Source organism: Cupressus sempervirens, chromosome 9, assembly GCF_028749045.1.
Source record: "Cupressus sempervirens isolate cs-2001-9-10 chromosome 9, ASM2874904v1, whole genome shotgun sequence".
Lineage (NCBI taxonomy): Eukaryota > Viridiplantae > Streptophyta > Pinopsida > Cupressales > Cupressaceae > Cupressus > Cupressus sempervirens.
The window spans coordinates 422,438,493-422,510,581 of NC_143126.1; the positions used below are offsets into that span (position 1 = coordinate 422,438,493).

At 33.4% G+C, this 72,089-nt stretch overlaps 1 protein-coding gene across 1 annotated transcript; it reads right to left on the reverse strand.

Annotated features, from left to right (window-relative positions):
* Positions 1 to 25,319: 25,319 nt before the first annotated feature.
* Positions 25,320 to 38,855, reverse strand: LOC149539096 (uncharacterized). The gene is made up of 2 exons (XM_089802518.1): positions 38,416 to 38,855; positions 25,320 to 26,020 (listed from the first exon to the last, which is right to left on the reverse strand). The coding sequence occupies exons 1-2, from the start codon at positions 38,675 to 38,677 to the stop codon at positions 25,320 to 25,322; spliced, it is 963 nt and encodes a 320-aa protein (XP_089658644.1). The 5' UTR covers positions 38,678 to 38,855.
* Between the last annotated feature and the right edge of the window lie 33,234 nt (positions 38,856 to 72,089).

Below are 72,089 nucleotides of genomic sequence, written 5' to 3' on the forward strand. Positions count from 1 at the left end.
CTTAGCGACACTCCATTCATCCCTATCTAGGATGTCAATATAAGCTCCATTTTGGGTGGGGGAATGTATTTCAATAATACCTAGGAGTGAACCCACTAGAGCTCCATCCCTAAAAATTGAGCTATTCCCATTTACTGGGGAGATGTTACAGGGTTCTATGGCCTTAGAACACCCCTTCTCATTTAGGAGGTTCAAAAATAAATTCTCTTTCCTCCCAACAAGTTGGGTGACATGCTTGCTTTGTAATGCGTCAATCTCCCATTCTTCGAGTTCAAAAATTACGTAGCCCTCTTCCATAGCGATACTATCAGCAATCTCCCTCTCTTTTGAGTTAGTAGTATCATGCATCTCTAGGGCCCTCTCCATTCCCTTTTCCTTGGTTTTTTCTACATCCTTCTCCAAGAGTCTCTCATTCTCACATTAAGAATGAGTTGCTATTAGCTTCGAGATCTTTGGAGGTTCCACATTGTCCTAGTCCTTTGCAACTATAGTCTTTGAACATTCCATCACAACAATTCTAGGTGAAGAGAATTTCTCTTTAAGTATCTCACTCTAGTTGTCATCCATAATGAGATGGGTAAATATATAGTAGTATTGGCAAAAGGGTGTAGCATTCTCTTATAAAATTGGTTGTGACCAAGCATCCCATTTTGATTTCTGAGCCACACTAGTTGGCAGAGGTTTACTCATCCCTAAACTCATACACAACCTAGCAAAACCAAACTTAGCCTTGGATCTAGTGGTTAAGTCAACCTTAATGAAGTGTCCAAAGGTGTCCCCAATCTATCTAAACTCTCTCTCATCCCAATAATCTAGACGAAGCCTAGTTAGTCTTACCCAAGCATGCACCAAACTGAATAGGTCACAGTTAGGGAAGAAACCTAGTTTCCATCTAGCAAGCTTCAACAGATGCTTTCCAAAGTGCCAAGACCTCGATAGGACGGGTTTTTTATTCATTTTGGCTATAAATCTAAACAAGAAGAGAGTGTTTGTCATCACTGAGACCATTATTGATCTAGACAATCTATATCTAGAATAGCACCATTTCGTAGCCATGTCCATATTGGGTCTGAATGATCAAATTTACCAACAAGACTCAAGGAGAGTCCCAAAGAAATCGAATCAACCACATAATTTAGGAGAGAAATGTTTGACACTTAACACCTAAAACCACTATTGGTCTCATCCTAGGCTCCATAGAAATATTGGATCCAACAACCACCTCCAACTAGTTTGGTTTGAGAGAATTGAATCTCATCTAACCCATATCATCTGTTGGACCCCTAAGATGGTAGGGCCCCATACAGGTCAACTCATCAGGGACTGCTAGCGCCTTAGTTGGGTTAAGATCTCGAGTAGAACAAGACCCTTCATGGGCATTCTAGGTTTTGGTAGAGAGGACCAAAAAGAGGTTTGGACAAGCCAGAACCATATCTGGCAGAGGAGGAAGGGGTGGGGTGGGGGGTCTCCTTCCCCTTGAGAATTGAGAAGACATGCACCAAAGATGCACGCATGTGCAAAGGTGAGAAGTTGCAATGCTGATTTAGGAATGATTAAATAATGGAATATTGTTAAATGTAAATGAGAACTAATTAGTGCTAATGAAATAGTTTATAATTAGATAATATGATGATAATTATTTGTTTATTAGGAGAATAATTTAATGTACAATTATAAAATTTTCAACCCTCTAAACTTGTAATGTGAAATACTATTAATCCTCACTACAATGAATTTAGTTTGAGAAATAAGAATGTACATTACAACAAATCAAATCCCTAGTTCTACGTGAAATACATGTCCATTAAAAAAAAAAATTATAAATACAATCTTTAATAGATTTCTATTAAAGAACTATGATGTCTAATTTCATAAATATGTCTATGATCAAAATTCATAAATATATCTATTAAGAAAACTAATTTGAAATAATTAAAAATGAATAGAATTTATTTTTATAATTAGCTTTTCTATATCATGGATTATAGTTTTAGGTTTATTTTTAACCTCCACCTTTAACGTAATATATGTTGTAATGAAATTTAAATTTAAACTTTGATCTTCTTTTAGGGTTTGTTTGGTTCCTAGAAGATGACATGGATTGGCTTTTATAAAATCTAGGTTTGAAAATTTTTGCATTTGTTTCAAAATTGGTAAAATGGAATTAGCATACCAAACTTCCAATTTTGCCTCAAAACCAGGTTTTCCAATTTCCTGCTAGCAAGTAGGAATTGAAAATCAAAACTTGGTTATGTTTTTTAACGGGTAAAAACAATAGATTGAACTACTTTTTGAAATTTGTCTTCAACTCCAAGCTTACACATAAAAATGTGTCTTCACATGCATCTTCTAAGTGAAACAAACGGTTCAAGTAAAATCCTAAAAATTGGAATGAAGATTTGCAAAACCTTGATTTGGCTAAATGGAAGTTTGTAGAAATCCTCATTTTTAAAATTCCACGAACCAAACGAACCCTTACTTCCTAGAAAGATTGAAAATCGCATTTTACTACAAAATTAGTACGCTTTAGACATTTTCACTATCGACAATACATTAAAGCGTAGGACACATGTTGTGGTCATTGACATAATTGATGTTCGGTGGTGCAAGTTACACAACTCCAGGTGTCTTTTGGCTGGAAAACAAGCAAGTCAAAATGACAACGCTCAAAAAACCTTTGTGTTTTTAATACATCCCAGGTCTTAATAAAAAAACAACATGAATTCAAACCATATTCTTGCCACATATTATAGATGTTTTTTCTAGTAGGAAGAAGATTTTAGATTTTTTTTAGCAGTTATGACTATTGAATAGATTCAAGGGTATACTTAGGATGGATGACAAGTTTGTCTTTGTAGGCTTCTAGAATACCTTTACTATATATAAATAACCAGTCGTTAAAATTGATTATTTTAGGAAGATATTGCAAAAAATAGTTTTCAAATTAGTGCAACAATCCTGCGTTGATATCTTGGATGGGTTAATTACAAACGGGGATTTCAGGAAAGCATGTAAAATAACAATATGTGTTTGACTTATAATACTATCAAATTCTTTATTTGAATAAGTGTTAAAAATAGTGAAAGGGTTATGTATTATTTGTCTGGTTGTAAATAATGTATTGTAATTTGTAAATGTTGATAAATTGAAAATTCTATTTGTTTGTATGAAAGAATATAATTTTGTAACAATCTAACGCTTTTAAAAGTTCACAAACTAGTTTCTAAATATATTATATGATCAGTAAAAAGATAAAGGAAAAATAAATTGAATGTAAAAAATTTAGTGAGTCTATTTTTAATTGAAAGTGGAAATGTTCAATTTGACTACAATGAAAATATTCACTAACTCATATTAAGTGCATAAACTATAAAATTGTAAAAATTAGAGCAAAATTTGAAAATGTATAAATGTATAAATTGAATTTGTTAAAAAAAATTGAGGAAATCAAAAGGTTTAAGTAATTAAAAGATTATTTAAGGAAAAGATGTGGCCAACATGTGGAAAATTTTCAATGGGTTTTTGTTCCTAACCTATATTGTTATTTATATACCTAGAATTCTTTTAAATCTCACAACCACAAATATAATTCAATTTGGTGGAATTTTGTAAATTGTCAAAGAAAAGATTAAATTTATGAAGGAAATTAATAATAAAATTTATAAAGAAACTAAATATAGAGATGACTTTAGGCAATCAAAATGGAGCTAAAGTTAGCTATAATAAAGATTTACAGAACTAAATTCAAGGAAAGTGGGGAATTCATAGACTCATTTGATTAGAGAAGAGTGGGAAAGAGGGAGGGTGTCAAGTAAGGAACAATAAGTAGAGTATTAAGAACTCTATATTCATGTTTCACTCATATTTATTGTTATATCAATAGGTGTAGAGCATAAGGTTGATAATCAAAAAAATAAATCAAGAGATGAGCAAGTGAGTTCGGCCTCAGTCGATGGAAATTTGATGATATTTCATCCAAAGAAAGGATCCCATGTAGATAAAAAAAGATAAGCTATTTGGGGATCTTTTACAAGGTGTTAATCATATCCTTGAGTGGCTTAGTAAAATATTCAATTTTGAGTTCTTTCAATTAAATCATCAAGTTTTCTAAGAATCTTGAATAGGCTCAGAGAATAAGTGGGAAGGTCCTATAGGAAACATTTAAGTAAAGTGACCTTATAATCTTGATTAAGCAAGTTCCATTTCTAACCAACCAATTTATAGTTCAACTTGTCTAGCAGGCCATTCTAGAAAGACTCTGAGACCCAAGTAGGATCCCATAAGGGGGGGGGAAGGATGACCCATAATCCTAGATATCATATTTTGGTATTCAAAAGGGATGGCAAGGAAGAAAATAGAGTATTTCTCCCAATTGATCAATTGACCAATTGTCGAAGAGTAGACATTGAGGGTGGCTTTCATATTTTTAGCTTCCTTAATGGTGGCCTCCCCCATCATGATGGTATCATCCACAAATTGTTCATAAGTTCAAGCTTAAGGGCGGGATGAAAAATTTAGACCATGGATAGAGCCTTGATAACCTAAATAGGATAAGAATCTTCCTAGACAATCAACAAATATAGCAAAACGAATAGGGGATATGAAATTCCCTTTCCTTAAACCCTAAGATATTTGAAAAAACTTGGGACGAAGCACCATTAACCACCACAACAATTGAAGAAGTGCAGATTAGCTAGAGAAAAATTTGGATGCAGCAATTGTCAAATCCAAAATATTCAAGAACTTTAACAAGGAAAGACTAGTCCATTCTATCATAAACCTTGGAGGGGCCCATCTTTATAAGGAATGTATATTGGATATTTGATTAGAGATTCCACATTTTTATGAACCACCATAATAGAATCCAAAATGTTTCTATGTGGTACAAAACCATTCTACAAGATGGAAATAATCTCCAGAAGAATTTTTAGCAACCTACTTGTTAGTACTTAAGAAATAATCTTGTAAAATTAATTACAGAAACTAATGTGCCTAAACTAGCCAACCTCATCCACCCTCACTTTCTTGCAAATCAGAATAAGGAAAGTAAAGCTAATCTTGTCTAGTGAAGATCTAAATCCAAAGAACTCCTTAACAACATTAGAAATATCTTTACCCATGATATGCTAGAGTTTTTGAAACAAAAGCATAGGAAAGCCATCCAATCTTGGTGCTTTGTCACCTTCAAAAGAGAAGACAACATGCTTGATTCCAAGGAAGAAAAAATGGCGACAAGGTCATTATTTTGGTCCTCTAAGATCAACTTAAGGATAACAAAGAGAAAGTTCCCTCAATCATAATTGTTGATTTTAATCTTAGTACTCATGAGAGAAGCTAAGTGATTACACATTTCCATTGATATTTCCTCCTCATTTCTGATTCTCAATCTAACAGTGTTGAGATTTGAAATTCTATTGGAAGCCCTCTACCTTAGGTTGGTGACAAGGTATTTTTTAGTGTCTAATATTTGTAAAGTGGCTATTTTTAGAATTTTTTGGCTAGTAATTTGGTTGATAATTTAAGATTTGATACAACCTAAATCACCATAGTTTTATAAAATTTAGTTCTAGATTATTTAAAATTGCTGAACAATTTATTTTATTGAAAAAATTAAACTCAAATATTTGCCATAGTATTTGTTACATGATTAGATTTGAGTCACCTAAATATAATATATTAGTGGAGAAACTAAACTAAATTGACCAATAATTACCATAATTATTAGTTACTTTAGGTATATATCACCAATACTTAGTCTTCACTATTGATTTAAAGTATATGTAGAAATACTCATAATTCCACAAGGTAAAAAACATGTTCAATTTTGATTTGTAATATTCCATGGTGATTAATGAACTTCCTATTATTATCGAGATTCGTTAATATTTTATACAAAAATAATTATGATTCAAAAATAATCACCAATATTAATCATATTTAGAATAAAAAATTGAGAGATTTGCTAATAGAAATAGATTTAAAAAATTAAAAATGATGAAAGATTTGCCGATAGTTTATATCTTTTTCTTGGAGGTGGCTTTCTTAAAGTTTACCCTAGTTGGTGACATGGAAATATCTAGTGTTTTTATCACCCTCTACCAACCAAGTAAACCAATATCTTTTTTTCCAAAACATTTCCTCCCTAGTGATAATGTCATTGTATTTGAGCAAGAGGTCATTTTCTAGGTCGAAGAGGCCTGGAGAGTATCCTTCCCCTTGGATCCTAGCTTGATAATATTTTAAATTATCTCAAGTGATGAAAGGATATCCTTCTTTTTTACAAATATTTCAAAAAAATTGGCCTTGTTTCGGACTCTATCACACTTTGTCGCATTACAAAGTATCTTCACCTCACTAAACATACTGGTACCTTCCACTTTGATATCCTACAAATGTTTAAAATGATATTCAAAATTGGGGTCAATCATCCACATTTTTTCAAATCTAAAAGGAAAGATCTTTTTTGTAGAAATAGGATTAGCAGTTAAACAATAGGAAAATGGCCTGACCTGATCTTATTGTGTGTGTGTGTGTGTGTGTGTGTGTGTGTGTGTGTGTGTGTGTGTGTGTGTGTGTGTGTGTGTGAGAGAGAGAGAGAGAGAGAGAGAGAGAGAGAGTACCTCAGTATCTTGTCATGAGATATAAGAACTCTGTCTAGCTTGACTTGAAATAAATACACCCATGCCCTTCTATTAGACCAAGTAAGTTTCATACCTTTGAGATCCAAATCTATAAGGGCTTGTTTGGAAATGAAATATAGGAGCTCAAGGAGACCATCCTGATGCCTTAGGTAGCCCCCAAATTTTTCTCCATCACTTTACATTGTATTTAAGTCTCCTATAATTATCTAGTTTTCATAAATGAACAAAGATATATCATTTGATATTGTATTCCACAAAATCTTACTCAAATATTTTTTATTTGGAGCATAAATATTAGATATAATCAAAGATAAATCATCTTTTCGGTTTTTACGATTTAAATTTATAATATTTCCATCATAAAGAAAAGGAGTTCTAGAAATAACATTTTGATTCCAAGAAATACCTCTAGAATCTCCTTCAACATTACTTTCTAGTAGTCCACAATTGTTATAGAGTTTGATTTTTTGTACATGGACTTTATGCATTATAGTATTTTGGAGCACCACTATATTCTTCTTATGATCTCTTACTATGTTTCTAAAATCATACTTCTTATAATGGTTATTTAACCCTCGAATATTCTAGGAGAGAATCCTCACTCTTAGGGGGTGAAATCTTAGATGGTAGATTGCTTACCATCTACAATGTTCTAGACACTTTCCATCTCTCTAGTCTGCCTTACAGTCCTTCTCCCAATAGAGTCCTTTGGGGATATCCATAGGTGAAACTACTTGTGGAGATGGAATACTTAGTCTCCTTGTCCACCTTCTTCATGTTTCTTTGTTCGGTGTTATCACCTTCTTTAAACACATTGTGTTTGGGTTTAGCCTTCTTGTCAATAGAATGTGAAATGTCTTCTAGAAAAGTATGTTTCAAACATTCAACATCATCTAGATAACCTAAAATGTTGAGATATATTTCTCCTAAAATAGGGCATTGTTGAGCATCTTGGAAGAAAGGATGCATGTCCATAATGGTGAGAGAATATTCCATGCTTAAGGGATGGACAAGGTGGGTTTGATTGGTTTGTCTTTCTTTTCTACTTGAGTCTTGGGACAAAAGATAATCACTCACCATTCTCTCATTCAAGAATACATCATCAATTTTCTCTTGTTCATTCTCCTAGTCCAAAGGAGAAACACCATTGCCTTCCCCTTGAGAGCCATCAACCTTGTTCGAAACACCTTGGTATTTTCTTTCCTTCTTTGTTTCTAAGGGAGGGTTGTTCTTTATTTATTCATCATCATCTTTTTCTTGCAAGAACTTAGAGAGGCTCACCCTATCATTGACCATTTCCTCTCCTTGGGCCTTTCCCCTTCTAACCCCACCTCAAAGGAACCATATTTATCTTTCTCTTGAGAGTCAACATGGATGATGTTCTCATGAGCCTTAACTTCATCATTACCATCCTCCTTGTTTAGGGTTTTCTCCACATTCATCACTTTGGGTTCCTTGACTATCCAAACTTTTTTCTCCTCTAGTTTTTCCTCTAAACCACATTTTTCTGCCTTCCTTTTTATGTTTCTTTGGGAATTTTTTAGCATAGTGCCCCAATTTCTTACAAATAATGCAAGTGAAAGAAAGGTCATTATAGACAACTTCCCATTTCCATTTCTCCATTTTGGACACAATGCCAATCTTCTCTAATAGATTTGAGAGATGGTGGACATTCACACAGATCCTGAGAAACACAATCCTTGATTTGGATACACTCATTGGATCTATGGATAGAAGCTCCCCAAACAAGGAGGCTAAACCTTTTAAACAAATCTTCATGCCAAAAGTGTAGTGGAAGGATTTGGAAACACAACCACATAGGAGTCGAGTGAAAGAAAGTATCATAAATGTCCATAGTTGGTTCCCAATTTTAAAGATCTAGCAAGTATCTTCCAAACATCCATGGACCACCATAGAGAGAATAGTACAAGTCTTCCTTGTTCGTGTAACAAAATGAAAGAAAAGTTCAAGGTAGAGTAGCAATATCCACCCACCCCTTAATCCTTCATTTTCCTTTCATCATAGCTCAAACCATTTCGATGGTTTCCCTAGGCTTGAGAAACTTACCCACAAGCATCAATTCCATCAAAGAAATTATGTGCTCCACCAAGGCCTCATGGAAATGGATTTCAAATTTTTGATTTATTGAAAATCCTTTTTGCAAATAATGGGTAGGAAAGAAGACTTAACAGTGGGTCTGACCCCAAAAAGGGATGACCATTTATGGGCTTCCCAAGGAGCATTCTCTAACATTTTTGCCTCGCTCATAGCATCAACCTTAAGATCTCCATGCACCATAGGGGGAGTCACCCTATGCCCCATTTTCTTCCTTGTCTGAACACTTACAACACATCATGAATCTGTGACCCTACTAATATCCTTTCCACAATGAACATGTCCATCCAATCTTCCTTTGTATGCCTATAGGGATGTAGTGTCAGGACCCTAACTGCCATTTCGCCCTTTCCCGCTTGTTGTAGAATTTAAATTCTCCATCAGTCCCACATAGTTGTGTGTGTGTGTGTGTGTGTGTGTGTGACACATGCACACACACATAAATTGGATTCTCTCAAAAAAAATCCCTATTAAGTATTTAACTATGAAATTGTCCCATTTCAAAGAGATGTGAGCCTTCAAAAGTGGTGGATATAAGAGAAATATTAAAAAGTGAGGGAGACAAATAATGAAAATTTTAAGATCCTAACGGAACTTGAAGAAGAACATGCACAATTTACATGCAAAATCTTATGCTCCATATCTTATTACGAAAACATCTTTGTAATGATAGAAAATCCACAATCAAAATAATATGAATTTTTTAAAAATTATTTTTAAAGTTAGCCTAAATTTAATGGATGGAAATTCTATTTAAAGGATGTCATAATATGTATGTAAATTTGATTGGAAGCAATGTTAGACAATAGAGTGTCACTATTTTATCCTCTTAGAAGTACAACAACAGGGCCAATGTCTATGCCGGCATGAAAGTGACATTTTACTATTTTTAAAAATTACATTTAAAATTATTTTGAAACATATCTTGAATTAAAATTTATTTTAAAATTGCCATTTTGATGTCGGCATAGACATGGCCCTATAACAAGGGCTACCCATCATGAAATTGACAAAGTTTATAGAACCTGAAATAATTGTCACATTAATGCTTTTAGCTCCAAAGGTTACATTCCTATTAATTTTGTACGTTGGTTCCTTCCATGTAGAGTAAATGACATCCATGGTGGCAATGAGGTTATCCATGAGACTCCACTCTAGAGTGTGAAAATGCATGATAATAATTTGTTGATTCTAATTTATTTTTATCATTGATTCCATAATTTCTAGAATTTTAGGTAAGACTGCTGCTAGAGTGTTGAAATGCGTGATAGTAATTTGTCCATTTCTTTTTTAATTTGATCATTGATTCTATAATTTTACGTTGTTTACGAGATTGGTAAAGTTTATGTTTTCTTCAACTTAATTTTTTACAATTTTACGCATCTTGATTAATATAAGAGATATTTCAGAAATTTGAAATATATGTAAATTGTTTTCTGAGATATACCTTTTGAAATGATTGTTGTCTCGAGTACTACTCAAAAAAGAGTAGACTGAAACAATGATTTTGGAAGCTGTATCCCCACCATCTGAGTAATTCAATCGCATTAAAATGACTCGGTGAGGAAACGACAGGGGACACTTGATTAGAGTAGAATCTTTCAGATAATATTTTGTATCGAATGGATAGACACAAAACTTTTGGACGACGACTTGTATGTCAAAGTCTTTAAAGTCGTCCTAGTGGGACATGCGCACAGAGCAAGTCAAGTCTATAAATCATCTCTTCCGTTACGAGCAAGTTGAATCTGTAAGTTGACTATGGGGCAAAGGTTAGGCTCTTTCATATTTTATCTGTATTATTGTGATCTATTTGTCGTCCATCGACATCTGTGGGAAGGATGACGTCTGTTATGTCGCGTGGAGATGATGAGAAGAGTTTCACGACACCCATCTCATGCTGGGTCAACCAAGAAACCGGTGATCACCTGCATCTCGTAATGTTGGTATAACAGCAAACCAAATCATCAAAATTCCTCAACAGACGAAGAAATGAAAACCACAAGCAAAATTCGAGAGGACTCACAAGAAGACCTCGTAGCATTAAAAATTGATTCTTAGCCACAACCTTAGAATAAATATCAAGAAATTTTTCAGTAGTCCTAATATATCATAGTTCTACCTCTTTCTGTTCAATCAAATCTTTGATAATGTGATATTTTAAATCAAAGTGCTTAGTTCTACTATGATGCAAAAGATTTTTGGCCAACTTGATAGTGCTCAAATTATCACAAAAGGTCACATTAGGCTAAAGTTTTTTTCACCTATCACTTCAAGAAGTTTCCCTAGCTCCAAAGTTTAAGTACATATAGAAGTTATTGCAACATATTCAGCCTTTTTGGAAGAAACAAAAACTATTCATTTGTTCAAATTCCAAGAAATCAGTAACAAACCAAACGTAAAAAAATGATTAGGAGTAGAGTTTTTATCATCCACTTTACCTCTACAATTAGAATTATTGAAGGAAACTAGATTAAATATCTTATCACTATACTAATGAATTTAAGAAATAAAAGTTCCTTTCACATACCTAAAAATTGTTTTTGTAACATTCATATGTAACTCAAAAGATTTTTTAATATACCTTGACATAAGAGAAACTTCACGTGCAATATCAAGCCTAGAGTTCTTACCCATCACAATATCCTATTTAGGGACATATGTAGTCCTATGATAAAGAGGGGCCATAAGCTCTCTTAGCCATTGGTAGTGCTAATAAATATTTTCCTGTGTAAATGGTTCCTTTTTTCCTTTTATCTATGTTTCTAGGTCATTGCATCATAAAAAAAATTTTTTGTAGAGCTTTATAGAGGTAGTATAGAATGTAGATAGACTTGCATATATACATAGGCAGCTAGGTATGCATACCAAATAATTATTTCTGACTAGTAACACAAACCATTTGTTTATTTCTAACACTTATGCAGTTTAGGTAACACAAGGGTTTGGTTTTGAGTATAGGTTATTTTCTAACAAGTTTGTTTTGGTACATACGTTCAATATATTTAGTTACCATTATTGAATTAATAAAATGGGAGTCATCCCTTACCAAAGAAATAAATAAATTTAATTTAATTATTTCAATTGGCCCTAGATTAATACAATTATGAGATCTAAAAGTTAGTCTTAACTTAGGAATGCGAGAGAAACTATGATACATCAATACACATTGACCATAATAGTCATCAATTGATGACATGACACTACAAAAAAGATAACATATCTCTAGAGGGTCTATATAAGAAAAAATGCATTTCATGAGTTGGGAGGTTAATCATTGTATGTTATTACAAAACATTATAAGAATTCTCTCTAAATTTGGGGGATGGAATTTGAGAAATGGATATAAGAATCATTTTTGGGGGATTTGGAAATTACAATGTGCGGTTTTTCATTTTTTTTAGTCATGATTTGACATAGAAAACTATCCATGTATTGGAGCTTCAATAGTTTATATTTTAAATGTTTTGATATTCCCTTAATATAATTCCATATGAGTGTTTATGTAGTCCCCTATTAAGTATCCTTGTTTGAATTTAATTCTAACTAATATTTTTATTATTTGATACACTATATGGAGTTTTGAGGTTAGATGTTTTTTACAAAGTTTTGTTCTAAATATAACATTGCATTATGATGAATGTCTATGTTTTTGCAATATTAGAAAGTAGCTAGAAGGAAAGGAGGTTGACCTTGGAATGGAAAAAGGCCGAAGGATCAGCCAGAGGTTACCTCCCAATGATCTAATTGATACTAGTTTTATACTTCAAAAAACATATAGGTTCTAGAACAAAACAATCATTACCATTAGTCCAATCACTAATCAACAAAAAAATTGGAAAGCATTCTAGTAGCAAGGGAACATATTGTTGCTATCCTTTGAACACTTAATCATATACATTAAATAACAAAACCCTATAAGGCACTAAGTTCAAAGTGATAGAATACATAAAAACAAAAAGAATAATCATAATCAAGGCTAGCTTCCCTCATTATTTTCTACTTATTCTTCTTCTCATAAGGCTTGTTCCTATTCACATCCACCCCCTCCTCTTTAACAAGTTTTCCCAAGAGTGTCTTCAGCTAATCCTCTCCCAGAAAGCTATAAATAAAGAGTATTGGCAATCAAATGCATAAATTTCATGGAGAATTAAGCCAAGGTGTCAAATTTTTCATAGATGCCAATATGATTTTCCGTCATCTCCTTCATTGAATGTTCTATCTTATCCAACCAAACCTCACTTTGGCTCTGGGCATGGCTATGCTTCCCCTTTTTTACCCCACCTTTGGGAAAGTTTTTCATGGGGGAGGTCATGTCCTCCCCCCCACTTCTAGTTGGAGATGAGATAGCTTTAAGGGTATCTGAGATGTGTGAGGGGCTACGTGGACTAGAGACAAGCTTCTTTCCAATATCCTAGTGTGGCCTCTTCCTCTTGGTGGGTTTTTTTTCTCACTCTTGGTAGACTCGGAGCTAAAATCCTATTTAGGGATGGACTTGAATTTGTCCAATTGAAGTCATTTTAGTAGTTCTCCGAGAATTTTGCTTGCTCCTCCTTGTGTTTGTATCTGAATAAATGAGGCTTATTATTACCTCAAAGGTAGGGGTTTTCTTGAATTTTTTATGGCCTGAGCTAGGGTGAGGGTCCATGGATATTTGGGGAGTGATAGTAGCTAGTAGGTTGACCTAAAGCAACAAGATTAAGGCAAGGTGGTTATTGTAAAGTTCATTCATGAAACCCTGATGGATGAGATGAAAAGGTTTACCCTCCTCTTTCTTTTTCCTAGCCTTATAGACACAATCTTCCATGAAATTCAAAATAATAAATGGAAAAGAAATATGATCCATGTTCCTGAAATGGTTGAGAATGGGGGAATGGTAGTAATATAGTACTGAGAGTCAATCTTCAAGGGTGATATATGTCATTATGGCATAGAAAATCACATTCAAGGGCTTCAAAAGATCCTCTCTAGAACACCCACCTTGCATTCAAATTGGCTCCTCATGCCAATTCTGGTCCCCCAAGGAAAGCCCTACAACCCTAAAAATAACCTCTTCCATGATTTTGAACACCATCCCATTGATGTTAACTTTCATGTCATTCCACAAGTTGAAGAATTGCATTGGGATGTGTTCATCATGTTTTTCCATTCCTTCCATAAATAGTAGTAGACCACATTCTTGAAGATAAACCATCACAACTTCACTCTTATGGATGCAAACCTCAACCCCCACTAGTTCAATGCACTCACTAGCATCCCATTTCTCCACCCATCTCAACTACCAACTCCTCATTTTTTTTAGGTTAAATTAATTACACCTAGGATGAAAATGTTAAGGAAGCAAAAACCCATCATAAGACTACAAGGTTTCCCAAAAAATTGAAAAACCTCCCTTAACGATATGTGTGATCAGTACCTTTCCTTCCATAGTCACATGTCACTAGCTATAGTTACAGTGGGGTTTTCTTAAAATGTCTTTGTCATCTTTCTTTGTTAGTTTTTTATATCTTGATAAATAGATTAATTCATCCTTTTTCGAAAATAATTAAGGCTCGCAGTAATAGGATCATAAAAGTGGATTCTCATGCAATGTTGCCAAAATATAACTTTATGAAAGGAAATCTGATGGGCTTCCTATCCATGTGAATTCTTAGAGGCACACCACCTATTGTGATTATTCATCCAATGTTATAAAAAGTACGCTCATGTTCCATCATCACTTGAGTTAAAGATGGAATTTGTTTGAAATCCTCCCATTTGATTAGCTACATGACATTATGGCCAAATTTTTCCAACTCATATTCCATGCCATTGCCTTTGCAATAAATGTGGTCGATGTGGATATCTTGACATCTCTCCATCAACTTGTGAATTTCATCTATTATCACTTTGATCTTCCAACTACTTTGACTTTCTCTTTTCACAACTTTAATAATTAACATAGAATCCCCCTCAATTGTTAATCTATTAATTCCTCTTGCTCTCACAATTCTCATTCCCCATAGAAGAGCTAGGGATTCCACTTCATTGTTTGAGCCCCCTCTACAATTCCCAGTATAAGCAACCACTAGTTCCCCCATACAATTGTAGAAGATGCCCCTGACAGTAGTGCCATAGCTTTGGAATTTTCAAACTATGTAAACATTGGGCCTAAGTCCCGAGCAGATGCCCACTTCATATCAAGTGTTCCTGGGAGATGTGTGGGGGGGCTTCTAAAAACCTACTAGACCATCACTGAACTAGTAGTGGCTTTACATCCCTAAAGATAATGTTATTTTTCTCCTTCTAGATTTTTCATGATACATATGGTGAGATTATTGTCCATAGTTTTTTAAGATGTGGGTGATACGATGGTCCATCCTAGTGAATGTAAATTGTTGCAATCATTTATCAACACATCACTAGACCTCCCACAATGCAAGGACACCCACTCTACACATTTGAAGGAAACAGGTAATGGATGAGAAGGGGTGGAACAGACTTTGCATCTTGGTAACATAAGAAACAATAGTTAGCTAGATGACACCCTCTCTTTTCAAGATTATCAAATGTGAGGATACCCCCATGCAAGGTCATCCATCAAATGAAATTTATCTTTGGTAGGATTCATGGGTGCTAGACCTTTCTTTTATCTCCCTAGGCCACCACCCCCCTTGGACAACAAAGATAAGCTAACTTTAACATGAAGTGACCCAAGGGGTAAGTGTCAAAACCAAGGAGTTATCTAGTAGGGTAAAATGAAACTAATAACACTGAGGTGGATTTTTCAGTTCTAGGGAAAGGCTCATCTTAGTAAACTCCTAATTCTAAATTTTTTAATCCATTGATGATCTAGGGTGATATAGGTTCAAGTTAGAGTACCATTTTGTCTAGTACAAGTCTCATGTAATGGTAGGAATCTAGTTTGCATGAGGGGGTCATCTTGAAGCAACTAATCTTCCAAAAAATTAATGATGTTTCCATTCCCCACAATCCAATGACTACCCATATTTAAATTTTTTTGGGTGTGCACCACATTGTTCCAAATGTTAGAACCCTGGGGAGAGCATGTGTCCATAGGAAGTGATGGAACAATTCCCCTTCAAGGTACTTGGCCATCACAATGTTGCACCAACTACCCAGAGAGTTCATCAATCTCCAACTAACCTTGGTTAGGAGAGCCTTATTCATATGTCATATCCTTGTTATATTCAAACCTCCAATGGCCTTAGGTCGGCATGATTTTTACCGGCTCATCCTAGAATTCTCTTTAGAACCTAACCATAAGAAATTTCATTGTTTTTCTTCAAGAATGCCTCTAAATCTCCAAGGAAGTTTAAAGATAGAGAGAAAATAAATTAGAATGCCCTGCAAAAATGTTGAGAGAATCTAGAGTTTCCCTACACTACTCAGTATCTTTCATTTCCAACCCACAAACTTTCTCTAAAAGAATTCAACTAGGTCATTCCATTATTGATTGGAGATTTCTTTAATTGTGAGTGGGAGACCAAGATAATTATCCTAAAGAAACACCTCCTAGCATTCTAGTATTTTGGTCACCTTTTCTCTCAGTCTAGCATTAGTGATGAAAAAATACACTTTTCTTTTCTGATAGTTTATGCATTGTCTGAAACCAATCGCATATAGATTCAGAATAAATTTCCACTCTATGAATTCATGGACAAAAGAGATTCCAAATAAGAATGTATCATCAAAAAATTGTTGGTAATATTTGGTGGCCATAGGGACATAGGTTTTACACCTTTTATTCTGCCAGGTAACTAAATTTATGCTTAGCACCTCTGCCACAATGATGAATAGGTAAGATGATAAGGGGCCACCTTGTTGCAAACCTTGGGAGGAAGAAAAAAATCTGTCAAAAGCCCCATTAACAAGAACCAACACATGATGGTGTTCATCGCCTTCCTGATAATTATGATAACATTCTCATTGAAGCCTAAATTAATTAGGATACAAAAAAGAAATTCCCTTCTAACCTTATCATAAGCCTTGGAAATATCAAGTTTAAGGGACATACCTAGGTTCTTGCTCCTTTCCAAATAGTAAATTACCTCATGTGTGGTTATGATTGCATCAAGGATCTATTGCCCTAACACAAACCATTCTAGTAAGGTCCTATAAACCTATCAAGAAGGGGCTTGATGTGGTGAAGAATACTCTTGGTGAGAACTTTATAGATTGTGTTGCAAAGACTAATGGATCTAAGATCTTCCAAATGTCTAGGGTCATCTATCTTAGGGACGAGAACAATGAATGTCTGATTAAGTTCCTTTGATAATTTTCCCATTTTGACAAAGTCCCTAGTTGCATGGACCACATCGTACTTAATAATATCCTAGAATTCTTGGAGAAAAGCTAGGGGAAACCCATCAGGACCTAAGCCTTTGTACTGATTCATGCTAAACACTATCTTTCTTACTTCCTCCTCCTTGACCTTACCAGTCATGGCATCATTCATCTAGATATTCACCACTAGATTAAACGACCTTAAAATATCATTTTTCATATTACTACTGACCTTCATAACTAAGGGGTTGTAGATTTTCCTTTCCTTTTATCTCCTCAACTTCCTTTATCTCTTAACTATTATTGTCAACCAATTGGTTTATGTTGTTTCTCTTTTTTCTCCTTGATGTCATTCTATGGAACAAGGTCATAATTTGGTCACCCTTCTCCAACCATTGTACCCTAGATCTTTGTTTCTAGAAGATTTCCTCCCAATTTAGAAGGGTCTTCCACCTGTCCAAGCACTCCCTCTCCTCCTATTGGTGCTCCACATTAGCATTTCCCTATGCTAGAAGATTTTGAAGAGATTCCAACTTATTTTTAGTAGACTTCTTTCATTTGGATATGTTTCCAAATGAATATTTTCTCCATCCTCTAACCTCTTTGTAGATTCTTTCAAGTTTTCTAGCAATAGGGATCATAGTCATTCCACCACCATGCAATACAATCTCTAAACTTCATGTGCAAGTGCCACATGATCTCATACTTGAAAGTTCTTCATCTATAAGGTTAACTCTATTTCCATGGAAAGACTAGCATAGAGTGGTCCGATACGATCCTTGGATCTTCCTTTAAGGATATATGTTGGAGAATGTCCTAGCTAGATGAGATAAGATCCCTATCAAGCCTAACCTAAATCAGATTTTTCCCCAATCTATTGTTAGACCAAGTGAAAGAAAGATCTTGGAGATCAATATCAATCAAGTCATTAAAATCCCCCATGCACAAAATGTTTTCCTGTCTTATAGCATCATTCACTTTAGTAGCCTCATTCCAAATAACTAGTCTACCATTTTGATTGTTGGAAGTATAGAAGTTAAACAAATTCCAACTATTAGTATGGGAGGTGAAACTCATGACTAAAAAATGGGTATTAAGGAGTATTACCAAGTCCACTACCTTGTATGGGTTCCATAGTATTGGAATGCCACTAGAAGCATCATTAGCATCACTATAAGAAAATTTAGCACCTGGCCAAATGTAAGTAGCCACTCTAGAGAAAACCTACTCTATCATTTTCATTTCCTACAAAAGAATCATATTAGTATTTGTAATCACCTAAAAATGGTCATCTAGACTATTAGCCCCCTTCTCAACATTTTGGCTAAATTAATTCAATCATTTATCTAGACCAAATTGCTAATAATCAATTTATTTGATTATAACCTATAGTTTGACTATGCTATCCTAAGTTCACTATTTGATTAAAAGAACATGTCCCCTTTTAATTAAATAAAAGACCCCATTCTTCTAACCCACTTAAAGTGCACACATAAAGTCCTTTTTCTATTTTGCAATTAAAAGAAAAGGCTTTGTGACTTTTGTCTTATATGACAAGTCAACTTATATTCTATTGGTTGACTTGTGTGTGCACATGGATCACTCCTCTTTTTGAATTCCACCGTTGATCATCCACCATCTTCATCTTGATCTCTACCATCCATACATCTTTAAAAGGGAGAGAGCTTTCCCCCTCAATCCATTCTCATTTTGAATATTGTTATGTTGCAGATTTTCTAACAGGTTTCTTTGGAGCTTTGTGGAGAACTTCTATTTCTTGTCTACATTCTCTCATACCATAGCATTTTAGCTTAGATTCATGTTGCATGTTAGTTTAGTTTCTATTTTGCAATAATCCATCTCACATAGCTTAATATTTGGATTGTAACACTCTCATCCATGCTTAGAATAGCTGCACTTTTCATATTCATTCTAATTTAATCTTTAGTTGCATTGCATTCTTGAGGAACTCCTTGAGACATTTGCATTCTTGCATCTTGTCTTTGGAACCTCCCATTGCATGGTTTACTAGCAAGAAGAGTATCTCTAAGGCTCATATGAGAGCTTTCTTATTCTTGAAATATACTCTCTTGCACTCCATGGATAGGGAGCTCTAAGCCAGCATTCGAACATTCCAAACTCATGGAATCATTTGGATAGAAGGGTTTAGAGAGTGACACAAATCAAGTGTATAGTATTAAGTTCAATGATCTTTTGTTTAATTCATACTTCTTCCTAGGACTATTGAGCCCTCTCACATTCTAGGATATGATCTTCATCTCTTATGTGGCTGGGATTCTTTCAAGGTTTTTTGTTTCCCCTATGTTATATCCTTTTTTGTTTCCTTTGGACAGATGTTCCTAATCTAAGGTCTCCCATCCTTCATGGTTGACCCAACATCAACCCTATTTCCAACTCTAGGATATCTCTTCAGGACTGTCCAATCAACATTATTACTTAGGTGGGAGAGACTTGGTACCTTAGAGGTAGGGGAAAGTATTTCCACAATACCTGGGAGTGGAACAACTAAGATTTCATTAGTGAGTGGTGATCCATTCCCCATGTTTAGGGATATCTTGTGAGCATTAAACACTCCATAATCTTCCATTCCTTGGTTCAATAGTCCTCCTCTAGGTTGAGCTAGTTATACGGCTTGTGTGTCAACAATCTCCCCCTCCTCTTGCTCATTTGCCTCCTTTTTATCAGTTTTACCATGTATGATCTCCTCACCCTACCCATCAACATCCTCCTTCACAGGGGTTACAACATTCTCTCTATCCTTACTAAGAGCTTCATTTGGATTATAGAGATCATCCTTGCAAGTTTCCATCAATCTTACCGGTTCCATGCTCTCATGGAATTTGGTCTGGTTAGCCATTTTAGCAGTGTTCAAGCTTTCAACCACCACCACACCTAGTGAGGTAAGTTTGTTCTTGAGTTTATCACCCTTCATGCATTCCACAATCTTGTGTCCAAACATGTTGCATAATTGGCAAAAGGGAGTACATTGTCGTAAACTAATGATTGCAACCAAGTACCCCATTCAGATTCTAGATCCACCATGGTCAAAAAGGTTTATTCATAGCCGCATTCACATGAAACCTTGCAATTCCTAGTTCAGTCTTGGAGCTAGTCATTATATCCATTTCAATGAACTCTCCAAAGGAGTTTCCAATCCATCTAACACTCACTTATCCCACAATTCCAAGGAGATTTTGGATAATTTTATCCAAACTAGTGCATATCTACAGAGATCAATTTCCAGGTTAAACCTAGGTTTCCATTTCAAAAGCATCAATAAGTGTTTACAAAAATTCCAAGAACCCACCATGACCAAATCATAGTCCCTTTCAATAGTGAAGCTAAACCGAAAGAGGTGGCTTGAAATTAGTTAGACAAACACTAAACCCAAAAGTTTCCACCTCATAGAGCACCTTTTTGTCACCATATCCATCATAGGTTGAAATGAGATGAACTTACCAACAAAGCACAAGGAAAGACCTAAAGAAATTGAATCAACCACTAACTCAAGTAATGAGATTAGTGGTCCAATAGCTCCTGATGAAAACATGAGTTTCTCTCCAGTGTCCACAGTAATCAGTAATCTTGGATCTAACAATAGCCCCTAGCCACTTTGACTTTATAGTTGCAGCCATGTCCACTACCATTGTGGGACCACCCAAAGGTTGTGGGCCCAATTAGGAACGTCAGATGGTTCCATCAGGCTAGGATTGACCACCTAATGCAATATTTGAGAATTTTAGGCTAGCAAAAAAAAAACAATCCCAAATTCAAACACATAGGGGCCAGCTCCGAGGGAGCGGGGGGGGCGAGGGGACAGTGGGGGCCTACCTAAGGAGTAAGAAGGCATTAAATCAGCTTGCAAGGTGAGAGTGGAAAAGTTGCAAACCTATTTTGTGGGATGTTACTAAGTTTTTATAATGGCTATGTTGTTGTCTAATTATAAATTATTTCAGATAATAGTTTTTTATTAAATATCATCTTCCATTAACATACAAAAAATTTCATGATCTTAATTTCATCTCATTTGATAAGTTTAATAAACTCCAACATTATATGTTATATGTTATAGACAAGTTTTTTCTAACACTTTAGATTTATCTTACAGAATCTATAATGAATAAATTTCTCTATGGAATATGGTGAATATACACATGAGTAATATAATAATAAATTAGAATCAATGAGTTATAAATATAAACTATTTGCAATATTACTAAGTAATTATTATTTTTGAGTAAAATAGTTGAAATTTTTATTAGGATTAACTCGGTAAATATTTTGTTATCATTAATTAAAGTGGGAAGGGCCCAAACTCATAAACGAAAAGTAAAATTAACTCTTGACTAGACCGATCATAAAGATCACATGAAAATACCCTACAAAAGAAGTAATAATCGGAACCACCAACTGCATCAAAAATAGAGAAACACAAAACAACTAACCATGTTGGGTCAAAACAAATCCTCAAAAAACTAAAATATTTTTTCGACAAGATAAGATGCCACCAACTAAAGAATAAAAAGAAAACTAAAAAATGCAAAGGTCCATATCTAAAAAGAACCAACAACTAGAATCAAGCACCACACCACACAAACCAACAATAGGACACATACCAAAACATGAACCAATCACCTACCTATACGGCTCCTTGATCTAGTTGAGCAAGAAGAACTTTGGGTGAACAAGCTTGAATTCACAAAACCCCTAAGAAGTCTCTTGCTGACCTTCATCTTTACTTAGAGTCTCCTTGTTTCATTTCCTCTTTGATGCTCTCTCCTCAAGGTGAGCCTTCAAACTTCCAATCTACCCTTCCATCTTGGTTTAGGCATGGACGTTATGAGTGGAAAGATTGTTAATTTTCTCACCTAGATGGGCCTACTTCTTCTTGATCGACACCAAGGCTTTTAGCACCTCATTATGCTATTTCTCAAGGGGCAATTTTATTTTTATGTCTTCTACCTATTCCTCTTGCTTTACCCATCTATTGATCTTGTCTCAAAGCTCCCATCTCACTTCTCACCAGATCTCATCCCTATGGCTAGTCATCTAGTCCACATATTTTCTCTCTACTTCCACAGTAGCCTCTAGTTTTTTTTTGTGCAACGCACATTTGATATAGGAGCCATGTAGCCACCTCTTTTAACCTGTTGTAACATAAAGCCATCTCCATGAAATGGAGGGTTAAATCGAGTGAGGGTTCTTTAGACACCCTTGGATCATCCAAGTAACTTAAATCCACCATAGAGGAGTGAGGGTATATATCTGAACCAAAGGAAAGAGGAGTAAAAAAATAGGATGTCTCTAAGGTATAATCGGTTTCAGTAGCTAAGGATCCTTTCTTTGGATAATCTAAAACTTCCATAGTTTCATCATTGGAATCACAAAACTCATCCTTTTTGTTCTTGGCTTACAAGGAGGCAGGGTCCTAAACCTAGAACTAGAGGGAGTAGTAACAATGTGAGATTGTCTCACTGTCAAGGAAATAACCTTGAAAATCTATTTATTTAGCTCAAGAGCAAGGTGAGGGGAGGCCTCAAGGGTCATGTTCCAATGAAATCATAAAGCGTAAGAAAAATCCCTTGATGTTTTGACAAGGAACCTTTAACTTTACATTTTTCAATTGATAGTGAAAGGGAGGAGAAAATCCAAAAAGGAAAATTTACAATAGGTCATTCCTACAAAAATGATTCAAGATGGGGAAAATGTGGGAATGAAATATCTTATGCCTACCCTCACAAGTGTTAATTGAATTAGAACCTTCACTAGGGCCTTCGACACCCTGTCCATCACCTTTTTATTAGACCCATGATGCAATTTAGGGATTTTTTTCCTAGCTTCCTAAATCTCTCTAGAGTATCCTTGAATGACATCTTATTGAATCTTTCAATTTTGACACATTCCATAACAAGCTCAGTGATGGAAGAGATGGACTCTAGAGTGATGATAAATGTGGCACATCCCACCATGACCTTTCCACAATCCTTAGACTACAAAACTTTATGATAAAGTTTATGGTTTTAACCCTTTATGCATGTGATGTAATTAGTTAAACCACCCTTCTCAAGGATATCCCTAAGCTCCTTGTCATTTGATATTCTCCCTACTCATTAGGCTTGATGTGATAAGGGTCTACACCCATCTTTCTATTGTGATGAATAGAGAAAACACACACCACCTCAAGAACAAACAAATCCACAAAAAAAACAACAATAAACTCATGTCACCACTAGTTTCAATTGAAAAACTAAAATGACAATCCAAATCATAAAAAAATTAATGGAAAACAGACCCCATTAAGAGTACTTATGGTCAGATCATTATTATGCAATTTGGACGTGATCATGACAAATCCCATCATACACTTCGGTAGAGATGGATAGAGGTATGTCTCAAGATTTGCATCATTTCATAAATTTCCCCATGCTCACCACCCTTTTGGAGACATTATTACCCTCTCAAAATCTATGTTGAAAAGACACCTCATCCAAGTTTCTTAATAGGTGTTTAATTTTAACAATCACATCTCTACCATTCCATCTTATCATCACCACATTTTTTAAAGTGTTAATGATGTTTAAGGCATCTCCTTTAATGATTGACTTCCTCACATTTTTTCTAGTTAGGACAATGACCCTGTGGTATTGAGCTAGGAGTTTGACTAAATAGGCTATCTTGACCCCTAAGTTAACTCAGTAAGAAACCAACATAGTATCCTTGAAGTTCCTAAAAAGGCCACCTCCACCCATACAACCGGGGTTTTCCATAGAGAAACCATCAAAATTTAGCTTGATCAAATTTGGGTCAAGGGAGGGGAGCTTGGTAAATATTTTGTGACTACAAACTATAAATTAGAAAAGTATTGAGAGAAATAAATTAGCATAAAAACAAAAAGACAAAATATTTAAAATCAATTATTTAATTCATTCTTATATAAAAAAACACTATTTAGAATACAAATGAGTGAATATAAATGAATAAAATGAGAATGAATTTTAAAAATAGGACAAAATGATCATATAGCCATAAGTTGCATAGAGAAGCCATGTTGTCCATGCATGACAATGGAAAATTTGACAAGTTGTTCATTGCGGAGAGACAACTACAATGTACCATTGGAGAAGATAAGTGAGACTTTATGATGCCCAACTTCTTTTAAAGCCATGTCGCTATCTATGGAGAAGCCAAAATGTACTTTAATTAATTAATTTAAAAATTTTAAATTTTAATTTATTAAATAATACAAACAAATTGGTTATGCAGGTGCATTTTGACCCTCCATAGTCAAAACCTTAAAGCCATAACCTATCCAAAAATAGATAAGCATTTCAAATTAGGTCCAACCATTGAAAGTAAGGTACCTATCTCTTTAGCAACACATGTTTAGCAACAAATATGGGCTACATAATTAGTAATTTATGTGAAAATTAACACTATTGCAGTCACTGATTATTAATCTCCTATCCTAAATGATTATTAAACTATTGAAAATAAATTCACAACTAATATTGAAAACTAACACAACTGCAACTTCATTTATAAAATACAAAAAGAAATTCACAACACAAAGAACACAATATTTTTAGACAAATTGTCCCTAGAAAAACCCCTAAGGGAAAACCAATTCTGCAGATGGAAAATATATTAACTTCAGCAAATCAAGAGATACAAAATTTCTTGCCTCTCATTGGCAAAATTAAGACAGCCTCCTAATTTCTCCTGTTGATATTCCCCAATGCTATCCCCAACACTATCACTGTGACCTTGCTAACACTGCAAGACTATTCAATATCGCTGCAAACTCATTTGCTAACACTGCAAAATACTTCTACAACTTGTGTTCCTCTGTTTTGTTCACCAAATGCTTCCATGACCACCCTTTTATACTACCTAACCAAGAGGTTTCTAGTTGCTTCTTGATCAAGACAACCTAACCAATAGTTTACTAGTTGCTTCTACAAAAGGTCAATTAATAAACAAATATTTGCTAATCAATCACACAAAGACGGAGAGCTGTCCAAGCTACCTAAACCAACAATTTCAACAGTAATCCCAAATGACATCATCTCCATCATCTCGCAATATAAGAAACCATGTAAAGTCCGAATCAGTTAACATAAGAGAGAAAAAGGAAACTATATATTCACTAGGGAAAAGTAAATTTAATAAAATGATAAAAGAAGAAAATTACTGAATTCATCAGCTGAATCTGTCTGTTTCGTACCGTGCAATGACCAGTTCAACCAAATTGACCATTTAATTGAAACCCATATCACTTTTGCAATTTATTAAAGTGTTACAATTCATCTCATAAATAATTGATGTCAATGAGGCCAAGTGGCGTCGTTGATGCCTTGTAAATCCAGAATAGCGCTGAGATGCATCATATGGTAGGTATTCATCATTTTTACCTTTATATACGACTTCCATATTAATGTCGGCCAATTCAGACAAACAAGGTGCAGAATAAAGCGAGTCAGAATTAGCTGCGGTAACCCTCGGGAAGCCTGACATTTCATGAGTTGGTTGGAAACAGGAATCTGTTGTTCTTGGAGTATTCACACTGCTACCATTGTTCGCATGATTCATCTGGCTCGAGTTCACACTGCTAAATTTGTTCACATGATTCATCTGACTTGTATTCTCACTGAATATATTAGAGAGGGATGACTTCTCTGGAAAATTCAATTTGGCTCTTCTTCCTCTAAATTTCAAAGCGGCATCATCGTAGGCTTTTGCTGCATCTTCTGCGGTGGAGAAAGTGCCAAGCCAAACACGAACTGCTCTGTTTGGGTCTCTGATTTCTGCGGCCCATTTGCCCCACGCCCTCTCTCTCACTCCTCTGTAACCATGCCTCTTCTTCTGGGCATTCCAATTTGCTTCTTTCACCACACGCTGCTCATTTTCTTTTCTTCTCATTATATGCTCCGTTTCTTGGTTTCCTTTTACACAAAACTCTAAAACACCAGAAATAAAAGCATTACAATTGAGGAAAATTCTTTCATATTTATAGAAATCAAGGAAAATTAATTGCACATAATAACATCTTTTAAGACTGTAAAGTTTGTTGTCCTGACTGTAAAATATGTTTTGTGAATTATTTCAGGACTACGAAAAATCCGTCTGAATTATCAGAAACGCCACCATCTTTTCAAAAAGATGTTTTCAGCTCCTTGTGAAAAATTTAACTATTGCAGTCACTGATTATTAATCTCCTATCACAAATGATTATTAAACTGCTGAAAATAAATTTCCAGCTAATATCGAAAAATAACACAACTGCAACTTCACTTAAAATACGGAAAGAAATGCGCAACAGAATCAACACAATATTTTCGGACAAATTGTCCCTGGAAAAACCCCTAAGGGAAAACCAGTTCTACAGATGAGAAATTATATTAAACTTCAGCAAATCAAGAGATACAAAATTCCTTGCCTCACACTGGCAGAACTCCGACAACCTCCTAATTTCTCGCGCTGATATTTCTCACTGCTATCCCTGCGCTAACACTGCGCCCTTGCTAACACTGCAAGACTGTTTGCTAACACTGCAAACTGCTTCACAAAAGCTTCTCTCTTGCTAACACTGCAAGACTGTTTGCTAACACTGCAAACTGCTTCTCCAAAAGCTTCCTTGCTAACACTGCAAGACTGTTTGCTAACACTGCAAACTGCTTCTCCAAAAGCTTCCTTGCTAACACCGCAAGACTGTTTGCTAACACTGCAAACTGCTTCTCCAAAAGCTTCCTTGCTAACACTGCAAGACTGTTTGCTAACACTGCAAACTGCTTCTCCAAAAGCTTCCTGCCTTACTCTCCAAATGCCCCCTAGACCCCTTTTTATACTACTCTTGTTGGTAAACCAACGACCGAGATTAAAACAAACCAACGGCTGAGATTAAGACAACTCAACAGCCAATAATAGAATTGGTTGCAAGGTGTCCAAAAGGGAATCTCTAAAATTAGTAAATAATAACCATTTACTAATTTTTGGCAAGTGGACAAACAGTTGTCCAAACCACCCATAAATACAACCGCTATTCATAGATAAGGATGAACAGCTGTCCAAGCTACCCATAAATAGTGCTACTATTTCCGGGTCAGAAATAACAGCTGTCCAACTAACAATAATTAACACTCCCTCTTAGCGAGGAAGCTGTTCTGCATGACACCCATCTTATCTCTGAAGAAGATAAATTTGGCCTTTCCCAAAGCCTTCGTCAGAATGTCTGCTACCTGCTCATCTGTAGGTATGTATTGTAGTCGAACAACTCCTCTTTGTACACAATCTTTGATGAAGTGATATCTGATATCTATATGTTTAGACCTATCATGAAACACTAGATTTTTAGACAACTTGATGCAACTCTGATTGTCACAATGTATCACAGTAGTCTCAACCTTCTGACCAAACAAGGCTACTAACAACTTTCGAAGCCATATAGCTTCACATGTCGCCATGCTAGCTGCTATGTATTCTGCTTCTGCTGAACTTAGAGCCACAGACTTCTGCTTCCTGCTGAACCAAGATACAACTCCTGATCCCAAGCTGAAACAACACCCTGAAGTGCTCCTTTTGTCTGTTGTACTTCCTGCCCAATCTGCGTCAATATAGCCTATCAACCTGATACCTTCACCTCGAACATATATGATCCCATACTCGACTGTACCATGCAAGTAACATAGCACATGCTTAGTCGCTATCCAATGCATTCTCTTTGGTTCAACCATGAACTGACTAAGAGAGTTAACTGCAAATGCTATATCTGGCCTAGTGTTGACCAAATACATAAGTGAACCAATCACCTGTCTATATAAAGTGGGATCTACATCCTTCTCCTTAGATACATCGTCATGCTCTGTGCTCACCTCCGGAACACCTGTCACTGTCTCACGAAGCAATCTAAGTGCTCCATGATGAATATGGCCCAACCTCCTATGCCATAGCTCTCCAAGATCTCTAGGATTACTGTTGCTCATAAGTGCCTTAGGAGTATCAAACTGCAATCTATAAAGGCGACCACTCCTAACTCCAATAGTTATGGGTGATTTCCAATCCTTGTGCTTAATCAACACATGTGTCCCTCTAAAGAGTACATTATACCCCCTATCCTGAAGAACAGATACAGAAATCAAATTCATACCAAATCCCGGCACATATAACACATCATGAAGAGGAATTATCTTTCCATTCTCCCTCTGAAACTGAACAGTCCCTTTCCCAACAGGGTTGAGTTTGGACAAGTTTCCCATAGAAATCTGGATGTTGGTGTCCTCCTCCTTGTAACTGGAGAAGTACTCTCTAACTCCTGTCATATGAAATGACGCCCCACTATCTATATACCAAAGACACTGTGAGGTTGAGCTAACCATACAAGCTATAAGTGCAAACTCATCTTCCATTCTGCTGGAGAGTTCTTCTGCACTTGCTGAAGCTGCCACCTGCTTCTTACCCTTTTTCCTCTTTGGGCAATCACTGACATAGTGGCCAAACTCGTGACATCCAAAGCACTTGACCTTAGAAAGGTCCTTCTTCTTCTTTTCACTTTGTGAATTTGATCCTTTGCTAGATCCCTTCTTTGCTTTCCCTTTAACCGCTAGGGCAACGTTCTCTTGTTCCACCTCATTTTTCTGACTCTTGTTGGCCCCATTGACAAGACTTAGTCTAAACTCCTCCTGAGTGAAATCAGTCCATAGTCGATCCCAACTCGGTAAAGTATCTCGTCCACTGACAACTTGAACAAAGACACTCCATTGTTTAGTAAACCCATTTAGGGCTATTCTCACTAGCTCATCATCACTAGGGCTATCTCCAATAGCTGCTAACTCATCTTTGACAAGTCTGAGCCTCGTGAGGTAACTTGTGACGTCTTCTCCCTGATTCATTCGGGTATTCTTTAGCTTCTCTCTGAGAATCAACTTCCTATTGGTGGTAGCATTCTGGTACAGATTTAGAATGGCGTCCCACATCTTCTTTGCTGTATCTAGCTCTGAGATATGTGGAACAATATGATCCTTGACACCATCAAGGATAATCCTCCTCGCTTTGGCATCATCCTTCCTATATGCTGCAAGCTGTGTTGCATCTGTTGGTACAGGTACACCACTGGTAGCATAATCCTTGACACCATTCTCTTCCAACAATAAAGAAATTCTGGCCTTCCAGACACCAAAATTTGAGGCACCATCCAATCTATCCTGATCTCTCAAACCAGCTGAAGCCATCTCAAAGGTTTAAAGCAATAATAAATCTAAAGAGATCAAAATTTCTTTCTTAGGGCAAAACTCTTCTACCCTTAACAATGCTCTGATACCATGTGAAAAATCAAACTATGACAGTCACTGATTATTAATCTCCTATCACAAATGATTATTAAACTGCTGAAAATAAATTTCCAGCTAATATCGAAAAATAACACAACTGCAACTTCACTTAAAATACGGAAAGAAATGGGCAACAGAATCAACACAATATTTTCGGACAAATTGTCCCTGGAAAAACCCCTAAGGGAAAACCAGTTCTACAGATGAGAAATTATATTAAACTTCAGCAAATCAAGAGATACAAAATTCCTTGCCTCACACTGGCAGAACTCCGACAACCTCCTAATTTCTCGCACTGATATTTCTCACTGCTATCCCTGCGCTAACACTGCGCCCTTGCTAACACTGCAAGACTATTTGCTAACACTGCAAACTGCTTCACAAAAGCTTCTCTCTTGCTAACACTGCAAGACTGTTTGCTAACACTGCAAACTGCTTCTCCAAAAGCTTCCTTGCTAACACTGCAAGACTGTTTGCTAACACTGCAAACTGCTTCTCCAAAAGCTTCCTTGCTAACATTGCAAGACTGTTTGCTAACACTGCAAACTGCTTCTCCAAAAGCTTCCTTGCTAACACTGCAAGACTGTTTGCTAACACTGCAAACTGCTTCTCCAAAAGCTTCCTGCCTTACTCTCCAAATGCCCCCTAGACCCCTTTTTATACTACTCTCGTTGGTAAACCAACGACCGAGATTAAAACAAACCAACGGCTGAGATTAAGACAACTCAACAGCCAATAATAGAATTGGTTGCAAGGTGTCCAAAAGGGAATCTCTAAAATTAGTAAATAATAACCATTTACTAATTTTTGGCAAGTGGACAAACAGCTGTCCAAACCACCCATAAATACAACCGCTATTCATAGATAAGGACGAACAACTGTCCAAGCTACCCATAAATAGTGCTGCTATTTCCAGGTCAGAAATAACAGTTGTCCAACTAACAATAATTAACACTCCTGTTATAGATTGCAACTCAGCTGGAAGAGGTGAGAATTTGCACTCATTTTTTCCATCGATATTATTGATTATATTTTTTATCTTTTCACTGGGAGGAGAAAGTCTGCCGAATATTTTTTGGTTCAGTAGTTTTGAAATGTATCGTGTTTTTCCATAAAATTTCATTAAAGTTTACATATTTATTGATGTCTGGAGAAAGATCAGCGAGATCTTGTTTCCTACGATCGTCAAGGGTTATTTAAGAGTATTTTTGCTGAGAGCTTAAATTGTAATGATTCTCAGTTGAAAACATATAATATGTCATAAAACCTTTGACAAGGTATCTAGTTAAAAAGATGTCATAGAGGAAAATAAAAATAAAAATATAAGGGTTTTGTCCTTATGTTTAAGGGACAGTGGAGTCTCAAATAACTATTCTATCCTCTGTCGGAGCAAGTATTTACTGTAGGGAACGTGACATTTAGCAAGCTAATTCTCATCTTTAAATGATGCAGCATAATAGAGGTCTGCTACAATCAAAAAATTGTAAAGAATCTATACAATAAGGTACACCTACTTGTATAAAACGCATTACATTAGGTTTTTAATGCTGAGATTAAATCGTTTTATAAAATGTAAAACTATATATAAAAGAAATGCATAAAGATTTAGGAAACTGTTAATTTTTAATTGAAGATATAAGTAATAAAATAATATTTTATATGATAAGTGAAAATATTTATGTCACGTAAGAAACAATCTAAACAATCTGACAATGATCTTGGCCAAGCTTTTGTAATTTGCAGGATGTAATCTACAGACTATTATTAATTCTTTAATTTGATATAGTTATTTATTCAAAGTAAAGATAAAAGATAGAAAATCAATTATCAAGGAAGGCTATCAAGACAATAGCTATTACGCAATACAAGTAACCAATGAGTTCCTCTTAGATAAGAATTAAATTCTTAAGGATGAGTTGTAAATTTATTAAACTATGAGGCCACTAGCCTTTTACAGATTTTACAAAAAAATAATTAAGTAAAACAATGTGAATGTTTAAGATTTTTTTTATTGATTATTAAATTAATTTTGTTAATGATTTTTATAGGAATAAGAATGTTTTAGTTAAATGAAAATTTTTACTAGATATGTATTTAAAACAAGTATGTTTTGGTAACCTCTAATTGATTCTTCAGCATTTATGTTCTTTGGGATCAACCCTCATCTTTTTGGCTGCTATCTAATATTCAAAAACAAATATGTTTTGTAGATATTTTAAGGGATTTTATTTTAAAGGATGATGTAATTTTATGTAGATCTTAGAGCTAAAATATATTTGAATTAACTAAAAATTTGATAAGAATAAAAGGAAAAGTAAATTAAAATAATTTTGTGCTCTAAGATAACCTTGTGGTAAAAATTTTTTTTTACAAAAGTTGTCTAATTATTTCATTATAATTGCAAGAGCGTACAACACAATGGAAAATTGTGAGCCTCTTAATTGGGAGGTCTTGAGCTCAAATCTACTCCAAATTAACTAATAATTGAAATAATTAACCATAACAAATAATAATAACTAACCTTGGCTTCGACCTCTTACTGATCATTAATCCTCTTACTAATTAAAAAAAGGAAAAAAAACAAGATAACATAAATTGTATTAGTATTGGCATAGTGTAATTGTTAATTTTTTGTGTTGTAGTTATTGTCACCAAAGTTCGAATCTAATTTTTGTGTTATGGTTAAGTGTTTATAATACAAATAGGGTGCACAATTAGTATTTTGGATTTTCTTTGTGTATATATCTAATAATCAATGCATTTGAAAAGATATATGAGATCATTACACTAAGATGAAATGAATCTCAAGATATTAAAGGGAAGAAAATTATAATAATTACAACTAAAAAATATCAGGTGAATTTTTTAAATAAAAAAATGATTTCTACTAATGAAAAAAAGATTTTATTTGTTAGATTAATGTTATTAAAAATTATGAAGCAATATATACTCTAACCTTTTTTTTTGTTAAATAGCAGTTCTCTTAACTTTCATATAGAAATGAGAAATAAAATCTAATTTTAGAGGCTCTTGTTAAGGCTAGTAGAAAGCCTACATATTAGCCTTCGCAATTGTAGATGAAACAATAAGTAGACTATCCTCAAAGAAAAGGTGAATTGTAATAAGGCCAATGCAGCTACTAGGAGGGAATGAAATACTATACAAATGGCAATTATTTACTTCTAGGGTAACAAAAATAGAATAATGAAGGATATGGAGGATATTTTTCATTTCATCAAGGATATGCTCAAAAAGATCACAAAATCTATTTATATATCACAAGATGAATTAGTGACAAAGAATTCATGTGCAAGAGGGATGGGAATGTAATGGATGTTGATAGTTTTATGGACCTAAGTCATAAAAAAATAGAAGTTAATGATACTCATAATGTTACTCTCTCTTTTAAGAGGTCTCTTCTAACAATGGGTCTAATATTGATGGATAAGATATATATTCTCAAAGGGGAGTGGTAAGTCATGATGTGTGTGTGTGAAGAAAAATAAGTTATTTTAAGAATATAAATGATAGATAATAGGATGATTCCTCTCTATGCCATATTGGTTTTAGTGATTTATTTTTAGTGCAGAAAAAGAAGAATTGTAGAAAGGTTTTCTTTTATTGAGGACATAAAATAAGTATGCAAAACTATATTATGTTCATCAAACTAAGTTGGGAAGGGCCCCACTACAATTACCAAAGATTGTAATGTTGAAGAGTAATATAGTTCTATATTGTTAATCATTAAATTAGAAAGAGTCAAATGGCCTCTTGAAATAGTTCACATGGCCTTCTAAATTCTGACACTAAATTTTTTCTAACAATTGAAAGTAGTTTCAACCTTTCATTAATGACCACTTGAGAAAAATGCATACAGTCAAGTTAGAAAATTAAAATTATTTAATTAACTTATATGATATAAGAGATTTGTTGAAAAATATCATTTAAGATGATAAAGTGAATATAAATTTTTAAAATAATTGACATTTTTTTTTAAAAAAGTTAGAATTAGCATGCTTTACTAATTCATATGCTTGAAAACAAAATGGAGTTGATTAAAAGTAGATTTATTTTTATCTAAATAGAAAAGGATAGAATAAAGTGAAAATGAATACAGTTTATAAAGATAACCCTTTTAAAAATTTATTAAAGAAATGTCTCCAAACTATTAGTGATAAAGAATTAAGTAAAGTTGTATAATAAAGTCAAAAGGAATACATTTTATAAAGATAATCCCATAAATACTTATTGGAAAAATGTATTCAAACTAATAGTGACCAAGAATTAAGTAAAGTTGACTACCCAAACTTAAGCAGAGATGATAATAATCAAACAATAAAACTTGAATGCTTCATTATTTAATTACTATAAAATAAGAGATAAGTATATGTGGAGTATTTTAAAAAGAAAGAGATTAAAATTCAGAAAAGGATAACAAAGGAAATCTAAATAATATTTCACAAAGGTTAGGAGGAAGAACTTAAATGTGCAAGTCCAAAAAAAAATTTTAAAAATCATGAATATTAGAATGGAGTATAAAAGAATCATCCATCAATTTATTTGTGTTGGATTTAAATTTTAATAAAATGATAACACTATAAAAAAGAAAATTAAGCTATGTCTTATCACCTCAATTGTTGAAAATAAAGAGGCATGACACACTAAAATTTTTTAATAAAATAAATTTTAGTTTGAAATAAAAATACTAATACATATGTAATTAAAAGAAATCACACAAAAATATCTTTCTAGGTACCTCATCTAGAAGTAGTTGATATAATTTGTGTATACAAGACTGAATAAAAGATTCATGAAAACATTAGTAATTTTTCTTTTGTTTTAAAGTAGACCATAAACACATTGAACAAGAATGCATTGATCATTCTTAATTATTTGCATTTTTTCTATGGATAGATATCATCAAAGTAAGATAAAATTTGACAGCACAATAGATTAGATAGTTTGCCAATTAATTGTAAAAAATAAAATATTATTTTTCTTTATGAAAACTAGCTACCACTACATCAAAAGTTAGAACTATCAAGAATGTATCACCAAAGAGGCTAGGTACTTAAAGCACCAATAGAAAGGGATAGGGGTCATGTATAAAAAAAATTTCCACCCAAGCCAATAGGTCCATACTAAACACAATCACACATGAGACAAGTATGTTATCAAGGGTGGGATTCAATACTTTCCCATCAAAGTTATTAATTTTGTTAATAGAAATTTTTTGCAATGATACAAAAAGCTCAAATTCTCAATGACAATCCACCAAAGAGGTTTTAGGATTTACAGTCCTAAAGGAAAGTGTTGCGAGTCTTACATGACTAAGATTGTATGGATAAATGATCATCAAATTGAAACCAAATTCAATACTTTAATAGATTAGATAGTTCATGAAGTGATTCTCAAGAGCCTTGAGCAATAACTTTATGTGACACACTCCAAACAATTTGAAATATCTTTTAAACAAGATATTGTTTATGGATTTAAGAAGGATTTATATTCTTTCAAGAAAATGATAATAACATGAAATACCAATTTTGTCTCATAACCATTGTAGAGTTTTTATGTAAATATCACTTAAATCCTAATATTTATATCAAACACTAAGGTGGAGACTTGTTTTCTTAATTGTACATGTGAATGAGCCTTTATACACCATGAGAAATTAAACTTAATTTAGAAAGTTTCAAACAATTATGACCAAAATAATTTGAATTAAAAATCTTGTAATAGACACATGATATGTGGGAAAAATTACCCCTAAATTATTAGAAAGAATTTTAAACATTATAAAAGAAACTTCTAAATTTATAAAAACTAAAAAATAGAAAATCTTATTTTCCCGATTGAGATTACAATTTATCAAGCTATTTTTCTTTCCAAATATCACTACATCTCTCTTCTTAAGAGTTAATTTAAAGTCCTCTTCATTAGAAAGCTTCGTAAGATATTGGTAAAAAAATTATCCATTGAAATAGAAATATAAATTTGTTGATAGCAAATAAACAAATATAATGTCTTTGTTGTCAATGAATTTGGCTAAATCTATCTACTATATTATGAACATCATGTAGTTTTTGTTAAAAGTAATGAAGGTTTTTCTTAGGATGCTCTACTCATATGCTATTTCAAAATATGGATTATTAAGCTAAACCTTAGAGAAAATGTTGTTTGGCATTACCTACCCAAAGGCTAGATTAAAGCCAACTTTTATTTGGGATTCAAATGGTAATTGTATTGATTTTGGGAATTGTTCACTTGGGTCCCAATCTAGCCACATGGTTGAGGTTAGTTAAGTGCTCCTCGTTATTAAATTGGCCAAAGCTACAAAATGCAACTACCTTTGGGTCGAAGGTGATTCAAAAAACATTGTAAATTGCCTCAATGAGATAATGAAACCCACATGGACAATATCGACTATCATCAAAGTGGCTAGATTGATTTTAAACAAATATGAGAAAGTAATTATTTCCCATGTGTATAGAGAGGCTAATGCATTCATGGATCGCATTGCCAACCTAGGAGTATGAGAGCAAGGAAGAATATCATGGCAAGATAATCTCATGAGAGATTGCATTTTGAAGGGAAAGATTTATGAGTACAAGACATGTTATCTCATTAGTATTTTAAAAAGACATGAAGAATTCATTAAAAATGTACAAAAGTCACAATAATTTATTTTGGTGCAAGGAGGGCATTAAGAAGTATAAGTAATCATATGTTTTCTAGGTGATTTTGATGCCTCTTCTCCTTAATCACATCAGTTTGTAGAGACATCTAAATTGCAAATAAGATAAATTTTTGGTAGAATAATGGGTGGTGTGCCAAAAAGGAAAGAACCCAACAATTTCAATGAGTGGAGGGATGAACTACTAGTTTAGGAGCTAATAGTTAACGGTGGTGTGATGTCATATTTGGAATGTCTCCATGCTTTTGATCTGAAGGCAATGAAGGAATTCTATGAAGGATGGAAGGAGCATAATGTTACTATGTATGGGGTTTCTTCCCCCCTTAACACCAAATTCATCTCTAACATCATAGGACTACCAAATGAGAAGAAATTTTTCAAGGAAAAGAAGACAAGTTAGGAAGTGCTTAAAAACTTTTTGAAGGATAAAATGGACAAAAGACCCTTATTAAGATGGGTAGTTCCTTTTCTTTTAAGAAAAGTAAACCCTTATGGCATTGTGTTGTGGCTGCATGAGAGATTATTTCACCCTTGATGGTAGGATTAAGAGAGTGCATTACTTTTATTTTGTGTTGTTGAATTATTTCCATTGTGGGGATAAAATTGGTTTCCCCTACTACATTTTTCACTCCCTAAACCAAATCATTGCTAGTCTTAGGAAGAAATCATCCTAGCCTATTCTTTAGGAGGGCCTTATTGTCCTCTTTGCAGAATATTGTAAATCCAAAACTCCTATTGTGAGCCCTAATATGAATTTGGAAAGGAGAAAAGGAAAATCCCCTTCTAATAAGAAGAAAAAACATGAGGAATGTGATGATACAAGAATGGATATGGATGAGGAGGAAGAGTCTATGACTCTTAAGAGGATAGGATTTCTAAGGATTTATAGGGTGGAGATGGAGATGGTATGGAAATAGGGGAAGAGAGTGATGATACCCCTCCCACTAAAAAAGGTAAGAACCCCTCTATATCCCCCTCTAAAAGAAGATTTCTAGAGAGGATGAGAAGGAAGAACATATTGGGGATGTAGCTAAAGAGAAGAATATTAAGATAGAGGAGTCTCAAGTTAAAAACATAGTTGGGTACCTAGTGTTTGATTCTAAAGATGATCCTGTGGATAATACTATGAAGGGGAAGAATGATATTCCTTCTATTTCTATCTAGGGTAATCTTGATAACATTAGTAGGAAGGATAAAGTGGAGGCCTCCATTTCAGTTGATAATTGGGTTATCAATGAGATTAATGCCATCAAGGAGGAAGTGAGTAAAATAGTCCAAGATTTGCAACAAGAGGTTGAAGCAAAGAAAAACCTAAAAGACGGTATCTCGAGGGAAATTTAGGACTTAAAGGTCATTGGAGACAGTTATACCAAAATCCAAGGCTTGCTCTAGAATCTCATCACTATTAAAGGAAAAGTGGAAGTTGAGAGCATTGAGCTTAGGGAAGACTAGACTGGAGAGGATAAAGGTCAAAACATGGACATTGTGGGTTGACCTAGTAAAATAACAAGAGGGAAGTTGAACAGAAAGGCCATTATTGTTGTAAGGACCAACTCTTACAACAATATATGAAGATCATACCTATAATGCATATGCATGCATCCAAATATGAATATAAATCTCGTCTACAAAGTATCATCAACATGATCATAAAATGACTTAACCATTCATTTAACATAACTTAAAAAATTATTTAATAGCATTAATTTCCCAATTAGTTAACATATCAAATGACAAGTTTAATCTAATCCAAGAATTAATCTAGCAAGTTTAAAATAGTTGACCTAGTCAAAGTAACAAAGTTGCCACCTAATTACCATGTAGGCTCAAACAAAGAAGTCATTGACAAGTCATGAAAATTGTTGCCAAGACAATGGAGAGCAATCCAAAGCTAGTTGAGATCCACATGGCCAAGATCTTGAAAGATTTGGCCTATTTCTAGCTTTGTTTTCTTTTTTGGTCTTTTAAGCTTTTGCTGATCTAGTATGTGTGCTGATTAGTTGCCTCTAACTAGTTGTTGGTTTTTTGAAATGTTTCATTTTACACTAGCATAGTTATAATTTTTGACATCATCATTTTTATCTTTATATTTTGAAACTATTATGTTTTGGATCCCTCTAAAACCTGTTTTTTACCTTAATCTAAAAAAAAACATCCAATAGTCTATCGTAATATATTTAATATTCATCTGTCTATTGTTTTAGAAATTAATAAATACTTCGATGCATTTATTCAATGGATTGAAGCCAATATTTAATGATTTCAATTGCAATAAAACAAAGAGTTTAAAAACCCTTAGCAATTAGATGCAATAGAAAGAAAAGACGATCACCGGTTTCTGTGTAGATCGGTGTTGTTGCCGTCGAAGTGTTGTGATCGTATCGTTGTCTCTTGCATATGCAGGCGTACAGATCTGCCTTCTTTTCAATCGGATAAAAGGCGCCTCTATTAACTGGAGAAGCCATCGCCAATCTATCCTCTGCAAGGCAATCGACGCTGGGGGAGACGTGAATATTATCATTGCTATTGCTGACACTGAGAATGACCCGCTCTGGATTCGAACCCAGATCCGATCCATTTCCCTCGATCACCATTATGCAATCGCTTTTTCTACTCACCTAATTAAAGAGGACACGAAAGGATTAACCTCTTGTATCGTTGAATAACTGAAGCATTGTCTTGTTTTGTGAATTGTAATTGCAGACCCTTCGACGACTTAGAGACTCGGGTCTTCCAAGTCTTCGCAAGAGTTAAAGGATCCTCGAATTTGACGGCCTACCATTGGTGCTTCGTAGGCCATTACAGCCAAGTAGTGAGCTAGCATAGCACTAACCATTACAATATAATGTTGGACATTCCATCAAAATCATAAAATATAAACATGTTCACATAGTTACTACCTTTACCATAATCAGAGTCTGCCATGTTTGCATAGATACTTATGCTTTAACTACTAATAGATAATTAGAAATTCAACCAGGGATATAAAATGCTAGTTAAAATGTCCATATTAATCAAATAGTAACTACCATTCTTATGTAGTATAGAGCACTAAATGTTATAGTAAATTTAATGAGCCCTCCAACAAGTAAACTTAAAACCAAAAAATAGTATGGGAAAGAACAAAACTCATCCTAGACATTTAGGGTCCATTTGGCAATGGGAATACAAGTGGAATAGGCATATGTAAATTCTCAAAATTTTGAATTCTTTGTTTGGATGCACCAAATTGGAATTGGAATACAAAATAAAATAGGAATATGTATTCCAATTGTGGCCCAAAAAATGAGGTTTTGCAATTCCACCTAAATAGATGGAATTGGAATACATATTCCTATTCTAGTTTTATTTATTTTAGAAAACATAAATTTTTGGGTCCATGAATTTCCCATCAAATTCTGGTTGAACCAAATAGAGAATTGGAATATGTACCCCATTTTCTATTCCAGAATAAGTATTACAGAATAGCTATTCCTATTCCCCTATTCCTATTCCCATAGCCAAACAAGCCCCTAGGCTTTCTTAATGGCTTCCTAATTATTCACAAGTCCATTGAGGTCCTCCATTGAGTCCTTGGGGTCGTAAGAGTCATGGTCCTCCTCAGGATTATCTTCTTTGATTAAGCCAACTTTCTTCAACTTTATTTTTCTAGTGATAAAGAAAAAGACAACTTTCTTCATCATTTCTCTCTTAATTTGGCATGTCGTAGAAACCATGAGGCCAAATTCAATGTTAGTAATAGTGTTAGAGAACATGTGATTTAGGGTGTCTATCTTGCTTTAGAGTTTTGCAATGTGGTCTATCAAATTCTTGTCAATTTTGTCCAAAATAGAGTTCATCTATCTGGGGTTTTCTTCTGTTCTCTATATATTTATTTAGAATTAAATACTCACTTTTAGTAAGTAAACCTAGGTTTTGTAGTACATGATCTTAAAACATTGTCCAAATCATTGAATATAGGACAAATTCAATGTTAGTAATAGCGTTAGAGAACATGTGATTTAGGGTATCTATCTTGCTTTAGAGTTTTGCATTGTGGCCCATCAAATTCTTGTCAATTTTGTCCAAAATAGAGTTCATCTACCTGGGGTTTTCTTTTGTTCTCTATATAGTTATTTAAAATTAAATATTCACTTTTAATAAGTAAAGCTAGGTTTTGTAGTACATGATCTTAAAACATTGTCCAAATCATTGAATACAATTCAAAACTAATTTATGAGAGCCTAAACAAATTTAAAAATTAAATTAATATTGCAAAAGTTATAAGCAGTATACAAGAGGTAAACACTTTACAAAGTAAGATAAGCGGCATAGGATATGATGTTGGCGAAGTGATTAAATGTTTCTCATAAAAATGCTTCACTAATGTGTAAATTTTAAACAAAATTTTAATTAAATTTCAGACATATAATAATAAAAAATTATCAGTAAGAGGCTGAAGCTAGGATTAATTATTATTATGTGTTGTGATTAATTGTTATTTATTATGTTCCAGTAGGCTCGAAGTCATCACCTCCCAGATAAGAGGCTCATAATTGACCATTGTGTTGTAGGCTCTATTGGTATCTCTAATCTATATTGCCTATTATTATCAATCAATTAGTCATTTACAAGGTAGAGTTAGACAGTCATCACTTTAACCAAGCTACTTTGCATAGGCCGAGTCATGTATATAAGCTAGTATGTACTGAGCAATTGTATAGAAGCCGAGTAAAGTATGGCAAATGGACCAAGCTCATTCAGAGACTAAGAAAGTTATTAGCAGTCGAGTATAGTTCCAAGTATATAGGTACTGAGTGATAAAGTATGTGCCAAACACTGTATATGTTGAGCATTAGGAAGTTAATAAAGGCCAAGGAACAACAATATCGAGTACCAGTAATAGTAGAGGTCGAGCAATGCATAAGCTATATAAAAGTTTGGAATAGAACAAAGTTTCAAGAAAAATGATTATTAGACTAACTTGGAAGGTATATTTAAGTTTTGAAGAGGTTGTTATAGACCATTTAATACTTATTGAGGTTGTTACAGAACATTTACATGGTGTGGATCACATATCGCCATGTGTATGTTCAATGACCATGATGAAGAGGCAAAACATGGAAACATTCAAAAGACTCCTCATGGAATCTTTTTAAAGCTATGATCTTAACCTAGATGAAGCATGCATGTGAAGAACAAAGGAGACCAAAAGTCATTCAAGGGTTCTATTATCATCTAATAGAACAAGTGACTTATTTATAAGTAGTGAAAGCAGAAGGGAAAGAAAAGAGCATATGATCAGAGGAGAGGATCAGTTAGTAAGGAGAAGACTCAAAATCAACTTGTAGAGAAAAATGAGAGTTAGGTATTGAGTCAATTTTAATAGACTTAAATTAGGGTAAATCTCTTATAAATGTGGTCTCAACAAAACTTTGTAAATCTCCTAATAAACTCCTTACTTAGTTGTACTTGTGTAAAATCATCTCACCAAGTGAAAACCTAATAGTTTCTTAAGTCTTTGACATAAAAAAATCCTCGCAAAGTAGATCATATATTATGGTCAAATATTGTAACCTTAATTGGCTAACTTTATTACTGTAGTAGTGAAGATTTATGGGTGTCATCCCCACCCTAGCATTTACCTTGACTTTGGAGGGTTTCTGGGTAACAAATATTGTGTTATGTGTTATTAATTTCATGCATGTGATTGAATTGATTTAGATGTTACAAATTAGGTTTAAATTTATGATATTACATGCATAAGTTATTATTGGATGTGAATGAATTTGAGAAAATGTATAAATTGTTATAGATCTTGATTCAAACCCCCCAATATCTAGTTTACTCCTCCATAAATCAATAGGCTCTTATCTTTTAAAGATACAATAATTATGTTCTATTATCTAAGTATATATTTGTAGCAATATATGTATTACCAAAGATAATTTTTTGAAAAAAATTATTTTTAATGTTTTTTATTAAAGGAGTTAAAAAGAGGGTGATGAACCCATGATATCGAAAGAACCAAGAAAACTTTTGTACTCTAGGCCATTACAGCCAAGCAATTGAAAATACCATGTCTAACACAAATTGCTAGAGACCCACCAAAAAAGCAAAACTTAATAAATAAATAAAGTACTAGTAGTATCTAGTTCTAATTTATTAGGCCAAACATTGTTGACAATTAAAAGGATAACTGAGTTTTAGAGTATTGGTGATAATTTGACCTAGACTTAACATAGAAATAATTAAACTATCCCAAAATTACAACTAGGAGCGTAGTAACCACTAAAAGCAAGTAACTAAAATCATTGAAAATGGGTAAATGTACAAAGTTGTGTTACCTTTTAGGATGACTTATCAGAACGACTAAATTTCAGTATTTCTATCTAATACTAAATTTTGTTCAAACATATGATCTAGATAAATTCATTCTAGCTAAGTTATATATAGTCTCACACTTTTCCATTTGGAAATATTTATTAAATATATGTTTTATACTAGTTTGTATCCAATTACTAAAGAAATAAAATTATTTCAAGAAAGTGGCATTTCAATAACTCTTACTATTTTTTATGATTTTTTTTAATAACATATAAACACCATTTTATAGAGCTCATAGTCAAGAATATTCTCATATAGAGTTTATAGTGTTTTAATTATATATAGTATATTATAATTAAAAAAAATTTACAACCATGTATTTTAACACAAAAACATATCAATTTTGAGAAAAAAAGAAATATTAAATGAGATCAAATAAAATTAAATATGACATTCTAGAGGAGAGAGTCCTCCTCAAGAATGTATAATTTTTCTTCTAGTTTGAATAGATTTGTTTTGAAAAATGTGGTGGGAGATGAAGGCTATGGATTTAACGTGAGTTGAAATTTGAATAATTATAAAAGAGAAAATATAGGTCTAAAGGCAATTTTTATTTCTGATTATTCTAGCTATATATGCTATTTATAACATAGTCTAAGATCAAAGGGAAATAAGTTTATTTTCATATAGTTTTATGGTGGGAATTAGACCCGTAATTTTCAATATTTTTTAGAAGCTAGAAAAGTATCTACAAAAAATAGGAAAATATATCAATTCTTATTCCAAATAACTATTAAATGACATAATCCTAAACTTCATCCCTTTCTACACATTTCATTAGTTTACTTCATTTTCAAATTTGAAATAATAATACCAATTTTATGTTATTGAAGGTGATCAATTATACTTTTGTTAGCTTTTTCTTTACAAAAAGGTGACATAGGTTTGTGCTTTTACCCACATAAAAATAGACAAAAAAATAAAACTAGTGCCAAGAATCTGAGTAAAGTACGTACAACCAAACTCACTAATGCATGGACAACACAAAACAACATTTTAAAACCCCAACACAGGCTTTCAAAATTATTCACATGTGGAATCATGAACATTGGGTGAAGGTGGGCTCTCCAAAGAAGAGACTTTCATATCCACATAAAGACATAATTTTGGAATTGCAACATGCCTCAACAAGGCTTTCTCAACACATGCTTCTCTTCACACCACCTCACTTATACATCCCATAACACAATAGAAAGGCATATGGCTTCAATGGAGCTCATACTCCATGAAAACTATCTCCCCTCCAAGAGGAGAATTTCTCAACTACATTGTTGAGCCCAAATAACCCCTTCACCCAACGCTTCTCTTCCCTCCCAAGGGTGAGTGAAGCCTTCACACCCATAAACAACATTCATTGCACAAACAAGGAAAATAAAGAAAAGGCAAAATGCAACAAATAACTCATCACAACACATATCACATTACACTTCTAAATGAACATAGATCCAACATCATTATGCAAGCTTCAATGAAAAATTATGGAATGAACACCAACCTTGGTCCAAGAAAATGACAAAGTGATAGTTGTTCTAGAGCTCCCTTTTCCTTGGCTTTCTCCTCCAATAACCCTGATTGTCTCTAAACTTAGAGGTGGGTGAACACTCTACCAGTTTGTCCCCAAGCCCTCTAAAAAGGCCTGAATGTCTATTCTAGCCACTATCACACTTTTGGCAAAAAAATGAAGTACACCATCTCTTACACTATTGTTCCCTCTAAAAATGAAACTTTGACCAAGTGGGAGTGTGAGGATAAAATTATGGGGAAACTCCATTTTCAAAATGATAAAGAATGCATTATTTAGAGGGTCTCCAAAGTTACCTAGCTACTTGAATGGTGAAATTTAGACCCCTAACATGTTTTTCATGTATTTAGATAGCAACCAAAAAATGGGGGGCTGACCCCATGGTATAGGGGGCTGGAGACTGGTCGGTAGTGGGTGACTTACTTTAACTAAAATGTGATACTATCACATGGGTGACTTAATTTCACTAAAACAACACATCGAGACCACATTTAGTCCCTATAAAGTCCCTAACAAGTTTGAATTTGAAATCCAATATGATGATGGCCTTTCCTATCACTCTCCCAAGTGGGTTTACTTAAATATTTAATGGGGATTAGATTAAGGTTAAGTGACTTCATGCCCAAAACCCTAAATGGCATGTCATCTACACATGGACAATGCAAGTGCCAAGTGACACATTAAAACACATTACAAGACACAATAACATGTCTCTAATTGCTCATGAGATTAATTTTATCACACACATAAAATTCATGTTTATGAAGTGAAACACACATTAAATCAAGGTTTCAAATCTTCCAAAGATTCTCCTTGGTTTTACCATGTAAACATGAGCTTGAACCTTTTTTTCCCAATTAAATTCCATGGTTCAATTTCCTACACACTAAACTCAAGAATCAGTAGTCCAATGAAAATAATATATAAATAAATGTATTTATGTGCATGAAAAATTAATATCACATAGTTCACATTGGCTAGCATATTCACTTATTACAATTGGCTTTCCTCTCTAATCATTTTCATATAGAATATTCAAAATATTGAACTATCAAAATCTGCATATCAACATAAATCTCTACTTAACATCACTAAATTAACATTTTGAGTACCATCACAATCCATTTTCTATTATATTAATGAAATACTTAATCCATAACTATTAAATCATCAAACATATAAATTAGGTCCTAGTACATATCATGAACGAAAATCATCCAAATGTAAACATCATTACTAGTATCTTTTTAATTTAATTAAATATAGGGAAATTACTAATAGTATCTCATCATCATTATGAGATAATCAATTATGTCAGATAATTAGAATGCTTGCATAATCATGTCAAAATACGTCCAAAATCAATCATCAGATAAAACTATTACATTCTATTAATCAATATAATCTATCCTAACAAAACATCAACATATTGGTTTATCTTCCCACTACCCACACAAAAGTTGACTCATAATGTTTACATCATACTTAATCATACCCTATAAACATTTATCCAATTCTAATAACAACTTCCTCTCACAAGGGTGAGTGTTGAATCATGCTAATGGAGCATACGATAGTATGATGTCCTCTACATAGTTCTAGGGCTAGTACCATGACCTTCAAAGCCTTGATTCAATAAGGTCTCAACATTTCAGTCTAATATGACGATAGCATATTACCTTATGTCCCTAACTTTTTTAGTGTTCTCTCATATTCATAATATTTAGGGTTTATAATAAGACACTGGAAAAGAGGCCTTACATAAGAGGTCTTCCAACCACCCTATATTCTTTTTCATCTGCATGTCTCCCAACATAGTTGATAATGGAAGTCAATCCCCAGATACCTATATTCTTCCATAGTTTCTAATGCACTGCCCTCAAATATGAAATTATGTTGCTGCTTTCTTTTCTTTAAGAAATAGACCATGACCTTAGTCTTAGAGGTGTTGACTTCCATCCCCATTTCCATGCAAATGGTCTCTAAATTACTCAAATGTTCCCTTACCTCATGCCTTGTTTTAGTAATGAGGATAAGGTCATTGGTATAGAGAAGCAATCTAATCACATAATCAACTAGCCGAATTCCTTCTCCATTGGCCTTTGTTAGTCACTCTTCGAACTTATCAATATAAAGGTCAAGCAACGTTAGGGATAGTGGACATCCTTGTTTGACTCCCACATTGCCCCAAACCATTCTGATATGCCGTCTTTAATTCTAATTTTTGCTTTAACCTGTTCATAAAACTTATAAATACCAGTCTTATATGCTTTTGGAACTTCAATTCTTGCATTCTATTCCATAGTTTATCCTTAAGAATGGTATTGAAAGCTTTCTTATAATCTACAAAACACCCTCCTTCTCCCACACTCAATGAAATATCTTAGAATGATGGCGTGATGGATGGTGATGCAACGAACGACCACAATTTGAGAGACCGCCGCATTTTCTAACTTTTTCTTCCTCACCAACTTTATGTTCACTCACTGATTTTTGTGAGAAAAATGAACCCGTTGATAGTGATTGTTGTCTTCCTGATGATACGACTCGGCACTATACGACTTCCTGATGGTCCGCTTGGTCACATCTTTCCAGTGCGTGATAGAAATGGTGAGAACAACTTGGCGCCGCTAAAGACGGCGTTGAGTGGCTGTAGACGGTGTTTGGTCGGTTCTTTAGTCATAATCACAGTTTTATATATCATACATGAGACATGCACATCTTTCAATTTTATTTGTTGAAAGCATATATATAATAAGTGTATAGTTTCTCTTATATACTTTTAGTTGTAGATCATAGTATAAAGTTTAATTTTGACAACCAATATTATGATAAAAACTTTTTTTCAAAAAATACTTACAACTTCTCCTTTTCTTTTTTTCCCACAAAGATAATGTTTATTCTATTTAATAATACTTATGATATTTCATAAGTAATAGTTTTATGTATATTCTATTCATGTAGATTTCTAGAGGGTTTTAGGAAAATATTCAAATATCTGTGAAAGCATTCACAAATTATTTAAATGTCATTCATATGACCCTTTTTTTCATATTTATATTACTAAATTATTATCATACTCATTCCTTATAACTTTATATTCTAAACAAGCATTTCATTTTTGGTAAACAAAAATTGAATTTCAATTGAAAAAATAATAATTTCTCTCTAACCATAGCTTGTAAAATGACATAACTTCATGTCACTTAAACAAATCTTAGATTAGAGTAAGAACCAAAAATATAAAATCCACAACACCTGACGTAATGACAACAGATTTGTTATTGAGGAAACTCAATAAGGAAAACCCTAGTGAGAGTTTAACACACAAGATCAATATCCAATATTAAATGTACTACCTTGTTGAGAGCATAAAAATGAAAAAATGATGCACTTACAACCACAAGCTGAAAACCTATAATGCCCCACTAGGGAAGCTACTAAGATAATATAAAACTTCTACGAATCATGACAATATTTTAAAAACTAACTTTAACTTGATATCTAACATCAATATAATAAAATATCAACATCACATCCTCTAGGGTTCGTTGATGTCACTAATTAGCAATGCTTGAAGAAATTAACAATGAAAAATGTTAGAATATCAATTGATAGTTCTAAACTCATTTAACTATATAGGACTAATTATTTTTTATATAATGACAATAATCAAATGCATCTCTATGACTAATTATTTCATTCAATTATAATTATTACATCACTATGGTACCTCATTAATGACCACAACTTCAATATCACTATATAATAGGAGTGCAAGTTTACAATACTCAAATCCACTTTATGTTATATGACATAAATATAATAAAGGCATAACATAGATTTGGAAATGGTGTAGATCTTATCCAAATTGATCTCAAGTCAAACATGAGCCTTAATGGAAAAATATTTTCCACTAAGACATGCAGAACCTTGAGACTGAATCTTTTGTTCTAGAAGATAATAGAAGGCCCCACACTAGGCCAAAAATACATCATAGGAAAATAATTACATGAAACATTACATGACAAAAGTTCAAGATTGTAATCTTACTTACACAATATTGGACACCAAGTTGTACAAGAGTCATACTATAAGGCTGATTGAAGGAATACCAAATAACATGCTTTAGATTGTCATCACATAGCCTCTCTCTTAGGTTACTCTAGTTTGGTAACTTGGGAACCTAACCCATAAATGAGAATTGTGTGGAATTGAATATTCCTTTCATTAAGGCAAGGAAGTTTCATTATGCCAATTGAAATAGGCACCTTCTCCTAGTTCCATCCTTAGCCTACAATAACACCCAAGACATGGGTGTGGCCCAATAATTATTTTATTTAATTTTTAGTCATTCCGATTCATTTATTAGGTTATCAATTCATTTTTAAAACTTGACAATAGGGAGTTAATTAGTTGTAGGTCAGATATAGCTTCAAGCCACTTAAACAAATCTTAGATCAAAGTAATAAACGATAATGTAAGATCCACAACACATAACATAATGACACCAGATTTGTTCTTGATGAAAACCATGAGGGAAAACCTTAATGAGAATCTAACACACAAGATACATATATAATATTAAATGTACTACCTTTTTAAGAGTGTAAAAGTGAAAAATGATGCATTTACAATCGCAAGTTGAAAACCTATAATGCCCCAACAGGAAAGCTACTATGATAACTTTAAACTTCTAAGAAGCAATATAATTTTTTAAAATGACTTTAACTTAATATCTAACATCAATATAATATAACATCAACATCACATCCTCTAAGGTTCTTTGATGTCACTACTTAGCAATATTTAAACAAATTAACAATTAAAAATGTAAGAATATCATTTGACTGTACTAAACTCATTAAACTATATAGAACTAATTTTTTATATAATGACAATAATAAAATGAATCTCTATGGATAATAAATTCATTCAATTTTATTTATTACATCACTATGAACCTCATTAATGAGCACAACTTCAATATCACCATATAATAGGAGTAAAAGTTTATGATACTCAAATCCACTTTACATTATGACATAAATATTATCATAGAGGTATAATATAGATACACAAATGATGTAGATCTTATCCAAATTCATCACAAGTCAAACATGAGCCTAAATGTGAATTGTCAGTAGGAGCAGATGAGGAAGTGGATAGGGAAGTGCAACTTTTCAAAATTCAAAACCTATCTTGGGCAAGATTCCTCTAGTTGGGTAGGATCAAAAACTTGGCCTAGGGCATGGATCACAGGGAGGGGATGGAGATTGTTAGGGGAGCTCAGAGATCAAAGATGTGACAAAGAATGGAGATGGGGACCCACGTACCCATGGTAAGGATTTGGACAAGCCTTTTCTGCCCTTTAAGGTTGGTTTGCCTGGGGCTCATTTGCCTAAATGGTCTTCTCTATTTGAAGTTAAACCATCTGGTAAGTCTTCTTTTCCAATGGTTAAAGTAGATATGGGTCAAAAAAGGGGTCTTATGCGATTGCAATTCTAGATGAGCTTGTAGATCACAACATTGCTTCTATGGTCTCTACCATGGTGGGTAAGTTTATTGGGCAAAGGCTAAATATAGATATTGTTAGGTCTTTTACGTAGAAGAAATGGAACCTTAAAGGACAAGTCACTATCACTATAATGGCCAAAGGATTCCTATGTTTTGAATTTTCTTGCAGTGAGGATTTGTTAGACATCTTGTGTGAAGGACCTTGGGTTATAGGTCACTCGACTCTAGTCCTCCAGAAGTGGTTTTTGAAGCTATATTTGAATGACTCATTTTTTGTGCAAGCTCTAGTGTGGGTTAGACTTCCTGAGCTACCTTTGGAGTTTTGGAATGAGGATGTGTTTGTGGGAGTGGAAAACTCATTTGGTGAGCTTCTTTCCATAGATCTTATAACTGCATCCAAAAGAAGACTCATGTATGCTCATATTTGCATTAGAGTTCAAGAGGGGGATGATATGTTGGAGGTTGTGTGCTTCCATTCTAAACTTAGATTGCATGTCCAAAAGCTAGACTATGAAAGTGTACCTTTCACATGCTCTCATTGTTTGAAATCAGGTCACAAGTCTAATCAATGCCCTAAGGAAAAAGAAAAAAATAATAGGAAAAAATAAACTTCTATATTAGGAAAAAAGAAAAAGATTTGGAAAAAGAAGGACATCAAGGATTGTCTTGTACATCAAGAAGTGATAATGGAAATCCTTGTAAAAGAAGTGAAAGAACTAGATCAGAATGGATCTAAGGTTGGTAAGGAGAATTATTCTTAGACCAAAGAGGTGGGTATCCTATCAAAGGAAGTGTTGGTCTCAGACCTGGCTATTCCCCAGGACAATGAGGTGGTTAGTGAGGGAGATAAAGGGCTTAACAAGAAGATTTTTATATCATCATCTCAAGAGGAAAGGGTTTAGTGTGTGATTCCTATGCAAGAAATCAATATGATTTCTTCCCCAATGGAGAGGAGGGAGGAGCAAAGATTGAATGATGAAGTGGAGGTTGTGAGGGAAACTCAAGAGCATACCATGGAGGTTCCCTCATCTCCATTGAAGGATCATTTGGCTTCTTCTAATTTGGAAGAGAGGTTTATGGATAAGGTTATATTTTCCTCCCCTCAAAAGATTTCAAGAATAATAGAATGGCTTGATGATAATAAGGGGAGTGAGATAAAGGCCAAAAAGAAGAATAGTAGGATTCCTTCCTTTGTGTCACTAGCAATGGCTAGAAGCCATGTAAGAGAGGATGTGGGAATTAAACCAAAGTCTGTAGGTAGAAATACTTCAAGCCAAGTCATGCAAGAGGAGACTAAAAGGAATTTGGTGGATGGGAGCCAAAGAACCATATTGGAGTGCTCTGGAAAAAGGAAATGAGGATAATATCTTGGAATATAAGGGGGCTAAATGGGGTCCATGAATAGGAGGTAGTTAGGAACATGATTAGAGATCAAAGACTTGATTTTGTTTTGATCCAAGAAACAAAAATGAAGAAGGATCTTGTAGGTAAGATTTCCTTTTAGTAACACCATGGCTGGTGAAGCCACTAATTCTGAGGGTGTGTCAGGAGGACTGATCACTCTATACAACAATAAACTTTTTAAAGTCACTTCTATGTATAATTATGTTAATACTATGTTATGTAAAGTGTTCTATATGAATAGCAATGATTCATGATTCCTTTTGAATGTGTGTGCCCCTAATTCTAAGAGGGAAAGGAATGGTTATTAGACTAAGCTTTTCTTTATTATTCAGAATAGTAATCTTAATAAAGGTATTATAATGGGAGATTTGAATACTCCCCTTACTAATGAGGAAAAATTATGGGGTTTGGCCCCAAATTTGGGTAGTAAGTTGGATCTTTCAAACTTCATGAACCACTTGGCTCTCCTGGATGTTGATCTTTCGGGTGGAGTTTTCACTTGGTCCAATAGGTGAATTGGAAGTGAGTGAATCCAAGTTTTCTTGGATAGAGATCTCATCTCTTCAGATTGGTTGAACTCTTTCTCTTGTAAGCTTTCCCTTTTGCCTAGAGTTGGGTTTGATCATTCCCCCATTTCTCTTTCGATTTCTTCTCTTGACGCCAAGAGGATGTATCCTTTTTGATTTGAGAAGATGTGAATATCTCATCTAGACCTTTTGGACAAGATTTCCTCTTGGTAGAATATTGAGGTGGAAGGGACTACTATGTTTAGGGTTGTCAAGAAACTAAGTAATGTTAAACCTAATATTAAAGTCTGGAACAAGATGGATTTTGGTCATATATTTCAAGAAAAAGAGGAGATGTCAAACAAGCTTAGTACTATTCAGGATATTATTTAGTAGGAAGGATATAATGATCAAAATAGGAATATTGAGATGTTAATTCTTATGAGCCTGCATAACATAATAAGTAGAGAAGAGAGTTTCTAGAAATAAAGATCCAGAATTAACTAGCTTAAAGAGGGAAATCATAAGACATAATTTTTTGACCTTTCTACTCTTAAGCATAGAGCTAATAATAGGATCACAAGAATTAAGAAGGGCTACTTTCTTTTGACTCGAGATAATGATATTTTTGCTGAAGCGGTTTCTTTTTTCTCTTCACTTCTTTCTTGGGATCCCATGTTATTTGTGGTGGATTAGAATGAAATTGTTTCATCTCTCCCCCAGTTAACTCAACCACACCACAATAGAATGTTGAGGGTGATTCCTAAAGCCCAAAAAGTTAAACAAGCTTTGTTCTCACTTCCAGTAGATAAAGCACCTAGGCCGAATGGTTTTCCTACATTATTATTTTAGGTATATTGGGAGGTGGTTCTAGAGGATGTTGTCAAGGTAGTGCCAAAAATTTTTGGGGCCAGGAATGTTCTTAAAGAACTCAGCTCTACATTTTTGGTCCTCATTCCCAAAGTTTCATGGGTAGATTCAATGGATTAATTTAGTCCCATAAGTCTTTGTAATTCATTCTACAAGATCATTTCAAAGGTTTTAATGACCAGAATTCTTAATGTTCTTCCTTTGATCATATCTCAACAAAAAACAAGTTTTGTCCCTAGAAGACAGATCTTGGATTCTATCATGATGGTTCATGAAGTCATTCATTCATTGGAAGTGAAAAAATGGGAAGGACTACTTCACAAGTTGGATCTCTCCAAAGCCTATGACCAAGTGGATTGGACTTTCCTTAGTTTTGTTATCTAGGCTTTTTGGCTTTGATCATGAGGTGCATAAACTCATTTCCCAACTTATTTCTACTTCTTCACTTGCCATAATGATTATTGGAGCTCAATCTGATTTCTTCAAACCTTCGAGAGGCTTAAGGCAGGAGAATCCCTTGTCTTCTATCCTATTCATTATCATGGTTGAGTGCATTGGTAGGTTGATTCAAAGAAAAAGATAGGAAGGGATAATAAGAGGAATCAAGCCTTCTTTAGGGAATGTTTCTTTTATCCATCAACAATTTGTGGATGATACTATCATGGGAGGGGAATTTTTGGTACATGAGGCTAAAGAGATGAAGAGATTACTCTATGTGTATATCAGGGGATTAGGACAACTCATTAATTGGACAAAAAGCTTAGTTTTTTTTATTAATACTCCTATTGAAAGACAAAGGAAGATTATTGGGATTCTTGAGTGTGAGGTTGGTAACCTTCCAACAAGCTATCTTGGTCTCCCATTGGGAACTAAGTTGCCAGATTCCTTTTGGAATGGGATTCTTGATAGGTTTAGTAAGAAATTGGTAGGTTGGAAAGGAACCACTCTATGCCAAGCTGAAAAATGTCTTTCGGTGAAATCCATTCTTCAAAATCTTCCAATGTATGCCCTAAGTCTCTTTGGAATACCAGCCAAATATGTTTATAAAATGGAAAAGATCCACAAATATTTTCTATGGTCTGGTCTTGAGGAACACAAAAGATACCCTCTTGTGGCTTGGGATAATGTTTGCCTCCCCAAGAGTCATGGAGGGGTTGGAATCAGGAAATGAAGACATCTAAATAAGGCTCTTCTTGCTAAGCAGGTTTGGCATATCTTCAATAGCTCGAGGGAATGGAGAGATGTTTTAGTGGAGAAGTATATTAGAAGGCATTCTCTAAGGTTTCTGCTCAATGATCCTGACATCCTGAATGGTTTGGTCATTTGGAATGGTATTCTTCAAGCAAGAGATCTAGCTAATTCTAAGTCCAAGTGGAAATTGGGAAATGGGGAAGACATCCTCTACTAGCATGATAACAAGATATTTCAAGGTCCTCTCATAAAAAATCCTATTTATGACAATTGGGCAAATATTTGTATTAGGCAATTTGGATTGAAAGTTAGAGACTACAGAATAGACCAGGGATGGAGAGACCTATCTATCATATCAAATGATCTTAAGCCAATAATGGTGATACTGAATATAATGATCGTGAACAATAAGAGGGATGAATTAATATGGGACGATAATCATAATGGTTGGTACTCAGTGGCATCAGGGTAAAATTACCTTTGGAACTTGGAAGAGAAACCTCCTTGGGCTAAGGCCTAGATGCCTGGCCTTACCACTAAGATTAATATGTTCTTTTGGCTGATGTTACAAGATAAAATTCTCACTTTGGATAATTTGGCAAAGACAGGTTAGAATATCCCAAATAGATGTATTCTTTGCAAGCATCAATTGGAGTTGGTTAATCATATTTTTATTCATTGTCCATATTCCATGGAGGTTTAGGATTTTCTTATTAAGAAATATGGGGTTAGTTGGTGCAAGCTAGATAATGTTTTGGAATTATTTTGTCAATGGGATAGTATGTATAAAGGCACTAATTTGCATGCTATTAGCTCCTAGACTCTGCCTCACTTCTGTTGGGGAGTTTGGAAGGAGAGAAATAATCAAATTTTTAGAGACATGAGGGAATTGCTTATGTGCTTGTGGATAAAATTAATAGAAATATGAAGGAAAACTCCTAGATAAGAAAGGGGCGAGATATTAAAGATGGAGGCAGAAATAAGGAAAAGGAAAAGGACAAGAGAACCAAAAGATGGGAGGTGAAATGGTTACTTCCACTTGAGGGTTGGCATAAAGCCAACTTTGATGGAGTGGCTAAAGGGAATCCTAGTCCTTTGGGCTGTGGAGGCATAATTAGAAACTATCATGGTGGAGGAGATGTTGCTGTCTCCTACCCCTTGGGAATCTAGTCAAATCATTATGTTGAAGCCAGTGCTACTCTCCACACTGTTAAATTAGCCTTGGATGTGGGTGTTAAAAATTTATGGCTAGAGGGGGACTCAAATAATATTATCAAAGGCATTCTCCACCTTGCCTGGACAACTACAAATATAATTGTAGAAATTCATACAACACTTGGAAAATGTGAATGCATTCTTGTGAGTCATGAGTATAGAGAGGCTAACTCAGTGGTTGATTGGTTTGCCAACGAAGTAGTAAAGAAAGAGATGGTGATGATATGGAATATCGACAAGAATATTTTGCCAAGTGTAAAAAGCCTAATCGATTAAGAGAGGAGCCATGGGTACCAGTAAAATCCTAAGTTAATTGTGGAAATTAATGTAAGTATGGGTGCTATCCAAAGAAATTATGGTAAATATGGAAGGAACATGTGGATGACATCTTCTATGTCAAGGCAACATGCTTTATGGGTTGTCTTCTTCCTTTACCATTTTTATGGAATTGACAGACAAAGTGGTATCAAATAGAGTATACAATGGATTGAGGAAGGGAAATAGAGGACAATGTTGATGAGAATTGATAATATTCAGGTTATAGAGATGGTGGGGGAATGAAGTAGGAAAGAGCTAGTTGGTGAAGGGGACATATGGAAACAAAGAACTAAAGTTTGGGAGAATCTTGAAAAGGGTGGAATAGCAAACTATATCACCAAGTTTCATGGATATGACCCAACAATTACCAATCTTATGGTAATTTTTTGTAAGGATGATAGGGTCAAAGTGGATAGGGTGTCATATCAAGTTATTGTGGAGGTCATCACCCAGATCATCAAGATTACAGATAAGGGTTTAAAGTTCTATAAAGACAAAAAGATGTCTGTGAATGTGGTTAATGATTTTGCCAAGAATACGGAAGAAAAAAAGGAACTAGTGAAATGTGAGACCTACTATGAGATGGACTTGATTAAGAAGCACTGGAGATATGTGCTAAGGGCCATTATTGAGTATATATCTCTGGACACTAGATTTGATAGGGTTAGGAGCGATCATTTTGTTTTGCTTCATCATTTTTTATATGGGGTTAAGGTTTCCTTTCCTTTTTTATTTATATTCTTCCATGAACAAGAGCACTACTAGGAACAAGAAAAAACCAACTTCTAACCTAGCCTTGCATGAGGGTTTAATACTCTTGATCTATGAGCATTTTAAGGCTCAATCTAGGAGTAAATCACTGTCTCATGCTGTGGTTTTTTTAGACGAGATGGGTAGCTCTAACTTCTCCTTAGATATAGAAGATGTTTAGAGTATAAGCTTAGAGGAGGAGGAAGATTATCTCTCATCTGGAAAGAAGGCAATGCAAAAAGGAAAGGAAATGTGTTCTTCATCTAAAGTTCATTGTAGGAAAAGCCCTAAGGGCCATGGGCCCAAAACTATTGGTCAAGGGGAAGAAGAGTATAATGAAGAAGGAGATGATATGGATACAGATGAGGAGAATAAGGGTGAGAAAGATGTAGAAAGAGAGGAGCTGGTTGAAAACCCCAGAAAGAAGTAGAGGAGGATAAAGCCTTGGAGGGGAAGACAGATTCTAGTCCAAAGATTTCTATGTTTCCACCGTCTCCAAACTCAGAGGAGCATGAAAAGGAGAAAATATAGGAAGGAAGTGGTGAAGTGGTTGTTAAAGATAGGCATATAGCCTGGAAAAATTTCAATGTTAGAACCTTAAAGATGGGGATTGTGAGAGAAGACATGAAACCTCAAATCCTTGCAGAATAGGAGGGAAAGCTCCAAATGGGGGAACTAATTGTTGTAGCACTAGTGGCTATCACAAAAAATGTGGGGGAAGTGGGAATAAACTTGCTTAACAATGCAAGAAATAGGATGATAGATAATTTCAGATCAATTAAATGGTTGTTTCATGAATTGGAAGAGGTTAAAGAAAGAATGGGATAGTTGGAAAGCCTGGGGAAGAAGTTTGAGAAAGGGAATTTGATAGATCAGGTGGATGGTATCACGTTGGTGGAAAAAAAGATGCAAAATTTGGAAAATTACAACCACAACATGGCTAACCAAATGATCCCTATTCTGAACTCTCTCAATGAAAACATTATTACTTTTGCTAGAAAGCTAAAACCTAGGGGTTTTCTAGAGGACAATGAGAATAAGGAAAAATTTAAAGACATGATGGATGAGGAAACCATAACGGACATAACCCATAGCCAGCTAGATTGGACTTGCTTGAAGAACTAGGAGAAAATGGCTAAGGAGTTTCAGAAAGCCTATGAAGTACTGGAAACTATACGTAGGACCTTGAAAGGAAGATTGAGGAGTAAGTAAAGGATTATCAATTTTCATCTTTTGGTTTTTTAGTTTTTTGTATGTTTTTTGTTGGGTTGGCTTTTTGCCTATCTTTTGATCCAACCTTTCTATTGGGCGTAGTTTTGTTTCTAGGCTTGAGTGGTTCTATTTATAGCCCTCTGATATGTAATAACTTTTTGGTTTTAGGATCCTTATAAAACCTAATTTTCTAATTAAAAACATGAGCCTAAATGGAAAATTATTTGATAGCAAAATCTGTAGAACCTTGAGACCTAGTCCTCTATTCTAGAAGATAAAATATGGCTCCACACCAGACAAAGAATACATAATAGGAAAAATAATGACATGAAACATTACATGACAAAAGTTCAAGATTGTAAAATTACTTACACAATAGTGGACACCAAGTTGTACAAGAGGCATACTATAAGGCTAATTGAAGCAATCCAAAGATTCATACTCGAGATTGTCATCACATATTCTCTCTCTTAGGTTACTATAGTCTAGTAACTCTAGAACCTAACCCATAAGTGAGACTCATGTGGAATTGAATATTTCTTTCATGATGATAAGGAAATTTGATTATGCCAATTTTAATAAGTATCTTCTCCCAGTCCCATCCTTAGCCTACAATAACACTTAGGACATGGGTGAGGAACAAGAATTATTAAATATTCAATTTGTACTCCTTCCAATTCATTTATTAAGCTATCAATTTATTTTAAAACATGACAATGACTTACTTAGGTTTCACCACTTTGGGCCATCACTTCCATTGCAAGTCACTCTTTCAAGCATGCTCCTAGAAATCCATCCATTATGTTGCAAGTAGAAAACCAAAAGAGAATAATTGAAAATCAAATAGAATTGAATAAAATCCACGATACTGCAAAAATATAGAGTTAGAGAAAACAAACTCAACATCATCAAGGGTATCCAAAAATGTCATCATAATGAAAGAGGGATTCCAAGAAAAAGGTATATACACATCACTAATTCCAAAAATAAGATACAAGGAAACATAACTATTAGAAATAATAAAATCAAAATGAAATAAAAATAAAGAATTATAATTTAATCCAAGAGAGTTTGTGATGAACATAATTACCATACTTTATAAGAGGTTTCCAAGATCAACACAAAGAAGGAGACAAGGATTTTGAAAGGGGAAAGCAAAGTAAACCCCTTTTGAATTATATGAATGAGGCAAATGCCTAAGAATGAAGAAAGAGAGAGAAGGAGACAATGTGGAGCCATAGGGCTCATTACATGAACTACGTCATGATTGTGTGTTGTAGAGAATGAGAGAGAAGCGTCTCTTATAAAGAGATGAGAAGAGGAGTTATTTGTAACTCCCATGTGAATGATTGCCACATTCATAAGTGTGTGCATAAAAAGTTTCATAATCCTCTTAAGGAGGAATAAACTATTTTCCTTAGTAAAGGAATTACAAAAAATGACTTGTCCTCACATGTGGACAAGAGGACAAGAAACATAAGGGATACCTTGGTTTATCCCATTTAATAAATACAACCAAGGAAAGATTACCAATTCTAACACCCCCCTTTAATCTTTACTTGGGGAAATTACATCAAAGGGTATTAAACCCAATTTTTTACAATGAAATTTTAAATAGCAGCAACTTGATCTTTGAGAATGTCTTCAATTATGCAAAAGGTCTCTTGTGAGTGTATGTAGATCTTTGTAGAGCCAAGAGAGAAGTGGATAGGTCATTTGAATGTACACCAAATAATATTGTCTTGTATGTGCTTGGATGGATTACCTGAAAAAAAAATAGACACAAGAAACAAGACAACTATCCACAAGGAGTATTTCATTTTATATTCAAATTAGAAATCCTTTTGAATAAGGATAAGAAAATTCTCATAGAGAAATAGAGAGGAAGATACAACATGTTACCGCAAAGCAATGAAGTTAACCTGAAATTATATGCTCAAAATATTATCAACAAGGAAAAAGTAAAGCTTGATCAATGTTCTCATGAAAAGTATATTATAATAATGTACTAATGACCACAGAAAAGGCCAACTAATGATACTTGCATCAACATTGCATTAATCATGTGGATATAGATAGTCCACTTAGTGAATCATCCCACTGCAAGTTAATGGGGGCGTCCCTCCATAACATGCATGACTCATGATCTAAGCAATAAAGTATGCAGATCATTATCACATTAATATATGAAAATAAGTAAAAGGAGACACATGCTGATCAAATTAGTATTATCATGATTTAGGATACTCAAAGGAATGGATTATGAGGATTTAACAACATATTGCCTTCAAATTGGATCAAATCATCTGACTTTGGAGGGAAAACTCCAATAATAACATCCTCTTTATTGAGGAACAAAATGGAACAACATGGAGGGAAACTCTAGAAATATCAACCTTTCAAAGTAGAGCATATAGAATCAAATGGAGGGAAACTCCATATAAATATCAATCTTTCAAAGTGGAAACAATAGAACCAAATGGAGGGAAACTCCATAAAGATATTATCCTTTCAAAGTGGAACAAATATAACCAAATGGAGGGAAACTCCATATAAATATTATCCTTTCAAAGTAGAACAAATAGAACCAAATGGAGGGAAACTCCATATAAAATGAGTGCACACCAATATAGGATGGAGGGATACTCCATGGGCTAGATCAGGAAACTATGTATTAGTTATAGTGAGGGGACCTACGTAGTTAACCTTGAAAAATTGGCTCCCTGTGCAACTCAAAAAAAATTTCATATAAATCAATGGTATAAAACCATAAAGTGCCAACATGGGCATAGAATGATGCTATAAAAGCATAAAAGTGCAACTGTGTGCACATCAAAATATCACAATAAAGTCGAAGGAAAATGTGTAAGATAACTCATAATCCAAACAAAATTGAGGTAAATGAAGAGATCCAAGGAAAATTAATGAGAAATAAATAGTATATGGATATCAGGTAGGAAACTCCATTGAGGGTAAACACGAGTACTTAATTTATTTTAAGTATTAATCAAGAATACACCCATATAATTGAGTAAGCATCACAATCAACATAGCTTGTATATTTATTTAGGCATATATGTGGGCCCCCATATACACTTGAATAAAGATACCTAAAATAATATGGTATAATAACAATCATTAAGATGAAAGAAAAAAGTTATATCTAACTCATGGAAAAGTCAAGATCACCCCCTTTCAAAAATGAAGTAAAACAAATAAATTACTTCTTAGGGAACAACAAATATTTAAATCAGGACTTTAAAATAAGATAATTAGTATAAGAATGAGGTGAGCTTAATCATAATGCCTTCAAAGATAATAGCAATACAAAAAAGAGGGTAAAAACTATACTTGATAGTAATGGATGTTACTCAATAACCAATAAGTAAATTCATGAAGGTAAAGGTAGAGGATGACTCATAATACTAAAATCTATTATCACAAAAGTCTTCATTTTCATTGGGTCAATTAACACAAAAAAATGACTTAAGTACAAAAATTCTAAAGAAAAGTCCTTGAGTAAATTTGATTTTTTTTTTTTTTGACAAAAGGAAACTAGAAATTATTAAAGCAAACTTGAAAAAATATTCCAAGGCTAATTTCAAGTTTAAAAGGTTTTGTAGATAAGCACATTAAAATGGAATATGACACTATTTTGAAGAATAATATATTCAATTTAAACTAAAATTGTAAGAAATTTTCTATAACTCATTTATAAATAATAAATCATTAGTGTATAATAAAAGAATAAAAAACAACCTTAGAAAAATTATATGTTTACAAGATTTGAAATAAAGTGGTAAATACTTATATGATTCCTTTGTGAATAAAGGGAAGAAGTAAAGTTAATAAAAATAAATAAACATAACACATTATACAAACCTTTCTCTAAAACCAAATAGAACTCTCAAAGTTTGTTTTAAAAAAAACACATGCCTTTTAAAAAGAAAATAAATAATGGTTGAAAGAACCATTAAATATATGTATTGTTATTCAGATATTTTAAAATGGAAAATAGGTATGAAGATTGTTTGAATTCAATTTATATTAAAAGGATGTGGAAAAAAAAATGAAATCTAATGGTGGTAAAATATTATTAGGACTTCACCAGCATTATAAAATGGCAGAAATAAATTACTACTCCTCCACTTGTATTAGATTTCAATATTATAACTAATAGGCTAATAATTTAAACAAACTGGCTAACCTTATTCAGTCATGTAAATTACTCAAACGGAAATAATATATAAAATGAATGACTTGTTTTTACAATGGAATGATGTAGGTGAAAAAACAATGTACTTATAAAGATATGCCAAGGCAAATAAGATAAAATATAGAGGGAATAAAATATAAATTATAAAGTAGTGCAGCCATATGGATAAATTATTCAATAAGAAATGTTAATGGTGGTTAGAGATAAAATACTGAATAAGAAATGTTAATGGATTAGGAAGAACAATTTGAGTGAAAAAGTATGAAAACTGTAAATAGAAAATGATTAAAAAGAGAAGCTAAAAAACTAATGATAGAGATAAGAAGTTGAAAGAATGATAGGTGTGAAAAGAAAATAGTTTGATGATACAAGAAGAAATAGAAGGAAATAAGTTATACAATAATGGACATGTAACAAGAAGGAACCACTCATTTTTTCAACCAAATAACTTAATAGTGACTCCATTAGTTCAATAATATTCAAATCTCTTCTCAATTATAAGTAAAATTTTCTGAATTTCTCATAGATATTGTAATGTAATGATTTAGTGGTAGATAGTAATAATGATTACTGCCTAAAATGTATGCAAAAAAATGATACACATTTGTGATGAAGAGGGGTTGAGGTTGAAATAAGAAGGCTTGACATAAGTGAATCCCACTACAAACAAAACTATTATTTGAAATTAAAAACTAGAGTTTTAGAAGCAAAGAGCACTAAGTAGCATCGAAGCACTAATTTACTAATGAAGACCAAGAAATTTTAAAAAAATGTCCATCACAGTGAACACAAAGGAAAGACTGATTCTCCAAGAAACTATGAAGACTTGCAATGGAGGGGGCATACAAACTGATGGAGGTGCCCGAAAAGTAGTGTGGATCAATAAAAAATGAAGTAATAAAGGTGAGGTGGGTAGATGGCATTGTAGGAGAAAGAAACTCAGGTTAGAGAGAGCAGCCATAAGGGAGGTCATAGGCAGCAATTCGGGAATGTGACTGCTCAATTTGTTTTCATGCAGCTGAAGCTCTCGAAGATCATAAAGGATTAAATAGAGAATAGGAGAAGCAATAGCCACATGAAAGAAGCAAGCTACAAGGAGCAGCAAGCATGCAGAGCATGACTCGTACAAGGAAGAAAGGATTTAAGAAAGGAAGAGGCAAAGCACAATAGGGGAGCAAGGAGAAGGCACAAAAAAATTGCAACAACAACATGATAAGGGAGAGAAATCACACTAGTTGAAGGAAGGGCATGATAGGTTAAATATCACAGCTCATGCAAAGAATGAAATTAGCAAGCAAGCTCAAGCAATGAGCATGATGCAAAATGATACTAGCAAGCAAGGACACAACTTGATATCATGACTCATGCAATTGAATAGGCTTAGTAAAACAAATGCCAAACAAGAAGGAAAAAAGAGACCAGGAACCAAGATTAAATAAATATGAGGAAGAGAAAGAAAAAAAAAGGGATATAGGACGAAATGTCTAAAAAAAATTAGATTTTCAAAGGAAATGTCTAAAAAAGAGATCAAATTTGAAAGGAAAGTTCTAAAATAAGATGATATTAAAACTTTTCAAAATTTCAAAAAAAAGAGAGAATAAATTTTTTTGAAAAATATGAATAGGTTTTATTAATTGAAGTTAATAAGAATAGAATCATAAATAAGATTTTTTTTAAGTGTTCCTTAAAATAACATATTACGAAAATAATAATTTTTTATTTTTGCGATTTTAAAGTTTAATAAAAAATAATAATAATATTTAATTAAAAAATTGCACACTATATAATTAAAAAAATATATTAAAATAAAAATAAAATAAATGCTACTTGTTTTGGTGGCATGTCTTTCAAAACAAGAGTGGAAAAAACTTATATTTTTTAATAGAGATACCTAGGTAGAAATTATTTAATAAGGTATGCTCCAATGAAAGATAACTTTATCACATAAAATTCAAAACAAGGATTAGTTACTCTGATACCATGTTAGAAATAATAAAATAAAAATGAACTAAAAATCAAGAATTATAATTTAATCCAAGAGAGTTTGTGATGAACATAATTACTATACTTTATAAGAGCTTTCCAAGATCAACATAAAGAAGGAGACAAGGATTTTGAAATAGGAAAGCAAAGAAAACCCCTTGTGAATTATATGAATGAGGCAAATGCTTAAGAATGAAGAAAGAGAGAGAATGAGACAATGTGGAGCCATAGGGCTCATTACATGAACTACATCATAATTGTGTGTTGTAGAGAATGAGAGAGAAGCATCTCTTATACAGAGATGAGAAGAGGGGTTATTTGTAACTCCCATGTGAATGATTGCCACATTCATAAGTGTGTGCATAACAAGTGTCATAATCCTCTTAAGGAGGAATAAACTATTTTCCTTAATAAATGAATTACAAAAAAGACTTGTCCTCACATGTGGACTAGAGGACAAACAACATAAGGGATACCATCCCATTTAATAAATACAACTAAGGAAAGATTACCAATTCTAACAATAACTAAGGCCCTCATATAACCTCTATTATTCAACTAAGCCAAAACATTCATATTAATAAAACTCCAACAGAAAACATCAAATTAATATTTTCAAAATTAAAATCGAATAAAATAGAATATCCAAGTAAAATCATGGTTGTCATGTGACCTCAATTAGACAATTACGGTAGACCAAAATATAAGAATAATATCATGTATTTCATGAAGAAATAGTATGTTATGCAAGATAAAAACAACATAATGAATCTAGTCTCCAATATACTCAAGAAATACTCAATCATGGATAGCTTACATATATAACATAATAAGATAGATATAGATAGATACTAGAATATTCATTTCATGATAGAAATCTAGAATACTCAATGAATTGTAGATAAAACTAAAGTAGATAGTCAATCATGGATACCTTACATATATAACATGCTAAGATAGATACTAGAATGTTCATTTCGTGATAGAAATCTTGAATACTCAAATGTTGTAATTTTCTATATTAGATAGAATTATTTACAACCAGCTTCAATACTACTACATAATTTTAAATAAATCAAACTTCCATATTTAACTTTTAACTTTAACACCTATGCAAAATAAATTAGTAATATCATATGTCTTAGATGACGTAAATAATACCAAATATTTAGTAATTTTAGCTACTACCAATAAAATGTAAAACATCTTTATTTTCTGAAATCAATTTTCATTTTAATATTATTCAATTCTTATTTTCTTATTACAGTAACTAGTGTATGAAACTACCAAGCACTATCAGATATAAAGTAATTCTATATCATCGAATAAGGGACAGCATGAATGGCTTCAAATAATTGTTTTGGCGGAAAATAAAATGTATTGTTTCAACAATATTTTAAAGTGAAAACAGGACCGACTTCGAAAAGAGTTGATGTTTCCCAAAGATTCATTATTATTGAAGTTAAACTAATAAATCATGGATCTACAATGTAGGCATCACAACAATATATGCAGATTTCTTTCTAACAGTTTAAAATTTGAAGTGGCTTTGTATATTTCAAACTAGTATGGAACATGCTTTTGACTCCACACTACCAAGAAATAGTGATCGGATCTGACGACAATAAACTGTGGTTTAAAATGCAACCACAACACCATAACTGTGGTGCCTCAACTTGGAATTAGATTGTAGTTTCATTAATCTAATGGAGCTAATTTAAGAGACAATGCTAGATAGAAAAATAGAGGGAAGGCTTGATAGCATATAAATACATTGATGAATTACCAAATCTAACATTAAGCAAAGTATGAATGTCATGTTACATTCCAAGAAGACACAAAACAGAAAAGAAGAAGAAAGAAATAGCGTACTCCTCAATAGAATAAAATGCTAACATGCGACAAAGCTATCAGCAAGGAAGAGAAAAGCAAAAATAAAGCCAGACAATGATAATTTAGAAAGATCAGCTAAGTACTTATTTTCACTCTAGCGGTGCTGATTTCAAAATTTTGTTCTATGATTTGTCACAACTATTATATTAAATTCTTATTTTTTTTCATATTGATTAATCGTAACTTTTGCAATAGAATTTATGCTTCAGTGTTTGGCAACTAGTCGATAACAAGAGCTCTATTTGAGCTCGAGTCCCTCTCTTATGTGAATAGTGGCTGGTAGGTTTGAGAAAAAAGAAATTAATAGAAATATTGATTGATGGTAGCTAAAATAAGAATTTGATAGTTTAAATCCAAGTAAATAGATTTGATTTGATTAATAGAGAAGAGAGGGAAGGTGGAGAAGATAGGACCTTTCTTGATTTGCAATTCAAACAATTTATATGATTTTAACTTTTTGTCAAAATGGAGCTCAAAAGTAAGCTTTCTACTTTTCATAATAGACAACTATTCAATTTGAGAAATATAATGAATTGACAGAACTATAATGAAATGGTAAAAGTGTATCATACACTGAAATAAATTTCATCATAACCTCAAAATTAGAAATTTTAATCTTCACCATAATGAAACAAGCTGAAAAAGATGATACACCTAAAATAGTTGTCAATTCTCCATCGACTACTGTTATGGGTTATAAAAATGGTTCTTACATAATCCATAATTTAAAATTATATATCTTTTAACAACCTATAAATAATTTAATCTATGATGGATACAATTATATTTCATTTCTTCATGTATAAGAAACAAATAAAAATGCATCCCTGAAGAATAAGTTTTTACGATGAAGCATCCATGAAGAACAATTTGTAAAGGACATCTTTGCAAAATGTATTGCTCAAGAAGAGGATCCCCAATTAAAAAAATTGGCGTTCCCCAATAGAGTGGTCCCATTTATGTATAAAGCTTCCTTCTCTAAGAACCCTAGTATTGTTGTAGTATTGTTTTGTGTCACTTGAACTAATATAATTAGATGGTCTATTTAAACATGTTAGGATCTTGTTTTAAAATTGCCAAAGCTCTGGTTATGTAATTACTTCTTTCCATCAATTATATAATTAATAACAATTTTGATGTTCGTACTTGATGAATCCTCCATTGCTGGCATGTAGTACTAGCACTCTAAACAATGTTATTAAGTATCCAAAATTCTTTCAAACCCTACGTCAAGCTATAGTAGAATTCATGAACGATTTGGTCTATTGATCTAACACTCAAAGGACTTAAAATGCAATCACTAATACAAAAATCTTATAATACTATTTCAAAACACTTCTAATCTCTAATGATGGCAAAATAATCCCTAAATTTTTATTTGCTTAGAAATTGTACAAGAATAATGAAAATAAGATCACCCTATTTGGGAAACAAGACAATTATACTAGAGTAGGCTCACTTCTATCCATATTTTTTGTAGACCATTTTTCCAAGAAGGAAAAGCTTCCAATCTCTCAAATTCCAATCGATAAACTCACTTCCCATAGAAGCCTCCCCAATCCACATTGTCTATGGAGGCAAAATTTGTGGAGTATTTGAAAATCCAATTCTCAAATTAATTTCATCTCCAAAAGAATGAATGTAATATGGTGAAAATGTTATAGAGTAGAACTCTACATTGGTCATTCCGAGCCCAGCTACACCATATCTAGTTTAGGCACCAAGACCATCTTCTTGCTAAGCATCCTACAATTAAATTCTAGTAGGGCCCTTCTAAAATAGTGTTTCCCCTATTATTATATTCTTTATAAGCCCTACTATTCTATGGCTTAATAGTTCTAAAAAGATCGATAAAGCCCTACTATTATATGGTAGAACTAAGAAAGGGCTTTGTAATTTGTGTAGCAGCATTGTGATTGAACCATTTCTTCAGACTGAATACAAAGAGATAGGGAAAAATTATATGGTCATGATTTAGGTTAAAAGCATGGAAAAAAAACCCTGAACAACAAATATTTGAAAAGTACTTACAAGTCATCATTTTGGTTAGCTTTTTATATTTAGAAAACAATTGAGAGGGCATTGAATGATTTTCACCTATGTTATGATTTTTTATTCAAATAGGTAAGATGTAAATCATTTTAATTGAGAAAGGAGCGAGTCCAAAAAACCAGCTTTTAACTCTATATTTTTTATGGAAGTATATGACATCTCTAATTTCAATTGGAAGAATTAGTGAGTTATCAAAAGTATAAAGAATAATGTTTAAGAAAGAAAGAGGTTTGAAGGATCACCAATGGAAACTTTGATCTTTTACCAGTTTTCTACTTTTATTAAAATAAAATCTTCAATAGTTTATATCAAAATCTAAGTCTAATTCTCCCTGTGTTCTTTGAAAATATTTACAAAGAAAATGGCACAATGTTTGGCTTGCAGTAGTCTTTATACAGGATAAGCTTCCCTCTTCTTCAACATAGAATTGAGGAAAAATTAGCACTCAAAAATTGCAATACAGTGTCATTAGCAATGAATGATTCTTATTTATTTAAAGAAAATAATGAACATAGATTGAAAGGAATGAGATGTGGAGAAAAAAATTGTTTTGTATTTTAACTTACACAAAGATCTCAATTTTCAAAGAGAAGCACAGTAAAGACTCACACAGATACAACCAAGTATAATTAAAAGGCACTCCTCACAATTATAAGAAGCATGCACATGAATTTGTACACCAAACTCTTCATTTACTTTGATAGAAACACGTACAATGCAATCTTTTGAAGCAAAATATCTTCTTCTATGCATAGCCAACATGTTAATAATATTTTGAAACAAGTTATCTTCTTTGGTGCATGGCCAACAAATTGATCAGCTAATAAATGTTAGTTGCATGCTTTTCATTTTTTGTAAATTCATATGAGTAAAAAGAAAAGACTACCAGAAAATTAGCATCTAACAATAGAAAAAGTACAATTTAATTTTAACTTATATGTAAAAATACAACATTTTAGAACAACTATAGATATTGGTAAAGTTTTTTTAATTTAGGGTACTGTTCAAGAATTGAACTAATAGTAAAGAAGCTAGTGAAAACTATAGTCTCTTCCTTAATGACAACTATTATATTAAATTCTTATTTTTTTCCATATTCATTAATAGTAACTTTTGCAATGGAATTCATGCTTCGTTGTTTTGCAAATAGTGGATAATAATGAATCTTATGATGTCTCACTTTTTAGATGTTCCCATTATATATACCATACATACAATTCTAAATTGTAAGGGTGAATCATGTATATACAGTAGGCTAGAAGTATAACTAGTATCTAGATCAATCTTCGATATGCACATTTTCTCTTAAAGAACAAAGATTTGCTTCAAGAAACACATTATTAATGTAATTTATTGAGTATTGGTTGGCCACTTAAAATGATTTGAGTCCATGAATTATTTTCACAAAATTTGCATTGCATCTTGTCAAAGTTTGAACATGACAATAAATGCATCAAGTGCCCTAAGTACATAACAAGTTAAACAAGAAGACAATAAGGGATGATGGAAATCTATACAACCAATTATAATTATGGTAGAAAAATGACACACTTTAAGATACTCCACCAAGAGGGGTATTATAAGGGATACTAAAACCTTTCTTAAAGAAAAATTAATAGGAATGATTACAATGATAAAAAATCAAGAATACAAAATTCAATGCCATATTGACAAAAGAGGAATCATGATGGCTCTAATTTGTGTCTTGAGTTGGTGAAAATAAAACTTGGGGACATGAGAGGAGATATGTAAATGAACAAAATAATTCTCCTAATGCAATTCTCCGTACCTCAACTAGAGCCTGGATTCCCTAATGTAGAAGGCAGTGTTCCATCACTCTTTCCAATATTGATTAGCTATAAAAAGAATTAAGATGAGCATTGGTTTTGATAGATTAAGTGAACACATGATAAATAGTGATTTTCATAACTATTCTAAGATTGCACCAGAAATAATTTCAAAAATATCATAGAATAAATGGGTATCATGAGATCACAACCCATAGAAAAAAAAGATTACATACACTAAAAGTGAAAGGCACATTTTGTACTACATTTTAGTAATCAGGCATCACTAGCTTTCTTAATAGTTGTATTTTCCTTAGAGGATATCACTAGTTGAGATGTGGTGATAATAGTCATAACCAAACCAAAAACCACCCCATATCACATTGTCCTCTCCCCTAAAAACAAAAATTGGAACCCAAAATATAAGTTCATAATTAGCATTATCTTCCTTCATATCAAAAGTGTCTCACTCAGTAATTAATGTAAATATTTTATTTCTTATTAATAAATAATATTAGTGGTTTTGTATATTTCTTATGGGTAATGGTATGGTTGGGTGTTATACTTTTGACTATCGTAGAAAACTCAGTCAAGTAATACTTGTCGAAGTCCCATAGGCACTATGTGGTACTCGGTAGAACCTAGGTTGTATGTGCAATACCCCTAAAATTGGTAGATTGGTATTCTATACCAATTTTGATGCATCAATCTTATAAAATATATTTGTTGATCAAATTAAATCCTATTGTACTAGGCATTTCTGATTCTACTCATCTTTACTTGAACTAAGTGTCAAATACAAAAAAAATCACTAATTTGTATTAATCACATACTTTATTTAATTCCTAAATATTGATTTAAATTAGCTAAATTAATATCCTAATTGAACTAATTTAATTATAAGTCCTAAGTACTTTAATTAAATTAAATCTAGCCTCTTTAGCTAAAACATATAAAAAAGGAATTAAAATATATTGATTTAATTACACACACACACACAAACATCATAAGTTTTGTAACTAATTATTTATTTAATTAGAATATTCTATTAGGATGTCATGTTTGAATCAATCAATATTCTTTCGTAATTCATCTCATATGAAAAAAGAATTAAATATATTGATTAAATCAAATATGCTCATCATAATAGTTGAAAATAATTATTTAATTAATTAGAAAAATAATTATAAGCACATATTTGAATGGATCAATGTTATATCATATTTCATCTCATTCAACTCCATAAAAAATGGAGGACTCAATCTCACATCTAATTTGAACTGTACATTTGGTTTAATCTTGACCATTGATCGGGTCCAAGATTCTATAAAAGGGAACCCCGATCTCTCATTTGGGAGGATGCACATGAAGAGTATCAAATCTCTATTGGATTGATTAGTCATGTTCTTTTCATTTGAGTATCCTTTGCCTTATATACTCATCATTTAGATTAACAATGCATTCATTTAGCTTAGCTTGCTTTCCTTTGTTCATAGATTAATTTGAAATTCATGCAAATTAATCTATATCTTCACATTCAAAAAAATAAAAGACATAGATTATATTTTATTTTCATTCATAAATCCTTCCTAGTAGTTTGGTTTGGTTATTGAACTCTCAATTCTAAGAGTGAATAATAAAACCTTGTCTAGTTAGAAGGCAGTAGATCACCTTGTACAGACATACCAAATGAACAATCTCGTGTTCATTTTGGGATGTTACTGATGAATAATGATCATGTTGAACCATGTGTGGATTTGAAGGCCCACAATTAGTGCTCACATTTCTGGTGCCCACCATGGGGCAGAAAAATCAATTTTCTAGCCCCATTTTGTTCATTTTTTTGACATTTGGATTTTGTCTGTACAATATAGTGAATCATCACATGATAAGATCTTTTCTCATGTGAAGAATGTGAAACTTCATACCACTCTATGTAATTTCTTGTGTGATAAATCATATTCTTGCAAAATAAAGTAATTTCTCACATGGCACGAAGTGAATCCTTTCATGGAACCCTTTAGAGTCTCGTGCAATACTTGACATTAAAATAGGGAAAATTTGTATTTTAAAGTCTTTTTTTCATGATTTCTTTGATCTAACGCCTACTTCTAAAGCATATGTTTTATGATTTCTAATTTTTGAAGCAACTTGATATTTTTTTGCATGATGATTGTTAAAGACACCTTGGAATAAACATACAAACAATACTAATGGTTTGATTGTAGGACATTTTTTCAAAGATCTTCTTGTCAAAGAAAAAATTTAGACCTACTCAAACAATGTGTCCATTTTAATGCTTTCTTATACACATAGTTTAATAGGGCTTTTGAACTTTGTAGGGCTCTAGATAAAGGAATAGGGGAGTATGCTATTTTCTACTTGGAAGTGATGCCCAAGAGTCAATAAAAAAGCTAGACACCTTTGGAAGACAATACCCGAGGGAGGCAAGAAAGGCAGTGGTTCTCCTAATAAAATCCTTTTATGAAGAGATGATGCTCTTTTCCTTTTAGGAAAATCAAAATCTTAGAAAAAGACATGTTGGGATTGATAAGATAGATTGGTTATGAATATGTTATGTGTGTTTGGGTAAGGTGATGAGGTAGAGGAGTATGCTCTTTTTCCTTTGGGAAAATTTGAAACTTCGACCCTTGAATCTAAGCTATAGTCTAAGTTAACCTTTTAGAGGGCCTGTTAGAGTGATCCAACCTCCAAGAATAACCCAAGTGAGCATGCGCCAAATGTTGATGATTCCAACTCACTTTAATAAAGAAGTTTTGTAGAGATAAAGAGTCACAAGCCATGTTAATTTCTTCTTGTTGATTCTGATATCACGAGGTTCTATCTATTGTATTGGGTGACACTACCCTTAGTCTTGCTAGTCAAGTGTTTGCACTTTCAGGTGTCGATGTGGGTTGTTGGCCTTAACCTCATTTCTGAGGCCACTAGGGATTAATATGAATGAAATCCTTGTAAAAACTTTGTAGTCATTTGCCACCCAGTTCACCTCTGAAAGGGGGTATAATATTTTTGTAAGGGGGGGAAGAATGTCTCCTATAGATCCTCACCATAGATATGTACCTAAACATTGGAAGGTGGCATACAACCTTGACCCCTACCACAAGGGTGCTCATTGAGTGTATATGTTATTGAGTCCTTCGAATACACCAAAAACATGGGCACCCTCTAGTGGGGTGACATGGT

Bases quoted from the DNA above. Each gene is read 5' to 3' on its own strand.
- LOC149539096 (XM_089802518.1), bottom strand. From the start codon at position 38,677: ATGGTGATCGAGGGAAATGGATCGGATCTGGGTTCGAATCCAGAGCGG. The intron at 26,021-38,415 runs GTGATCGTCTTT...CTGGTGTTTTAG, and splicing joins ACCGATCTACACAGAAACCG to AGTTTTGTGTAAAAGGAAAC.